Below are 71351 nucleotides of genomic sequence, written 5' to 3'. Positions count from 1 at the left end.
TAGGGGGGGACACGGCCCTAGGCGTAGGATCGGCCGGTCCTACGACTTATATTCTGCTTGCCGCCGGGCATAGTAAGACCCCGCGAGGTGCAGTATGGCTTTCCGCGGATGTAGAATTCCCACGAGGTGCCGTTTAGTATGTAGATGTGAGATGGATTTCTGTTCTGGATACTGGCCGGCATTTACATGATTAGTGTGGTGTCTTATCCTACATATGCATGTGACAGTAAGGAGTTGTTGCTGGTTCGCCTGGGGCGTAAAACCCACCTCCCGACAGCTGTCTAGTGATGATTTCAGCATATTGACACCTGATTTGTATGTTCCAGCATTATGATCTGTTGAGCATATTCATGAGTAGCATATATGTTTGCTTGATTATTCCATATATGCTTCAGATGAGTTGATATTGATTGTGGTAATATTGATGATTTATTCCATATTCTCTATGTTGAGTTCATGTTCATGTTGTTATTGATCTTGAGATTTCATCTCGAGCCATGATTATATTCTGTCTCATGTGCATAGTACTCTCTACTCCACTCACTGAGTATTCATATACTCACTCCCCAGTTTGGTGTTTTTGATTGCAGGGCAAGTATTGTATAGAGAGGAGCAGGGTTAGAGATTGTCTGCTTACTGTGCCGCTCCATAGTATAGTATAGTATAATGTAGATAGAGGTTTATACCCTTTTGGTGTATTATAAACCTTCTGTTGTATATAGTGTATAGTTACAGTCGTAGATCCTGTTGTGGATATGGGTTTGACCATAGATGGAATGGGAACCAGATTTTTATACATATGAGTTATATGCCTGAGATAATGTATTGATATATATTGTCCAGGTTCATTATGTGACGGATTATGTGATTGCTGCTCTGACAGGTAGTGTGTTGTATGTATTGAGATAATCCTGACAGGTCACTATAGGAAAAGTGATCATTTTGTGCATGCATCATGCCAAATTTTTCAAGATTCATTGATGATTGATAGGTAGTAGGGTTCTACGCGGTGGCTGGTGGCCTTATGCCTACCCGCACCCTAGAACCGTCGTGGCGGCCCGCCGGGAACGGGGCGGGGGTCGTGACATATGGTATCCATATTAAATATTATGGCACATTTAAAAAGGAAAAAAAATTACTATAATGCAAATAACATTTAAGAATGGTGATTAATGCCTTGGAACTGTATTTGAAGGAGATATAAAAATATTTTAATCTGCATACCACATTGGTCTTCTTTTCCATATGTAAAAAGAAACATAACTTGGAAGACTTCAGAGAAGTTGAGGATTATCCCATGATCAGTTTGTTGTTTACTGAAATTTATCCCTTCCTTTTCATGCATACAGTTATGCCTTTTTCTGCAATTCAACAGAATTTATATGCCCTTTCATTTTTATTAATAATTTGGACAATTAGTCAGCAAAAGGTGAACTAATGAAAAATCTCCATCAATCATAATGCCCACTGTACTGTTCTAGTATGAGCACTTAAATGCATATTGAAAGTGAGCATTGATAAAACCAGCATATTTCAAAATCACATAACGGAAACTGATATGAAAGCACTATAAAATTATTGATAACAAATGAAAAAGATAAAGAAAACCAAACATAATTCTTTTTTAAGACTTACCTGAAACACATTTTCGAAACCTGCACCCTTGGATCGAATATAGGCTGATGCCATTTCACATCTTATACCTCCAGTACAGTACCTGAAATATAGAAAGAATAATTACAGCATCTACCACCCATGAGAAGTAATGTAAAGTATTACAAAAGTATGCTCCCAATTAACTATAGGCTACAAAAGTCAAAAAAAAGGAAAAAGGAAAAGAAAAAGAAGAGTCAGCATAATGCTTGAAACAAATGAGTCACATATTGCAAGCCATAGACAATATTGACATAATTCTAAGAATTAATAGAAATTAGATTTAAATTGTTGACATTTTTCTTAGTATGAAAAACCTAAATTTAAACGATTAACAGATTTTCCTCGGTAACTGTGTTGTGCATTAGCAAATATAAGAGTTCTTCTATTCAAAAGAAATATAATTAGAATGAAAAGATAAATTCAAGATCCAAGAACACAGCCAAAAGGGCCATACTCCATACGTCTTCCTTCAAGTGATCCTTCCATGTCATTGGCTTCCCTAGAAGGTTATACCATCCTATGTAGTAATGCAACGGACATAGTTTTCAGCAAGGCCTGCCATACTCCACTCAAAAACTATCATTCCAGAAGTCACCTTCCATGTAAGGGTCTAACTAATGGTCTACCAATTCGTTTTAGGAAAACAAGATGAAGTCAAACCTTTGCCTCTCATCGATAAAGGCTAACACGTTGTTCATCCAGAAATTACAAGCACACAACATTAGAAAACTTTAACCACCCAATCAGCATGGAACCCAAGAAGGCCCTAGTTACACATCTTTAGTGGTTTGACAAAATACAGGTATACTCTCTAATTCAGTAAGAGCACACATTCAACTGAAGCTGAAAGATTTGGATTTATTGGACACCATTTTTGTTTCTCTGGCTTATATGGAGAAAAGGGTTGGAATACAGTTACAAGATCCAGACAGAAGATACTTACATGAGGACATGTTTGCCACACAGCTGTTCAGAATGGTCATCTACCCAGGCAGGTAGGTCACTATATTGCCTTGTTTCTGGATCCAAAGTCTCCACATTTGGAGTCTGAAACTTCCCAATCCTAGTCTCATATATGTTCCTTGCATCCAGTAAAACAAGTTGCTTCTGCTGGACCGATGAATGAGAGTCCACATTATTTCCTGGTAACAATTTTTTCTATCAGCAACTTAGCCTCATATTCATAAATCCTAAACTACCAAGCATAATCCCAGAAATCTCAGAAAGCAAAGATAGTACATCTATTTATAAGAAGAATCATCTAAAATGATCTACTATTTAAGAGATGAAATTCCAACAATCATCAAATCATCCACTTACTCGCATCATGGAGAACAGAATGGAACTCAATTGCAGAAAGGTGTGCTCCTGCATTTGAAATTTCTGGTGACTTCGATAATGGATGGGATCTAAAGGTAACTAACTCCTGAAATTGATGATAACAGCCTTTAACATTGTAACAAATACAACATCAGAGAAGTCCACATTGCAATTAAAAAAAAATATATATATATATATATCACGGTAATTTCGACTAAAGTTTTTCTTTATACGTGTTAAAATTAAGAGAATGCAGCCAACACTAGTATTAAGTGAACTATCAAAGTGAAATCATCCAATTAAGTTCCTCCATTTATCCCTATTTGAATGCAATTGTGCATTCTAAAACAAGATATGTGCGGAACAAAAACCTTTACAACTCGAATGTTGAGAGACGTGAAACCGCATTCATTAGCGATCCTCTTATCAGAAGGGTGATCACAATCTGCAAGCTTGAAGTCAGTGCCCTCGAATAAGCTCTTTGATTTCACCTCTGCAATGTGCTTCTCCAGTGATGACATCTTTCCACCAACCTGACAAAAAGAGCAAATCAAACACACAAAGCAAAATACAAAAACAAAATCCAATCGATGATCACAATATAAACCCAACCTCATAAAATCTACAGTCAGAATAATAAGGCATTTGTGATTCTCAATAAAATGGACAAGAAAGGCCCATACAAAACCCATGATCAAAATCTATATATATACAAGAAAAGATGCAAACTTTTCCAACCTAAATGATCAAAGTTTTATAATGGAACCAAACAGGGGTAAAGAGAATAAGGAAATCGTGATTCTGGAAAGAGTCGAGGAGAGAAGGGCTTACAGTGACGTTGACGCCGTCGGGAGCGATCCGGACGCGGCCAAGGAGGCCGAGAGATCGGCAATTGGAGTCGTAGAAGCGGACGAGGGAGGGGAGATCGGGAACGGGGGCGTACTTGTAATAGAGGAGGACTCCAGCTCCTTCCCCTTCCTCTCGCCCAGCTCCGCTCTCCGCCATTGCTGAGATCTCTAAAACCCTACGCCCTAATTTTAGCCCTACTTGGGAGGAGACGGGAGTCGAAAGCCGATGGTGAAAGGTTGAAGGGATAACAGCCAGCGGTGCAATGGGTACGGCTCACTACCGGGGCTGGCAATTCTTGACCCGACCCGTTAATTTGGCCCAAGTGGGGCACAAAATTGACATTCGAGAGTTTAGGGTTGGGAGTTTAGGGTTGGACATAATCAAGGAGCTTAGAATTAGGAGTTTGGTTTCGAGTCAAATCTTAAACCAATTTTGATACAAAATGGCTTTTCACTTTCCAGTCTAAGATTTAGATTTGTATTTAGATCCTTTCATTTTGATAATCAAGGCTGGCAAGTCTTCATCCGATCTATTAAGTTGGCCGGAGTGTGACAGATAATTAACAGTTAGGTTGGACATAAGCAGCTGAGGATTGTGAACTTGGTTTTGCATCGAGTTTAAACCAATTTTGATGCAAAATTGCCTTCTACTTTCTAGTCTAAAATTTAGATTTGTATCTGTCTCTTTGTCTTGAAAAGTATTTTTAAATTTAAGGGTTTGCCACTCAATATTAGATTATGGTATTTATTTTGTTAAATTAGTATAGTTGGTATGAATCTCGTCAAGTTATTCGCGGTCATAGGATATCAGTATTTGGCCTCGAAGACCTTGTCCTGTTTCATGCATGCTTGATCGACAAATTAAAGTAAAGAATGAAAGGAAGATTTAATTCTTTATGCGTGAATTGATTGATCATGATTTTTCAAAATGGAAGGAAAAAGTTACTAAAAGTAATTTAACAAAGTCTCAACTAATACAATTCTAAGGTTCAATGAGAAGCACCATGTTCGATAATATGAATATTCTTAGTGTTTACATTCAAATTGTATCATTTGATGCCGATCCAAATTGTAGAAGCTAATATTTCGCATGCATCTCATCAATGAGCCGACAAAAATTATGACATAATACTAACTTGAATCACTTTCTTACCTTTTTAGTCACGACAAAATATTTATTCTCGATAGTTTCAATTCACAAAAAGCTATTTACTTGTATTTTTGTCTATTTGCATGCATACTATCACTTTGCCGCTTGCCTTGAAATACACTATGTTATACTACAACTATCATCTCCTTCCCTTTCCTCTCTCACTTCTTCCTTCCATTTCACAACCAAAAGAATAGAATCAATAATCTCTTGCTTGCTCTTATCTCAATACGTCATTGCGGTCTCTCGTCCTATATATGATCCTAAAAATGATCCTAGAAACTTATTAAGACCGAGAGACGATCGATATCCTATCGTTGCCTGCCATCGTTGCTGTGAAATGTTTAACGAGTGGCTAATCCTCATCGATGAACAAGAGGGCCTGGCCTCTACCTCTTCCATCCACTCTTGCAAGATAGAATTAATCTCCCCTCGCAAATTGACACTCCCTATGAATATTCTTGAAAGTGAATTTTCCCTGGGATGGCAACAAAGCCTATATTTCATTCACAAAGTTATCCTATCAACATCTCCTATCTCAAGTGAATGTACTATAGCAATTATATTTGGTGATGAAGAACTAGCTTATTGTTGATTAGGGGATGCAACATAGTCTGAGGGTGGTAGCGAGAATGACACTTTGATAATATTGTTTTCTATACTGATGAGCTTTATGCAATGGATAAGACAAAGACTGTGTGGGCCTTTCAGCTTGGGAGGCTGGCATGGTTATAAGGCGAGCTGTGATTCACTTAGGATGCTTTTGGCTGGAGCCTAACACCAAGAGTTGATATCTAATGGTATCACATCAGAGCCTCATGATGGTTGTTAGGTTTCAAGAGGTTTGCTAATAGAATGGTTGTCGATTCAAGCTTGCAGTAACAGTGAATTTTCTAGTCTTTGTGTTTGAAATCAATGGTAGGAGTTGGGTAAAGTTGCAGAGCTTGAGCAATCGCTTAATATTTTTTGAGCAGGAGCATGCCAATATTGATCCCAGCTGAAAAAATATCACAATAATATGGAACAAACCACATAGACTTCATCGAAAATAGAGTTACAAATTCAAGAGAGCCAATATACATCGGCGTATCCCAGATGGATGGCCAGAGATTCATCCAATGGGATGCTAAAAGGAGAGATCTTTTGTTCTTTTTTATATTTAATTATTTTTTAAAAAAGAAGGTAGTTTTATTTCATTTCATTAATTTCTTACTAGGCGGTACTTTGAGTTCTATATCATAGGCGAATTTGTTAGTTTTATAGTTTGTATACCAAGTTTCCAAGCCAATGTAAGGTGTTTTAAGGTTCATTTTAGTTTAATGATATTGACTTTCTTTTCATATCAATTCCTTTCAATGGTTCTTTGTTATCATTAGTTGATTTTATATTCTATGATATTTTAACTTCATGTGGAACCATTTTTTTTATGTTACTTCTAGTTAAGTTTTGTGATGTGCTCTCTGCCCTCTCCTTCCACCCTCCTTTCCAATAGACATGCTACAGATAGAACTATTAATATTTCATTATTGTGGCTATGTATGTTACGATTTCATTTTCTAAAATTCTCATTCTCCCTCTTAAGCATTTGTTTGCTTCGGACTAGCGTATTTTATTTGATCACATGCACAGATCATAGTGATCATGCTTGCTTTCTTGTATCATCACTTTTGTTTCTTACTTGCAATTAACATAACTGGTATACAACTTTGCTACTCCGAGGCCATGAACTACTATAGCTCTTCATATTTTTGATAACTAATTTATTAAACTATTTCTTTTAGTAAAGGTGCTAACAAGCTTAAGTGGTGAAGTTATTGGAGATTGGGCACTAGTGACATAAATACAAGTCTCATATTCACCAAAATCCAATATTTCAATAAATTTTGATAGATTATGTCCATTTTATTTCTTGAGATAGCCTCACGGCACCAATAGGTATGCTAGAGTCAATACAAACCTTATCAAGTCATTCCCAATTACATTACACCGCTATTTGACATGAGAGTTCAAACTTTATTTAGATGCATACCTAATTTATAAGTTGGCATCAATAATACAAAGCAAATGGTATTTAATTCTTCATATATTTATAAAGATTTTGTGTATGTCAATCATATACTTTTCTATTTGAATTCTATATTTTTTCATTAGAATCAGGAAAACTACTAAATAAAAAAATGGAGGGGCCTTCCAGGCCAAACATGTATTTAGAAAGGCTAACGGATAAGAATGTTTGGACAATCACACTTCTATTGTTATGGTATTTGTATTCATTTATAAAATAGCATTTACAAGCTGTTGTAACAGTACATGCGTAAAATAAGATACAATCGTATCATGCAACAAACTATTATCTAATAATAGCTCCTACAATTGTGGAAGATCCCTTAAGATTTGATTGACCGTTGAAGAAGTCTTGTGTATCCTTAACACCCCCCCCCCCCCCCCCCCCCCCCCCCCCCCAAACTAAGCGTTGGAGGACCCTACATGCGGAGCTTGGAACGAAAGAAAGAGAACAAAGGACGCGAAAGGCTCCTCGTGAAAGCGTCGACAACCTGCAAATTTGAGGGAACATGCTGAACCTTGATGGCACTAGAGGCAACAAGTTCTCGCATGAAATGGTAGTCCAAGACGATATGTTTAGACCTTTTGTGTCACACTGGATTAAGACTCAAAAATATAGCACTCTTGTTGTCACAGAGTAATAGTGGAGGTTGTTTAGGTGAGACTTGGAGATGACGTAGGAGATGAGAGAGCCATTTAACCTCTGCAGTTGTGAGTGCTAAGGCTCTATATTCGGATTCACAACTAGATCGGGAGACTGTTAGTTGTTTCTTTGCACTCCATGAAACAAGGTTATTACCAAAATAAATTGCATAGCCGGAGGTAGATCATCTGGTGTCAGGGCAACACGCCCAGTCCGGATCAAAGTATGATGTTAGATTGGTGGATAAGAATGGAGAGAAGAATAGACAGAATTATAGTGTGCCTTTGACATACCGAAGTATGCGTTTGACAGCCTAAAAGTGAAGATATGAAGGAGACTGCATGTACTGATCGATAGAATTTACGGCATGGGCTAGATCAGGTCTGGTGATTGTCAAATATTGCAAGGCCCCAACCATGCATCGATAGAAGGTAGGATTAGCATAGGGATCACCTTCACTAGAGAGCCGTTGTGAGACCACCATTGGAGTGTGCATACTTTGTTTGGCTGAGAAATAATCCACCGGGAGTTCGGTGGACTGCCAAGAAAGTAATTTAGAGCCTCTAGATCCTTAGTAGCAAATTCCTTGTGTAACTTGGCGATGAAGTCATCAAGCAAGGTGATATTGTTACTCATAACAACAATGTCATCGATATAAAGAGGCAAGTAAATAATGCCACCGGACTGGCAAAAAACAAATAGTGAAGTATCAGCACGGCTGCACAGAAATTCAACCTTCAAGAGAAATGAGCTGAAGCGATGAAATCAAGCATAGGGGGCTTGTTTCAAGCCATAAATAGCTTTTTTTAGCCAGTAGACATGATCAGACAGTTGTGGGTTAGCGTACCTAGGAGGTTACTCCATATAGATCTCTTCTTGTAGAATTTCATTAGAAAGCATTCTTGAAGTGACGGGGAGGCCAATTCTTTGAAATAGCTAGAGATTGAACGACATGAACAGTAGATGCCTTGACAACAGGACTAAAAGTATCAGTGAAATCTAAATCGAGAAGTTGGGTATAGCTTTTGGCAACAAGGCGGACTTTAAGGTGATCCACCGAGGCATCAGATAAATATTTCACTCGAAAAACCCACTTCGAGCCCACAATGTTTGTATTAGATGGTCGTAGCGCCAAGTCCATGTGTGGTTTGAAGTAAAAGCCCGTATTTCCTCGTCCATGGTTGCAATCCAGCCTGGGTGTTTTGTGGTAGATTTAAAATCTTTGGGCTCCTTAACAGTCAACAAGGAGTGAGCAGTGGTGAATCCGGGACAACACATAAATAACTCTTGGGCTTGAAAATACAAGCCTTCCCATGAGTTACCATCTAGTGGTTATTCAAAACTGTTGAGCTCGAAGCAACAAAGCCCAATGGTGTGGAGCCCGAAGAATGAGTGGAAGACGGGATGGCATCTGAGGAACCGAGAGACATGGACTGAGGTTCCATAATGCCAACTGGAGCCTGTGTCTCCAATGGAGCAGATTGAGCCTCCGAATGTGAGCATGGTGCATCCTGCAAAAGCAGGCAGAATCTGCAATCTCACATTAATAGGGTCAATAGCACAAGTAACACATGATCCTAGTTTGGACTTTGCTATTGTAGGTAAGGAAGCCTGTGGATTATCAACTGGGTCGGATGGAGTTGCGGGTTGAAAGGGAGACACATCGGGCTTAAGAAATGATGAGAAATCTAGAGAGCTCTTGGTCGATGTGTGTTGATTGCCAACAAAGAAAAAATTTAACTCATCAAATTTGGCATGCCTAGTTATGTATACACGATGCATTCTAGGGTCAAGGCAATGAAAGCCTTTATGTGACATGTTGTAGCCAAGAAAAATGCAAGGTGTACTACATGGCACAAATTAATTATTTGGGGCATAATCTCGTAAACAGGAATAAATAAGACAACCAAAAGGATGAAAATTGGCATAAATAGGTGTCTTACTATACAAAACCTCAAAGGGTGAGAGACCATAAAGGACTGGAGTTGACAGCCGATGGATGGTGAAGACTGCCATGCTGAAGGCTTCAACCCAAAGCTTAGAAGATGCATGGGAGTGAAATAGCATGGCAAGACCAGTTTCTGTAATGTGTCTATGTTTTCTTTCCGCCCGACCATTTTGTAAGGATGTATGTGGACATGACATTTGGTGGTATATACCCAAAGATTGCAAATGAGACTTAAATAGTAGACTAGTGAATTCAGACCCCCCCATCACTTTGAAATATTTTTATTTTGGCAAAAAATTGATTCTCCACGAAGGATTGGAATTGAAGAAAAATTGTGAAGAAATCATATTTCAATTTCAATAGATATAACCATATAAAATGTGAGTGATCATCAATGAAAATCATATAGTACCTATAACCAATATTAGAGGTGACAGGGGAAGGACCCCATAAATCACAATGAACTAATCCTAAAATATGGTCTGAGCGCTGCTCATTTGTATTGAAAGGGAGCTGATGGCTTTTGGCAATGTGACTGGCAACTATAACAAATGGTAGGATTTGGGAGCAAATATGTAACAGATAATTGGCCTTTTTTTTATTCAATGAAATAACAGAATGAGCTACATGACCCAATCGAGCATGCCAAATATCATAAGATGCTCACGAGAAATTATTATGAATGACAGAAAGAAAGGCCTTGTTTCCACGCTCTAGCACATATAAGTCATCTTCACATCGACCGGTTGCCACCACCTTTCTTGCATTGCGGTTCTATATAGTGAGTGCTCCACGGGCTTAGCTACGGCAGAGGGGGACCACCCAGCTGTCGTGCAACTCATCAGGGCGGCAGTCATGTGCGATGCATCTGGTGAGGTTGAGCAGCTGGGGGATTTAGGTCGCCAGCCTGAGCTAGCTCCCGAGGCCCAGGGGGAGGACGTACCAGAGGCCGACCGAGCAGTTGTTGATCCATGAGGATTCTAGCCTGGAATTGTAGGGGGGCGGCCAAGCCGGCCTTCATGTCCTCATTTAAACGGCTAGTACAGCTCCACTGTCTAGAGATCTGTTTTCTCTGCGAGACACGGTTGTCTGGTGATGGGCTTGGTCGACTGAGGCGACGCCTGGGGAGGGACTGGGAGACCTATGCAGTCGAGTCCCAGGGGCTGTCTGGTGGCCTTTTGATCCTGTGGAGGCGAGGGGTGGCGAGGATTAATGTCTTCCACAACTGTTCTCAACAGGTAGTGATGGTTGTATCGGAACCTGAGGCGGACCCTTGGGTGTTGTGTGGTGTGTATGCGAGCACGGACTACAGGGTCAGGAGAACCCTCTGGCGAGAGGTCACCAACTTGCTTGCCCAGGGTATCCCAACGGTGGCGGTTGGTGATTTTAATTGTATCAAAAGTGCGGATGAGAAGAGGGGGGGTGCGTCATTCACTGATAGGATTGATAGAAGGGAGTTTCGCGACTTTGTGCAGCTAAATGGCTTGGTGGACTTAGGCTTTTCGGGACCACGGTTCACCTGGTGCAACAATCAACCCGGCGGTGCTAGGGTTTGGGAGCGGCTAGATAGGGCCTTTGCTTCCCCAGACTAGATCCTTCGCTTTCCTACCTGCCGAGTTAGTCATTTACCCCGGATTGCATCAGATCATTGCCCCTTGTTGATTTCGACCTCATCGGTACCGGGTCATCATAGCCCATTTCGCTTCGAGAAGGTTTGACTATCGTACCCCCAGTCTTGGGACATCGTTCGCGATGCGTGGCGTGTTCCGGTGCGGGGGGATGCGATGCGGCGGGTTTCACGCAAACTCGAGTTGACCAAACGGCGGCTTCGCCGTTGGAACCGCGAGGTAGTGAGCGATATTTTCTGGAGATTGGAGGGGGTTGAGGAGGCGATTACGGAACTACAGAGGAGAGAAGACCTACGGGGTGCACTCCCGGAGAATGACATGACTCATCTTCGGGGGCTTCTTGCGACTCACCACTCACTGCTACGGCAGCATGAGATTTTCTGGCGACAGAAATCTCGGGTCCAGTGGGTAAACGAGGGTGATCGCAACACTAGGTTCTTTCATCGGACGACGGTTATTCGGCGACAGCGGAGTATGATCCACTCACTGCGTGATGGGTCCGGTCACCGAGTGGAGGGTGAGCCTGCCGTTGGACAGGTTCTACTTGACTTTTTCCGCGCCAGATGGACTGAGGATGGAGGCCCTGGTGATGATGACCACTTTCCGAGGGTTGATGTAGGTATTGCAGATGACAAGAATACGACCCTGGTTCGGCCGGTGTCAGCGAAGGAGGTGCAGGAGGCAGTCTGGGCTCTGGAAGCGGACAAGGCTCCAGGACCAGATGGGTTCCCCCCTTTCTTCTTTCGTAGATATTGGGGTATCATTCGGGGAGCTGTGATTGAGGCTGTTCAGTGTTTCTTCACTCAGGCAGCCATGCCTGAGGACTGGAAGGCCACCTTCATCACGCTCATTCCGAAGCGCCAAGAGGCGGTAGAGCCGGGTCACTTTAGGCCCATCAGTTTGTGCACAACCTTGTACAAGGTTGTGGCAAGGATTATGGTGGGCAGGATAAAGCCCCTACTGCCGGGCATTATCAGCCAAGAGCATGGGGCTTTCGTTGCGCGGAGGAACATTTCCCACAACGTTATGCTGGCTCAGGAGATGATGTGGGATCTCCAGCGAGCATCGAAGCGGGGCAGTTTGATGGCAGTCAAGCTGGATATGGAGAGGGCTTATGACAGGATCAGATGGAGCTTTCTCCGGAGGGCACTGGAGGCCTATGGCTTCCACAGGCGATGGATTGGATGGGTCCTAGGGTGTGTCCAGGGGCCAAAGTTCTCTATCTTGGTCAACGGCACACCATCGATTTTTTTTGAGTCTACTATGGGGCTGCGGCAGGGATGTCCCTTATCCCCTTACTTATTTATCATTTGTTCTGATATATTGTCCCGTGCCCTCCAGAGGGCGTGTGCAAGCCGGGAGCTGGAGTCCTATGTTCCAACACCGGGGGCGGGATCTGTCTCTCACCTACTTTTTGCTGACGATTGTCTTCTCTTGTCCAGGGCGCGGGTTTCTGATGCACGTGTACTTCGCAGAGTGTTGGCAGGTTACTGTGCGGCATCCGGACAGAGAATAAACTTCACGAAGTCAGCCATCCAGTTCAGCCCTAGCACAGAGAGCAGAGTCAGACAGGAGATCAAGAGTATTTTGCAGATGCCCGAGCAGGAGGGGACTCTGGTTTACCTGGGAGTCCCCATCACAGGCCGGAGGCTACGGGTGGCGGAGTGTTCGGGGTTGGTGCAGCGGGTGAGAGCAGGCTGGAGGGATGGAGGGCATCATCTCTATCCATGATGAGGCGGCTGACACTTGTCAGATCGGTGCTTGGGTCCATGCCGGTATATCTCATGGCCAACACTGTGGTCCCTAAGACGACTCTGTTGAAGATTGAACGTCTTCTCCGAAGCTTCCTTTGGGGGTCCCATGGTGGGGGCCGTGGGGTCCATCTGGTGGCCTGGGAGTGGGTCTGCCGGCCCACCAGCGAGGGTGGTCTGGGAGTTCAGTCTCTCCTGGAGCGGCGTGAGACTCTCATTGCACGGCATGCAGCTCGCTTTTTGTTGGAGCCACATGGGCTTTGGAGCCGGGTGATGGCAGCTAGATATGGCCGAGGGAGCCCTGAGGTGGCACGGCGTGGTCGCCGTATCTCTTTCATGTGGCGTGAGATTGGGAGGTACCTGCCGACCGTGTTAGCTCATACCAGGTGGCTGATGGGCGATGGCCAGACCATTGTTGTGACTGATGATCCGTGGGTAGATACCATTCCTTTGAGATATTGGCCGACGACGGTGGATTTTGAGGCAGCAGCGGGGCTCCGGGTGTGCGACCTCTTAGCACCAGGGAGGGCAGAGTGGGACGTGGACAGACTTCATCAGTTGTTCGGGGCACATCTAGCCGAGAGGATCCTTTCTCTTCCAGTACCAGGATGCGAGGGCCCAGATGTCAGGGTTTGGAGCACTTCATGCAGGGCCAGTGTTAGGCTGGGTGATCTGGCCCGGGTGATTCAGCGCGAGCATGAGAGTGGATGGGACTGTGCCTGGATTTGGAGGTCCAGGCTTCATCCGAGAGCAGCACTTTTTCTATGGAAGGTGATGTGGGACCGCCTTTCGACGAGAGCAGTGCTGAGCCGACGTGGTTTGGGGATCCCTGCAGAGTGTGGGGCTTGCGGTGCAGATGAGTCAGTTGACCATGTACTATTTGGATACATTTGGGCGAGATTGACATGGCAGTAGACGGGTATCCCAGAGGAGGTGTGGCGGGAGAGGAGACTGTTCCTACAGATGATACGACAGTGGCTGGCCAGTCCCCGGACATGTCAGGAGGCCATCCAAGCGACTTGCACCGCCCACCAGATCTGGTTGGCAAGGAACGCTCGCACTTTTGGTGAGCGTAGGATGTCGCCGAGGTTTGTTGTGGAGTCTGCTCGAGTACTGGCGATGGATTCCAGACCTACCAGCCCTTCAGATACGGCCTTGATAGCTCGGGACACCTGGGGTTCTTTCTCTGCTCAGGCAGCTCTTCGGACGGTGTTCTTCACCTGGGAGCCCCCACCCCTGAGTTTCCTCAAAGTTAATTTTGATGGTTCAGTACTAGATAGTGGTACACGAGGCGGTGCAGGCTTCGTCATACCAGACCCTCACTCTAGGGTAGTGGCAGCGGGCGGTTGCCGGCTCTTCGACATATCAGTGCCAGAGGCGGAGTTGCGAGCTGCCTGGGCCGGCATTTGCCATGCGCGGCGGGTACTGCGGGCTAGCTCGATCATCTTGGAGGGCGACTCATCCACTGTCATTGGGTGGATTCGGCGTGAGAGCACTGGCCATCCTTTGATTCGGGATATTAGGATGATGGTGAGGGATGGTGTGGCCTTTGAGGCTAAGCATGTATTTAGGGAGGCCAACGGGGCGGCTGACTGGATAGCTGCATATGCAGCACACCATTCGGGATACGCCCTGTGGGTAGGAGAGCGGGAGTTGCCATTGGCACTACGTGAGATTTTATATTTTGATGTTCTTGGGTGTATTCGGACACGCGTTGTCTGAAGAACCCGTTTTAAGCAAAAAAAAAAAAAAAAAAAAACACGTATCAGTAAAGGTGATAGAAAAAGAAAAGTCAGACGTCAATTTACTGATAGACAGCAAGTTTTTAGTGAGATGGGGAACAACTAAGACATCCAAAAGTGTAAGATTAGGAGTCGGAGAAAGGTTACCCGTGTGAGTGATGGAAAGTGTGGCTCCATTGCCTACAGTAACACAAACCTTACCATTGTATGTGTCAGCTTTGTCCAACTGTGCCACATCCGGTGTCATGTAGGTCGATGCCCCTGTGTCTGTGTACCAATCCGAATCTGGGCCATCTCCGACAGAGCAATTTAAGAAGGCCTCAGCTAAAGGGCAGAATTGTCGCCACGAGCATATTGCGCACGACAGACCGTAGCAGAATGTCCCTCTGCTTTGCAAATTTGGCAGCGAATGCTGTTGCTAGAACGACCATTGCCTTTGCCTTTGTTGTTGTGCTGCCCTCCCTTGCCACACCCACCATTTTTGTGTTTGCCTCCTCCACAAGACGGACCATATTGAGAGCCTTTGGTGGCGGTGAATGGAGCAATCGAACCAGCTGGTTGCTCTAGAGATTTGACAAAAATCTCAATGCTCTCGGCCTTCGGTACAAGATCTTTGAAGGTCGGTCAGTGGGGTGAGAGACAACTGTGTTGTGGAGAAGGTTGAGAACTCCGTCTTAAGTCCTCGAAGATACCATTGTATCTTGTCTGTGTCATCGACTGGTCGGCCCATGGCGGATAACTGGTCACGCAGGCTTTTAAAGCAACAAGAATACTCAGTGACCCTGCAAGTACCTCTCTTCATTAGCTGAAGGTCGTCCTTAATACGAAGCTCTTGGGTCTTGGACTTGTGACTGAAAGAGTTCTCCAACGCAGTCCAGACATCGTGGGAAGTAGGGAGACCCATAGCTTCCTCCATGAGGGACGAAAGAAGAAGAATGAGCACAAGCTGGTCCATCTGCTTCCTTCCCGAGTGCTTCGGGTTCGGCGTAGTAGTTGCTCCAGAGTGATGGTGGCTGCATGCATGGTTGTGGTACCATCGACATAACTGAGCAAGTCTCGGCATTGAAGAAGTGGTATGACTTGACTACGCCAAAGCAAAAAATTGGAGGAGGAGATTTTAATGGTTAACATATGAACCATTGTGTTAAAGGTGAGGGAAGAGGAAAAATGGTTCTCAGATGCCCTAAATCGAAGGATGTTAACCCAAAGGAAGGCTCTGATACCATGAGAATGTTTGGAAAGCTATACTTCTGTTGTTGTGGTATTTGTATTCATTTATAGATAGCATTTACAATTTATTGTAATAGTACATGTGTAAAATAAGATACAATCGTATCATGCAACAAACTATTATCTAATAACAACTCCTACAATTGTGGAAGATCCCTCAAGATTTGATTGACTGTTGAAAAAATCTTGTGTATCCTTGACAATGGGACTGCGGATTAGATGGCTGCCTACATAGCCAGTTATTCAGTGAGTACCCTATGAGTCGGGGAGTGGAAGTTGCTTCTAGCACTTCACGATCTTTTGTTCTGACTTTATTTGGTGTATTCTTACACGTAATGTATGAAATATCTGCTTTAATACAAAATAAAAAAAAAGATTTAAAAAGTCGAGATAATTAGCCGAGTCAAGTGAAGCCATCTAGACTCATGCAAATAATATAGCAACTATAGCATTTTGATGGCCAAACAAATTATTCTTTATGTTAAAAAGCAAAGGCATTAAAAAAATATATGTTTGTTTTTTATTTTTCAAGAAAAATCAAACTTTAACGGATCTAAAGAGGCCCACCAAATCGAAGCCCGGCTACCTTATCGGGTTCGGATTTGGACCTTTCGGGATTCGACATCTGAGTGCCTTATCTGCGATCTTCTTCTCAGAACTCATTTTTTTATTCTCCAAACAATGGAAGCTACTCTCATGGCTTCCTCCTCCTCCTCCATCTCTCCCCGTTCTCTTCTACGAACCCTAGTCTTCCAATGTCCCCAGAGGCTCAGATTAACTCATTGGTGGTCGCCCCCCTCTAATGGATTCTCTTATCAGGAGAAGCTCTCCGTCGAGAGGGGAAGGCTGGTGGTGGCAGGGGCTAAGAAGAGGAAAAACAAGCCCGACTCCCACAGCTTCGTTTCCAAGCCGGACGAGGCCACCGGGCCGTTCCCCGAAGCCGTCCTGCTAAAAAAGGTGCGATCTTGGCCAGAACTATGTCGTTTTTCTTGTGTTTTCTTCTTCTTTGCTTTTGGGTTGGTCGATGAGATGGGTTAAAATTTGGAGTTACGAACTCTTTATTTAATTTATTTATGCTATTCCATTTTAGTGTCGCTTAGAATCTCGGTATTTCAATGATTTAGGATTTCTTTTCCTCTGAAGCTTTTGATGAGGATAGAATAGAATTTGAAGGTGAGGTTTTCTTCCCCCTTTCCTTGCCTCCTGTAATTCCTTCTTTTCCCAGCTTATTCTAGTTTTGGGCACTGGAGGAGCTTAAAAAGTGCGATTTTGAGAGAACCCATAACATCCGATGTGATTTTTAACCCTTTGCTGGAGCTAGTGTCATTAGTTATTGTTCCTTAGTTCAGTTTTTTTTATAAAAAAATTATGTATTTGGTATGTGTGCTTAGGGTTATTTTTGATGGGGAAACTGTTCTTTTTTTGGTTTGATGTTGAAGTTGACTGGTTATTTCTTCATTTTCACTTAGTTTGTTTGTTGATTTCTTGAAAAATTTTAATAGGTAGATTGCTTTGCTTCATTTTTATAATCCTTAGAAATCAATTTTTTTTATAAATTTACAGGAGACCAGCCGGTATTACCAAATGCTCGTTGTGGTCACTGGAATGCTTATAAGTTTCTAAATAGAACCTTTAAGCTAATTAAGTGTTTCTCGTTTCTATTACTTACAGAAAACAGTTAAGGAAGATGGTAGTGTTTTACCTGAATTTGCAGATGCTGAAGAAGGTACTTAGAATCTTCAGCACCAATTTTAATTTGCTTTTGTTATGATAAGTTTGTGTGTTCTTGACAAATTACTTCACTGATTTTAATAGCAGAAAGTAATGCCATTGTGATTTGCAGAAAAGCTTTATGAGTTTCTCAAGCTTCAGCTAGAGAGTGATTTAAATGTTGAAAGAGGTAAACACATCACAATCCTTCCTTTTTTCAAAATTTATTTAGTCATATTTATATAACTCTAGAGATGTGGTTGGCTTAAAAGAATTAAATTTATTCACATCAGCTAGCATTTCTTTATATTACTTGCTGAAGGGGCTGATATCCGAGACATAACAAGTTTAGTGGAAACCCACTCTGACGTAGCAGGATCCTGTGCTAGTCTTATATTTCTTTTTGCTGTTCTTCTTTTCATTTTCCCTTTTGAACATTAGAATGAAACCTCATGTCCAGAACTATCATATAACAAACCAGAAGCATAGAGAGTGGAAAAACAGGGCTTACAAAAGCAAGAGCCAAAGTGAATATTGGCCAACTTATTGTGGAAAAGCTGACCATATGTCTTCTATATATGGGCACCATACTGCAAAGTTTTCTAACTGGAGTCAAATACCAGAGCCAGTGATTTCAAAAACATTTTGAGTAACCAGCACCTCTATGGAAGCCACATCCAGCCACCTCGTGGTAGCACCCTGTAAACTAAAATCTAACTGGAATTGCATCCTCTTGTCATATCATTATAAAACAATCACTTTGTGAATGACTACATGCTTGGATGCTAGATTGTCCATAAATTGTAACCAATTATTGTTTTTTGTTGTTCTTCAGGGACAAAACTGGGGAGTGAGATTTTAAAAACTCATTGGCTCATGTTATGGTGAATTGTAGGAGATCACTGGCACTCTCCAAGCAGGAATTGCATATATGGGGTTCAGCAAGGTTGAGTCCTCTATAGACCAAATATTACAGAACCCTATGGAAAGTTGGGTTGGACCAAGTAAATTTAACAAAACCAAGTAAACATGCAATTAACAAACAAATGAGGGAGGTGATTGGTGCTATATCGGGTTCCTTGGCTAAGCTGAATATGCAGTGATTTGTGATGTTCTGGTGATGTCGTTATGGATAGTAGTTTTGATCTGGATATATGTGAAAATGGATGTGCAGGGAAGAAACAAGCTAGCAACTGCAGTTAGATCATGATTGTCATGGATGATCTCACTTGCGCGCTTGACTTGAACACACAATGAAAAAAATTCCTCGAATTGAGAGGACTAATGATAAAAAGATATGTGTTCTAGTTGAAGGTATGGTGGAGGAAAAACTTCTGATATAGTTATGGATGGTATTTTTGGTCTGGATATATGTGAAAAAGGATATGCTGGCAGGAAAACAACCCAAGAACTGCAGTCGGATTAGGATTGGTATGGATGATCACACTCGAGTACTTGACCCAAACACACAATGAAAAAAATTTCCTGGAGTTGAGAGGGCTAATGATAAAAAATATGTGTTTTAGTTGAAGGTATGTTGGAGGAAAAACTTCAAAAATGTGATCATCTATGAATGTTGCAGTAAAGCATATTTTTACTTGTACATCTTGGATTCTTTGATTTTGGACCTGATAGAAATATGACATGTTCACATATTCAGAGAGTTTTTTGAATATTTATAAACCTAATTTTGCTTCTATATAAATATAGTATTACTTTTACGATTGTTGAATAGCCTATTGTATTGGATGACACAGATTCTATGAGTAGGTGGTGATAGGTGCAATTAGGTTCTTAGGTAGTACTTATTCTTTGGGTGCAAAGATGAGAATGGAGGATGGTGGGTTTGTGGTTTCCATTCTAGTTATGATATGGAGTATTAATCTTGCGGATTACTACCAGTATCTATGAGCCCAATCAGGGGAAAAAGTTTTGTGGCAGGTGCTAAAGGGATTGATGCTAGGGAATTATTTCAGTTAGAGTGACTTGGTACCATTCTCATTTTAACAGTTGGTGGTTGGAGCATCACTTCCGAATGGCATGTTTAGTACCTCATAAAATTGAGACATTCATTTGGATTTCATTTTAATAGGTGCATTAATGTCAATATCAAGTGTTTCTTTGTGGATTTGAGGAAGACATGGTGTCTCATTTGTTTCTCTGATATGGTTCATAGGGAGGTTTTCATTAAAAGGTTAGCTTGTCACACTTTTCTGTCAGGGTGTGTAGGGAAGGCTAAGTACATTCAATCATCTGCCTTTTGAGGGATAGAGGCTTCTAACAGTGTCCCTCAGGTAATGTGGTCAAGGGTGCAAAAAGAGAAACACGAAGTCTTTAAGAAGGTTATCAAAGACAGGTATTGTGTGTACAATCAGATCGCAGAATGTATCTTGTTACAGGTAGATGCTTCTTATAAAAATGTTGTGAGATCGTTTGATTCTTTATTTCTGCCACTTGCTTATAGAGTGTTTTCTCATGTTCCATCATCTTCTGTAGGTCTATATATCGTCTATCTTTTTCTCCTTATCACCTTGCAAAAGCAGTAGCAAATTCTGTCATTTATCACTGCCCTCATACTTTCTTCTATATATACCTGTACAAAGTTGTTCCTACAAAGATTTAAAACATTTAAATTCACTCCTTTCCTCTTTAAGAAGGCATGAACCATATAAACTTATTTTGGAGAAATGATGCAGTATCTGGATTTTTTGTCCTATTTAGTTCTCTGACATAGTATGCATAGTGTACTATTAGGATTGTAAGGTTTATTATGAAAGTTGTCCTTTTTTTGATATAATTTATGAAAGTAACAATGATGAAAGCTATTCATAGATTCTCTTCAGATACTTATGTAGACCTGTATATATCCAGTTTTTCCTGCTATATGCTTACTTGTGTTTCTTTCTTGGCAGTGCGTCATTATGAGGTGGTTTATTTAATTCATGAAGACCATGTGGATGAGGTTGAAAGTGTCATATCAAAAGTGCAAGGTGCTTTTTGGACTAGTTGATTTCTCTCATGATTTGTTCTCTGCATTTCGATGTTAATAGGCACATAATTTTGACTATTTTATTATCATAAAAGATAATAACTAAGATGATAGGAATGATGATGTAGCTTCTTACGTTGTTTCATTTTTGTGTTTGGTGGCCTTCTAGTTAAACCTTAATTAGGCACTCTGCTTTTTGTGTTTCTGCTTTCATAAAGACCGATACTTGATATCAAGTTTCGTTTGTTTGATTATATATATGATGTCAACAACCATATTAAAAGTGGAATAGGAAAAAAAGGTTTCATAATTCAGTTATTATTACAAAGCTATACCCTGTGAACTCTCATTTTCTTCGGCAAACTGGCCTTTACCCCAGTGGTTGCAGCGCTTATCCATTTGGGATAAGTTCTAGGTTTGAACTTTGTGGGGTAGTTCTTAATTGATTGACTCAGGTAATCTTATTGGTGATGCTCTAGAAATGCACTCAAGAATTAACTTGACAGAATTTCTTTGTTGTCATTAATACTTGGTATCCATTGGAAAGATATCCACTTCTGTTTTTGTTTCCCACATTTGTTTCGTACTTGCAGATTGTTACAGTTTATCAGATTAGTATTTTTGGGTTGCTGAGGCCACCTAGACTATTTATCTCCAGTAGGATCTGTCACAGCTTGTTTTCCTTCTCTTTCATGGCTTTTGCAAAAACAGTGAGTTAAAAGTTTGCACTGGTCTTGAGTGCAGGGAATTGTGATGTATAATTTAAGGAACTTAGATGGTTTTTATGCAGGTGAATGAGCTTCTTGCCTTCTAATTAGGGTAAATCTGGATCTTAAGAGAGTGTTAGATGTAATGGATGAAAGAGGCTTTTTAAATGTCTGCCTTAAGGACATTCAATAACCTAGTAGAGGATGGTTATATGATGGGCTTGAAATGCTTGTTGGATCTGAAAACCTTGGAAGATCTTCCTGGGTCACCATTTTTAGGAGGATCTGACAAACTGAAGATCCGAGCATGCTTTTTCTTCAGTTCATCTTCACGTGGAACATTTGTGGCTACCTACTATGTGCTTTATCCTTTTTCATTGGAGTGGTACAGGAAGCTCTAGCGTGATTTCCTCTAGCTTTCTGGTAGAACATTGGAAGGAAATGTCAAACCTTTCAGTGAGTCGAGCAATATAAAGATCAAACTCCAAATTGAAGAGTGAACTCTCATACCTTTCGAGTCTTCTATTTCATTTTCAATTCAAGGTTGGCATGATCACCATTTTGACTAGACTTCAATGTCCTCAGAATGTGCTTATATTTGCATGCATATGTAGGCTAAAGCCACCTAGTTGCTCCATGAACGGCACCCAATCCTGCTTGATGCATGCCTGGCTTTGTTTGTCTCCTTCAGATTGGAAAGAATAAACATTGCTGGTATCATTTCAATTCTTCATGCCCCAACTTTTTGTTTTCCACATAAGTATAAAATAAATTGTGAAGGAAAAAATTGTGTTTGGAATTGTTTATCTAATGGTTAATGGATTATTTCATGTACTAACTACTTAGCAACAAATTATTCGTTTCTCCATCATCGCAGATTTTATCAGGGAGAGAAAAGGAAGGATTTGGAGGCTGAACAATTGGGGGCTTAGACGACTTGCTTATAAGATAAGAAAGGCAAAGAACGCCAACTATATTTTGATGAACTTTGAGCTGGAAGCCAAATTAATCAATGACTTCAAGAGCATGCTGGACAAAGATGAACGGATCATTCGGCATCTTGTGATCAAGCGTGATGAGGCAATCACAGAGGACTGTCCTCCCCCACCAGAGTACCACACCGTACGTGCTCAACAGGGCATGCTGGATGAGGAATATGAAGATGATGAGTTCGATGGTGAAGGCGAAGACTGGGATGATGAAGGTGAGTTGGAAGTAGATGATGTTGATGACGGTGGTAATATTATTTTTGTTGGCGACGATGACAAGGATGATAGAAATGATGGTGAGAGTAGAAAAGCGAAAATATTAAAGGCTGAGAAGATAGCTAGGTAGTCCTTCTATCTTAGTGTATTGCTGCTCTTGTTCAGTTTTCCTCTGTGATACAAGTTTTTGTAGGTGAGAACCAGATGACTAGAAATACATGAAAGAAGTGTTCACAGTATTTGATCCAAGGTATATGGGTAATATTGTCAGCTAAACAAGGTGTGGGCTGGGTTAAATGCTTTATCTAATCTATATAGCTTCTATCAAATCTGACCTGAAATGTTTTGTAAAATTGATTTGGATCTTTGTTGACTCTCATAATGGTAGCAGTGTTTTATTGCTTCTATGTGAACTTCCATAGTTTCAATCTAACACCGTGCCTTCGAACCAAGGTTTCAGTGGTGATTGTATCTTGTTATGATGGCAACCTATGTTTGCTGCTATTGCACATTACAACCTTGTTGATTGCATATTTTTTTGTTGAAAATATTACGATTTATGAAATAGAAGGCTGTTCTGAATCATCTTAAGGGGTAATAGTTCATGAAAACTACAAAATAACAGCATTATTTTTGACAAAGTCACTGTCCGCATGAACCTTATGTTTGTTTATAAAAAAAGCCAGACTACGTCAAGGCTGGTGTCTACCAAAACTTGAGCAGGGCAGAGTAATGGGTTAAAATATTTTACCACCGATCTCATAGGAAAATAAGCACTAAAATTGATGCACATTTGTAGGCAAAAATACTGTCAACTCCACTGTTAAAGATTTAACGAGGGGTTTAATTGCCCAACCCCAGCTCTCATACTTGTGTAGAAATAATACTTTACTCTGCAAATATTATGAGCACCAATAGCAGTCGCACATTAGGTCATAAAGAACATGGTCATCTTTTATGACCTTGATATACCCAAGGGCTAACCGTAGCTGATAGACGGTCATCATCCCTCCATCACCAATACCCCAATCTTGATGCGCTGCCATCACAGATAACCCAACTCCATCATCGCCACCCATCTTCGTCATGGCCACCTGATCGATGCGACCAAAATTTTCCGAGATATCAAGCATGCAGAGAAGCTGTTCGACGAAATGCCTCATAGAGATGTCGTCTCATGTAACGCAATGCTGGCTGGCTACAAACGCGCCGGCGACTCAGCCGAAGTGTTCCGCTATTTCTTGGAGATGGTCCGGTCAGGATCAACACTAGCCGCTGTTATCACTGCTGCTGTAGCCAGCTTTGTGGTGGTTCCGCAGCATCATGCCGTCAAAATTCGCATGGCATTTGATTCAATTACATTTGCCTGGAGATGCTCTGATCGGCGGCGGCTGTGGCGAGTTTGAAACACCCAAATGCTCGTCGGTGGGTGTTCGATGAAATCCTGGTCAAGAACTTGGTGTCATGGAGGACTGCTTTAATTATCGGATACATGGAGGACTACTTTATTCTGCAAATATTATGAGCACAAATAGCAGTCGCACATTAGGTCATAAAGAACATGGACATCTTTCATAACCTTGATATACCCAAGGGCTTACCGTAGCCGATAGACGGTCATCATCCCTCCATCACCAGTACCCCAGTCTGGATGCGGTACCATCACAAATAACCCAACTCCATCTTCGTCATGGTCACCGGATCGATGCAGCCAAAATTTTCCAAGACATCAAGTATGCAGAGAAGCTGTTCGACGAAATGCCTCATAGAGATGTCGTCTCATGGAACGCAATGCTGGCTGGCTACAAACGCGCGGGCGACTCAGCCAAAGCAGTGCTTCGATCGGATGTCTGAGAGGAGGAACGTGGTTTCGTGGACATCAGTTATCAAGCCAGTGCTGGAGAAGCTGCCAAGCCTTAGGCTTCTTTCATTGTGTTTCCATGCGTATGCAAAGAGGAGCATGTCCTGTTCTTCACCTGATGGCTTTCCTCGGCTGCAATACTTGATACTTCTAGATTCAGAGGAATGGAGAGTGGAGGTTGGCGTGATGCGCAGCCTCACCCACTTAACCATCGAGTACTGCCAGAATGAAGATGGTTCCCACGGGATCACATCAATGTGACCACCCTTTAGGAACTGAAGCTGATTTGCGTGCCCAAGAGTTCAATGATAGGGTCAGAAAGGAGGAGGGGTACAAGGTCCAACATGTCTCCTCCTCCTTGTAAGTCACTCCCCTCTCTTTTCTATTTCCTTCCCTTGTTCCATGTTATTCTCTGCTTTTCCAACCCTCAAGATTCTACCAACGGAACAAGCTTTTTATGAGATTGAATACACTCAAAGCACAAGTAATTGTAGCATGCCTCAGGTTTGACATAATATAATGTGATTTGCAGAGCTTTATTCCGGAATTATACAAAATCAATAAACTTTTCCTTCTGATCTTTTGAACATTCTAAGTGCTGAAATTTTAGTCTGACTTGTTCTAAACTAGAGAGGGAAAGAATTTTAGAATCAGATTTTTGTCAAGTTCCCCATCAGAACTGCTGCTCCTAGACCAGCATTTCAGCCGGTAGAAATAAAATGTTTTATGCACCATAATAGCATAGAATGCCATTTTGAGGCATTAAGATTTTATATAATTCTGGAATAAGGCTCTGCAAATCATAATACTCTGCACGATATTATGTCAAACATGTGGCATGCTTTGAGTGTATCAATCTTAAGAGAAGATTATTTTCTTAGTAGAATTTTGAGAGGTGGAAATGCAGAGAATAACAAGCAACAAGGGGAGGAAACGGTGGAGAGAGAGAGAGAGAGAGAGAGAGAGAGAGAGAGAGACTTACAAGTAGCTGTTATTCAAAAGATGATGGAGGGGACGTTATTGGAGGACCTCATACTCCTTTTTTGATCTTGATTTTTGGGCATATGAATGAAGCATCTTCAAATTCCAGCAGTATTTGATAGCTAAGTGGATAAGGATGTGCATTTTCCCAACCTCCGCCTTCCATTCCTCTAAATCTAGCTAGCCGTTTTGTTAATATCAAATGTTGCAGCCGATGGAAGCCACCTGCAAAAGAACATGGCATGCTCCTCCTTACATATTATGCATGAAAGCACAAGAAGCCTCTAGGGTTTGGCAACTTTTCCAGCACTGGCTTGGTAATTGATCGAAGTTTGGACTCCCAGCAAACGAGGGGACATCTATTCTGCGGAAATCTGGTATGATGTAGCTCCACGATCGGGAGCAACGCGAGGCATGAGCACTTGAAGTGGAAGCATTTGAGATGAAGGAAGAGGATGTTGTTCAACCCGACCGCGTGGTGAAGCTACTTTGCATCTCGACGACATGGTGGACTGATCGAGAAAGGGGAAAGGTACCTCTGCAGAGGGAGTACAGGACCTCTTGGGTAGTGGAGGCCTAGAGAGGCTATTCGAAGTAAAGCCAGTGGAGCCTGACATAGTTGTCTGGGGAGTACTGATCAGAGGCTGCGGATTGCACTAGAGTAATGGGTTAAAATATTTTTACCACCGATCTCATGGGGAAATAAGCACTCAAATTGATGCACATTTGTCGGCAAAAATACCGCTAACTCTACTGTTAAAGATCTAATGATGGTTTATTTCTTTTTTTTTTTTTACTGCAGCAGATAGCTATGGATACATATAAAAAAGTCAAAAATAATACATCTTGAAGTGCTCTATGTAACTCCCGTTTTCCGACCCATAGGGTCCCTCGAAGTGATCTGCCACATACGAGACCATCCAATCTGCGGCTTCATTGGCTTCTCTGTACACGTGTCCTGCCTGCAATACAACATCGCCTCTCACTATGGCTCGGATGTTTTGGAGCAGGGGGTGGCATCCATCCACGCCACCGATGCCCCATGGATCCAGCCGATCACTGTGGTCGAATCATCCTCTAGCCAAACTGCTTTGACCCACAAGGCGCGCTATGCATAACTCAGGTCAGCCCATGTTGCTCTCAACTCTGCCTTCGGAACAGAAGTGTCAAAGATCTAGCATACGCTGGCAGCAACCACCCTGAAGTTCGGGCTCCTGATGACGAAGTCTGCACTTCTCCTGCCCTCATCAAGCACGCATCCATCAAAATTGACCTTGAGAAAACTTGGAGGTAGAGGTTCTCAGGTGAAAAACACCGTACGATGCGTTACAAGAGCAGAAGTAGAGCCCCACGCACCTTAAACTATCAAAGGCCCATCCGATGGACTAGTACGAGTGGCCTCAACTGCCTGAGCCCGGGCTTACTCCACAATGAACCTAGGTGAAGGGTTGCTCTCTCCAAAAATTCAGACATTCCTGGCCAGCCAGATATGGTAAGTCGTATAAACTGCTCCAATAGCCATCAGTTGAGTCTGAGGGGTGATGGCCCACCGTCTGAGCGCCTGTAGGAAGGGGCCCGAGTGGCACCGTGCCTCCGATAGGATGTCAACGAGCCCCCACACCCTCCTATCTCGCTTTCACTGGAACAACACATGGTCCATGGTCTCATCCAACTGGCACCCTGGGTACTAAGGGTGAATGTCCAGACCCTGCCCTCACAGCACTGATCTCATAGGCAGCCGGTGCTACGACTTTAATCTTGCTCTTTTAAAAAGGAAAATTAAATGTAGAATACCCCAAGTATAGGGTGTAGCAAAGTAATATTCTCGGTGAGTCCGAGATCGAATCCACAGGGATTTGACAGTGAACAAAAACTAAAGGCTAAATAATATTCAGATTGACAAAAATATAACTAAGGCATTAGGATTCAGCCTAGCACTTAATCATGCATTTCTTAAAATCATCAATTAATCATAATAAAATAGATTTAGTTTTATGGGCAGCATTACAGTAATTCTATTTTAAACTACAGGGATTTCTAAGCATCTGTTATACCCGGAGAAAATAACAAATCAAAGAAAATATATAAGTTTGAAATAATTTCTATCAATCCACTGCACCATAAATCAAATCAAAAATATTAAAATCCAATTGATGATTAAAGGAAATACATGAAGAAAATGCTAGGCTTTTTCCTAGCCTTAGCTAAAAAAAGATTTAGCTATCCATATGAGATGCAAGCAATTTTATAAAAGGGATTAGCATAGAATAAATAAAATAAAACATAAATTCCTTTTTTTTTCCTTTCTTCTCTTAAGAAAACAGAGTGCTCTGTTTTCTTTCTTTTCTTTTTCTTTTCTCCTCCCGATGCTTCTCCTCCTTCTCTCGCCCGGCTGAGAAGACGGATCGGAAGAGGAGTTGAGATATTTTGCTTGCTGGTTCCCTTGGCCTCTTCCTCCTTCGTCGCACGGCCGGCTATCCTCTTCTCCTCTCTCCCTCGGCTGAGAAAAATCGGAAGAAGGCCTGCGGTTGTTTGGGAGACCTCTGGTTTCCTTCTTCCGTCCCTTGATCCGTGTCCTCCTCCTGCCTCCACCGGATGATCCCCCTGGTAGCCCCTTCCCGGTTTCTTTTATAGACACTTTCAGCATGTTTGAAGGAGGAGAAGCAATCGGAGAAGCTGAAACGCTGCTAGGAGTGGATGAGATGCGGATTAGATGAAGTCGAATCACTTGGGACTCTTAGGCTGCTGGGATGCTTCCACTGTTGCTTGGAATGATCCGGTTGGGAGACAAGAAGCCATACAGCTGTTTGATGCCACAATGCTTGAGATGCCATGGATGGACGTTGGGATGCGGCTGGGAAGCGTGGAAGAAGATGACAGTTGGGGTGTTGAGAAGACTCCTCACCAGATGGCTTCCTCCTCTTCCATCGGCTGGAATTTACTCAGGATGAGACGCGACTTAGATGACGAACATTGGGAAGCTGAGGAGACGGAATTTTGAAACACGGTTGAATTAAAGAGCCGGTTTGGGAGTTTGGGTTTGTTCCTAAACAGACGAGATGGGATATTGATCATGTTGCATGTTCGGGGAGGTTACGGATAGTTGAAAAGTTGGGAAATTTCAAAGCCCCCATGTTGCGGATGTTGGGAAATTTGTTGAGCTCGGGCTGCCGGGCATTGGGCTGAAACCTGCGTTATTGAATCTCTTGGATTACTTGCACTCAAACACAAATAAAACATTAATTAAGTAATTTTATTAATAAAGATTAGCTATAATACTAATTAAAATGGTATGAAGATTGTACTTTTGTGCTCTCATCACACCCCCCAACTAGCTTATTGCTAGTCTCTAGCAATTTAGTGTGAAAATGATAAAATGAGGGTGCAAAAGTATTGTTTATTTTATTAATATATATCAATATGCATGAATTAAAATAAATACTCATTTTCGTAGAGCATTACGATTGCACTTAGCACGTGCAACAAGCCGTTAACCTCTAGGTTACCCTAGTGGACGAGTGTTGTCTCGTGAGGGTTTGCAGTGATGTTACCCACAAACATCATTTTAAAAGATACTCTAAAATATAGCAACCCTTAAGGCAAATGTAAGTGTGACGTCTCAGAATACCTATACCTCCACCACAATTGGGTACCCCTTGAGTGCTAGGTGCACTACTCAAATTCACAAGTGTTAACTACCATTTGTTAGCTTCCGATCCACTAAATTTTCTGAATATCACATGTTATTTATCCAGAATGGTTCGCATATAAAAATGAAGCTATCAATCCCAACTAGACATCCCAGGTACACAGAGTTCTAAAATAATGGAGTCAAACCAGTCATCCACATGTCACTTGGTTTTAATTTAACTAAGTCACTCATGTTTAAAATATTTTTATTTATTTATTTATTTATTTATCATTATTTTTTATTATTATTATATATATTTTTTTATTTAAATCAAAATTACTACAACAGTCTAACTCCATTAGGCTCTAGTAAGATCCATGTAACGAGCTTTGGGTCAATGACTCTTAATCCAGTTGGCTCAAGGCATTAGGTGAAACACCCCTCGGACTTAATTACTCAAACCAGACTATGCCACGAGGCCAAACTAGTCACTTATTTCAGTCATTTTCACCTTTTTACGCGAACACTCGCTGCTTTATAGGCAAGAGGCCCGGTTACTCAGTGAAGACAAATTGTATTATTTCTCTCTCTCTTTTTTTTATTATATATATATATATTTTAAGATATGACTGTATTGTGACTATAGGTCAAACAAGGTCAAAACATAAAGCACCCAGGTGATCTAGCCGAGAATTTCAAATTCTATCTTTATGTGAAAACCAAATCATGAACTTTAGGACAAGGACACTCGTACTTCTCTTGCGAATAAGATCAACAAACAAATAGGTAACACAAATGAACTCCTGAGGCTTTCCTATTGTCATTGAATACTTGTGTGGGGATCTAGTAATAGGTCTCTGATAAGTCATAATGTGCTCCTTGCCTTAATAGCTGCACATGTTTATTTGCTTAGAAAAATTAGAGTGGTAGTTAAATGCAACAAAATATATGTTTGTTATTATTATTACTATTATTATTATTATATATATATTATTATTTTATTATTATTATATATATATTTAATAATTTATTATTATTATTATTTTTTGAAAGATATGACAATTGTTATGATATATAGAAAAATACAGTAATCTCTCCCCCCAACTTAATTTCAACATTGTCCCCAATGTTTCAACATGAATGCATGAAATATGATTGTATGAAGGATAATAAGGCTGAAGGTTAGAATTTACCTGATAGAATGACCGCACATTGTTGTTGCTCACCAATTGTCATATCAATAGAAAATGAAAGAACGAAAAATTATGTACAAATAGAGGATCTCTAGCAGATATAGAGATCAATCCTGATAAACAGGATCTTCCATATTGGTTGATTCAACCTCTGGGGTAAAGTTGTCCAAAAATAACTTCAAACGTTGGCCATTTACTTTAAAAATATTACCGGTGTTTGGATTCTCTATCTCAACGGTTCCATACGGATAAACAGTTTTAACTATAAATGGGCCGGTCCACCTAGATCTCAATTTTTCTGAAAATAAGTGAAGTCTTGAATTATACAATAGAACTTTCTGGGACGGCTCAAATGTTTTTCTTATAATATTTCTATCATGAAAGACTTTCATTTTGTTCTTATAAATTCGAGCATTCTCATTTGCTTCATTCCTGATTTCCTCTAGTTCATTAAGTTGAAGTTTACGTAGTGAACTAGCCTTATCCATATCAAAATTAAATCTCTTAATAGCCCAGTAGGCCCTATGCTCCAATTCCACAGGAGCATATCAATCGGGCTTTTAAAAGCAATACGATAAGCCCAAAGTGATAAGACGGTACGGAGACATACCAATCGGGCTTTTAAAAGCAATACGATAAGCCCAAAGTGCATCAGTTAAATGCAAAGACCAGTCTTTGCGATTTGGGTTAACCGTTTTTTCCAGAATATTCTTAATTGATCGATTGGATACTTCAACTTGTCCACTTGTTTGTGGATGATAAGGGGTGGCGACTTTATGGGTGATCCCATATTTTCGCATTAAAGCCTCAAAAGGCTTATTACAGAAGTGTGAACCCCCATCACTGATGATGGCTCGAGGCGTTCCGAATCTGGAAAGAATGTTTTCTTTTAAAAATTTTAAAACAGTTTTATGGTCATTATTCTTGCAAGGAATTGCCTCTATCCATTTGGAGACATAATCTACAGCTACTAAGATGTACAAATTTTCGAATGAAGGAGGAAATGGACCCATAAAATCTATTTTCCAACAATCAAATATTTCGATAATTAAAATTGGGTTGAGGGGCATCATATTCCTACGAGTTATCCTACCTAACTTTTGACAACGCTCGCAAGCTTTGCAAAAGTTATGGAAATCTTTGAACAAAGTGGGCCAATAGAAACCGCACTGTAAAATTTTTGCAGCCGTTTTCTTAGTAGAGAAATGACCACTGCAAGCTTCAGAATGACAAAAGGAAATGACACTACTAAATTCATCATTAGGTACATATCTCCTAATAATTTGGTCTGGGCAGTATTTGAAAAGATAAGGATCATCCCAGAAGAAATTTTTTATTTCGGTCAGAAATTTTCTTTTGTCTTGTTTATTCCAATGCATCGGGAGTTCACCCGTGACAAGAAAATTTGCAATGTCTGCAAACCAAGGTGACGACGTGATCTCAAAGAGTTGCTCATCAGGAAAAGTGTCTCTTATGGGTGAATTGTCTATGGAATTTGGAAGAGTGAGACGGGACAAGTGATCAGCTACTACATTCTCTACCCCTTTTTTATCTCTTATTTCTAGAAAAAATTCTTGGAGCAGAAGGATCCACCTAAGTAAACGCGCCTTAGCATCCTTTTTTGAAAGAAGGTACTTAAGGGCAGCCTGGTCAGTGTAGATAATGATTTTGGATCCAATCAAGTAAGACCTAAATTTGTCTAGTGCAAATACTATGGCAAGTAGTTCCTTTTCCGTAGTGGTGTAATTCTTTTGTGCACTATTTAAAGTCTTACTTGCATAGTAGATAACATAAGGATTCCTTTCTTTTCTTTGCCCTAGAACTACCCCAACTGCATATTCACTATCATCACACATAATTTCAAAAGGAAGCGACCAGTCAGGTGGTTGCATGATGGGAGCAAAGGTCAGCAAGCTTTTAAGTTTATCAAAAGCTTTTTGACATTCTTCAGACCACACAAATTGGGCTTCCTTTTGAAGGAGATTACATAAGGGTTTAGATATTGAGCTAAAATCTTTAATGAATCTCCTATAAAATCCTACATGACCCAAAAATGAACGTATATCTTTGATAGTTTTTGGGTTGGGTAAGTTAGCAATTAAGTCAATTTTAGCCTTGTCTACTTCAATCCCTTCAGATGAAATGACATGCCCAAGAACAATTCCCCTAGTTACCATAAAATGGCACTTTTTCCAGTTTAAGATTAGATTCTTCTTCTCACATCGAATTAAGACTAGCCTTAAATGGTCCACACAGTTTTCAAAAGAAGATCCAAAAACCGAAAAATCATCCATGAAGACTTCCAAAAAGCGTTCAACCATGTCAGAGAAAATACTGAGCATGCATCTTTGGAAGGTTGCAGGAGCATTACATAATCCAAAAGGTATTCTCTTGTAAGCAAATGTGCCAAAAGGACATGTAGAAGTGGTCTTTTCCTGATCTTCAGGATCAATTGCAATTTGGTTGTAACCTGAATAGCCATCTAGGAAGCAATAAAATTTATGACATGCCAACCTTTCTAAGATTTGATCAATAAAAGGTAGAGAAAAGTGATCCTTCCTTGTGACAGAATTAAGTTTTCTATAGTCAATGCATACACGCCAACTAGTGGGGACCCTAGTTGGAACTAATTCATTGTTGGCATTTTTGACTACAGTAACACCAGATTTTTTCGGGACTACTTGGGTTGGACTTACCCATTTACTATCTGAAATTGGGTAAATCATACCCGCATCCAGAAGTTTCAGAACTTCTGCCCTAACCACATCCTTCATGTTTGGGTTCAAACGACGTTGAGGTTGACAAGAAGGTTTGGCATCAGCTTCTAGGTGGATTCTATGAGTGCAAATTGAGGGACTAATTCCCTTGATATCAGCAATTGTCCACCCTATTGCTCCCTTATGCTCCTTGAGAATTTCTAACAATTTTAATTCTTGACTTTGTTCGAGTTGGGATGATATGATCACAGGAAAAGTCTCTTCTTGACCAAGGTATGCGTACTAGAGCTCAGATGGCAAAGGTTTTAGCTCAAGTTTAGGTGCTTGAACACTAGATGGTAAAGGACTATTGTTGCGTGGGGGCAATTCTTCGAAACGAGATTTCCACCTATTCGTATCCAATAAAGGAGCTGAATCTAAAATGGCACTAATTTCTCTAAAGTTTTGGTTTATCTCTGTATTTCCAAAATGAGTTAGGCATGTTTCTAACGGATCAGAAGAAAGAGATGGGACAAGAGCATCTTCTACAATGGAGTCGATCAGATTAACTCCATGAATTTCATCATTTTCATTGTCATTATCGGGTTGTTTACAAATGTTAAATATATTAAAATCTATAGTCATATTCCCAAATGACATTTTCATTATTCCATTTCGACAGTTGATCAAAGCATTGGAAGTAGCTAGAAATGGGCAGCCTAGAATGACAAGTATTGGAGTGGTACAATTCATGACAGGCTGGGTATCTAATACTATGAAGTCGACTAAAAAATAGAATTTATCAATTTGGACAAGTACATCCTCGACTACTCCTCTTGGTATCTTTATAGATCGATCGGCAAGTTGGAGAGTAACCTTGGTGGGTTTTAGTTCACCAAGTCCTAACTGTTCATAAACTGAATAGGGCAGTAAGTTAACACTTGCACCTAAATCAAGAAGGGCTCGTTGTATCCTGAAGTTTTCTATGATACAAGATATGGTAGGACAACCAGGATCTTTATACTTAGGTGGGGTGTTGTGTTTGAGAATAGCACTCACCTGTTCAGTTAGAAAAGCTTTCTTTTGTACGTAAAGCTTTCGCTTTATGGTACAAAGATCTTTTAAAAATTTGGCATAAGATGGGATCTGCTTAATGGCATCTAATAAAGGAATGTTAATCTTTACTTGTTTAAAGATTTCCAGAATTTCTTGGTCAGGTATTCCCTTTTTAGCTGCAAGCAAGCGCTGAGGAAATGGAGCAACTATCTTGTGATGGGGTATTGGATCATCTTGTTCATTATCATCTTCATCCTTCTTTTCAATAGATTTTTCAGGTTTGTCATCTTTTATCGGAATTTCTTTGTTAATTATTTTTCCGCTACGAAGAGTTGTGACAGACTTAACTTGTTCAAATTTAAGTTGAGATGAACTTGCTTCATGGACCTCATGTTGACCCTTTGGGTTAGATTGAGGTTGGGCTGGAAATGTCCCTTTTTCCCTAACATTGAGTTGAGCCTCAATTCTACCTACAGAATTTTTAAGTTCTTGGAGTGATTGCATTGTATTCTGATTTATTTGAGTCTGCCCTTGCATGAAAGTTTGCAAAGTATCTTCAAGGGATTTCCTATGTGGTGGCACATAAGGAGTAGGAACAGAATTTCCTTGAGATTCATTGGCAGTGGGTCCATGTCTCCAACTAAAGTTAGGATGGTTTCGCCAATTAGGATTATATGTTTCTAGAAATGGTCTTTTATAAGTATTGGTGAAATTTGCTTGATCATGCAACACTTCTTGAAAAGCAAGGATTGTAGGACAATCCTTGGTCACATGTGCATTACTCTTGCAAATTCCACATATACTTTCAACAATAGTGTGTGCTTTTCCTATATTGGCCTTGCTTAATTCCATGGCTTCAACCTTCCTAGTCAGATTAGCAATTTTTACATTGACATCATTATCATCTTTAATAAGATATATTCCTCCTTTTGCATTAGGTGCTATTTTAGATTTTTCATTTTTATCTATTGTATCCCAAGCTTGTGCATTTTCTGCTAAAAGATCAAAATAATCCCAGGCTTCATTTGGTTCCTTACTCATGAATTCACCGTTACACATCATTTCTACAAATTGTCTCATATTGGAGGACAAACCATCATAAAAGAAACTAATGACCCTCCAAATTTCATATCCATGATGTGGGCAAGTAAGCAGAAGGTCCTTAAATCTTTTCCAACACTGAAAAAATGTTTCTCCATCTTTTTGTGCAAAGTTCATGATATTTCTTCTAAGTGTGTTTGTTTTATGTGTTGGGAAGAATTTCTTTAAAAATTCTCTTGTCATTTCTTGCCAGGTAGCTATGGTCCTAGGCTCTAAGGAGTGTAACCATGACTTAGCTTTTTCCTTTAAAGAAAAAGGAAATAACTTAAGCTTAACTACTTCTTCAGTGACATCATTGAAATGAAGTGTTGAACATACTTCATCAAATTCTTTTAGATGCAAATAGGGACTTTCAGAATCAAGTCCGTGAAACTTTGGGAGTAATTGGATTATTCCTGGTTTCATATCAAAAGCTCCCGCAGCAGTAGGAATAACCATACAGGATGGGGTACTAGTCCTAGTGGGTTGTAGATAATCACGAAGCGTTCTAATAGGTAAGTCATCTTGAAATTCATTGTCTCCCTGATTACTACCATTATCTTCCATTTGATTATTTGAATTTTGAACAATTACATTTTTATCTCTTGGTTCAACTCGAAATAATCTATTCGTTTTATCTCTCTCCCACAACAGCATATACTGAAATTTTATTTTTTTTAATTTTTTATTATTATTTATTTATTTTATTTTATTTTTTTGGGTTAGTACAAGTACCACCTAAAGAGATCTAAACAAACACCCTAACAAAAAATAATAATAATAATAATTAAAATTAAACATGCATTAAAACATCATCCAACAATTTCTAATGTTTTTCTAAAAATTCTAGACAGCTCCTAACTGGGTTGAAGAGAACACCTAAGCCTCCAATCCGGTCTAGTAACCTTAGTCGACCAGGTAAGCTCCCAGGTAAGTGGAGGGGTCACGATGCGTGTAGCAAAGGTCCCACTTAAAATCCACTTTTCTCGAACAGAAACTGTCTCCCTTCAATCACTTAGAGGGACAAAGCTTGCCTAGACATCGACCGGGCCATAGAGCGAAATTGGTGCAACTTTCAGTGGTCTTCGTCCTATTGAGCTCGAATATCCTTAGGGGCCAATGTCTAGTTGATTTTAATTAGGCTTAGGATATTTATGCACTGGGATGATTTTTGGGCTAAGGACGAGTGATGAAATCCCGACCTTATCTTTAATGAGTTCAGCCCTTAGATTATTTTATGCAAATACTTTATACTATATGCAACAATCAAGAAGATTTTTAACATTTTATGTCATGACATTAAATTGCATTTGAATAGTTGATCAAGCAAACTAACTATTTTTTTTATTATTTTAATTAATAATTTTTTTAAATAATTTTTTTTAAAACAAGAGTAAAATTCTAATCTAGGAAAAATAGAACTAGTATGAACAAAACAGGAAAATTAATTTAAATACTCACGGCCGGAGTTCGTTCACTCCGGAAATCCAAAAATTTGATCTTGATCTTTCTCGTTACTGGTGCCGCTTTGTGTCGCTCTTGAATCTGAAAAGATTTGAAATTTCAGCCGTGTTAAAAATAAAGAAAGATTGAAGAACTAGAAATTAAAGATTGAAATTTGCAGCCTTGTTCTCGTTCGCACGTTGCAAATCCCCGGCAACGGCGCCAAAAACTTGCTACGACTTTAATCTTGCTCTTTTAAAAAGGAAAATTAAATGTAGAATACCCCAAGTATGGGGTGTAGCAAAGTAATATTCTCGGTGAGTCCGAGATCGAATCCACAGGGATTTGACAGTGAACAAAAACTAAAGGCTAAATAATATTCAGATTGATAAAAATATAACTAAGCATTAGGATTCAGCCTAGCACTTAATCATGCATTTTTTAAAATCATCAATTAATCATAATAAAATAGATTTAGTTTTATGGGCAGCATTACAGTAATTCTATTTTAAACTACAGGGATTTCTAAGCATCTGTTATACCCGGGGGAAATAACAAATCAAAGAAAATATATAAATTTGAAATAATTTCTATCAATCCACTGCACCATAAATCAAATCAAAAACATTAAAATCCAATTGATGATTAAAGGAAATACATGAAGAAAATGCTAGGCTTTTCCCTAGCCTTAGCTAAAAAAAGATTTAGCTATCCATATGAGATGCAAGCAATTTTATAAAAGGGATTAGCATAGAATAAATAAAATAAAACATAAATCCCTTCTTTTTTTTTTCTTTCTTCTCTTAAGAAAATAGAGTGCTCTGTTTTCTTTCTTTTCTTTTTCTTTTCTCCTCCTGATGCTTCTCCTCCTTCTCTCGCCCGGCTGAGAAGACGGATCGGAAGAGGAGTTGAGATGTTTTGCTTGCTGGTTCCCTTGGCCTCTTCCTCCTTCGTCGCACGGCCGGCTATCCTCTTCTCCTCTCTCCCTCGGCTGAGAAAAATCGGAAGAAGGCCTGCAGTTGTTTGGGAGACCTCTGGTTTCCTTCTTCCGTCCCTTGATCCGTGTCCTCCTGCCTCCACCGGATGATCCCCCTGGTAGCCCCTTCCCGATTCCTTTTATAGACACTTTCAGCATGTTTGAAGGAGGAGAAGCGATCGGAGAAGCTGAAACGCTGCTGGGAGTGGATGAGACGCGGATTAGATGAAGTCGAATCGCTTGGGACTCTTCGGCTGCTGGGATGCTTCCACTGTTGCTTGAAATGATCCGGTTGGGAGACAAGAAGCCATGCGGCTGTTTGATGCCACAACGCTTGAGATGCCATGGACGGACGTTGGGATGCGGCTGGGAAGCGTGGAAGAAGATGACTGTTGGGGTGTTGAGAAGACTCCTCACCAGATGGCTTCCTCCTCTTCCATCGGCTGGAATTTACTCAGGATGAGACGCGGCTTAGATGACGAACGTTGGGAAGCTGAGGAGACGGAATTTTGAAACGCGGTTGAATTAAAGAGCCGGTTTGGGAGTTTGGGTTTGTTCCTAAACAGACGACATGGGATATTGATCCTGTTGCATGTTCTGGGAGGTTACGGATAGTTGAAAAGTTGGGAAATTTCAAAGCCCCCATGCTGCGGATGTTGGGAAATTTGTTGAGCTCGGGCTGCCGGGCATTGGGCTGAAACCTGCGTTATTGAATCTCTTGGATTACTTGCACTCAAACACAAATAAAACATTAATTAATTAATTTTATTAATAAAGATTAGCTATAATACTAATTAAAATGCTATGAAGATTGTACTTTTGTGCTCTCATCAGCCGGCTCCAAACTACCTTTCAAAGAAACAAGGCCACCATTGGAGACTGAATCTTTAGATCCAACCACAATCCAGCCTCGAGTGCTGCTCACTCTGAAGGGAGTGATAGATGTCTCCCACACGGACTCTGGAATTATCAGACGAACTCCAAACCCTGACATCTGGACACATGTGCCCTGGAACCGGCAGCAATCTGACACTTTCCACAATTTGCTCCCCAAACAAGTCGCCAATCCGGCCAGGATCCCACCTTGTCCCCTCCGGTCGAAGGAGATCACAAATCCGAAGCCCGCTCACTGCCTCAACATTAACCATAGTCGGCCAAAGCCTCACCGAGAGAGCGTCCACCCAGGGGTCCTCTACTCCATCTATACTACACCTAGAAGTAGTAAAATATGACCCGACCTATGTTCGACCCGCCATAAATATGTTTGAGTTTGGCCTAAACAAGTTCGAATCGTAAACAGATTGACCCGTTTAACCTATTTATTAATTAGATCGGATACATATTTTAGATGTCTGACTCATTTAACCCGTTTAATCCATTTAATATATAGGTCGGGTTGGATCAGATAACCGTTTATCAAGTGATTAGGATTAGGATTTTTCATCAGATAGTGGAGGTCATTGAGTCTGGTGAGATTTATTCATCTGTGATGGTTAGGGACACTTGGAACTTTCATCTCGCTACTATAGCACTCAGGTTTGTTCTTATTTCTTGGGAGCCCCCACCCTTTGGCCATTTAAAGGTAAATTTTGATGGGAGTGTGCCCGCCGTTGGTGATTGGGTGGGAGCGACTTTTGTGATCAAAGACCATTGTGCTAGGCTGGTTGCGGCGGGGGGATGTCGTTCCTCCGACGACTTGGCTTTTGGGGCAGAGCTTAGAGCAGCATGGGAGGGGCTTTCCAATGCGAGACATATGCTGCAGGCTGGATGCATCATTTTGGAGGAGGACTTTGCCTCGCTGATCGCGTGTCTTCGAGAGGAGGGGCAGGAGAAGGTGCGACACGCGACGGATGTTACGGAAGTGTCGGGCTATCCAGGTCAGGCATGTCATTCGAGAGGCGAACTAAGCTACTGACTGGGTTGCCTCGTTTGCTGCTCACCATTTAAGAGAGTTTCTTTGGACTCAGCAGTTCTCATTTTTTTTTGCTTTGTGTAGACTTTTTGCTTCTGATGTAGCAGGTTATGCTCATGTTAGAGCAGCATGAGCTGCCGATGCATAAAGAAGAAGAAGAAGAAGAAGAAGATGATGATGATGATGATCGCGTGGTGCAGAAAAAGAAGAAGAAGATGATGATGATCGCGTGGTGAAGTTAATTTGCATCTTGACGACATGGTGGACTGATCGAGGAAGGGTAAAGGTTCCTCGAGTCAATGCAGAGGGACTGAGGGAGTAAAAGACCTAGGGAGGCTAATCGAAGTAAAGTCAGGTGAGCCTGACATTGTTGCCTGGGGAGCACTGATCAGAGGGTGCGGATTGCACTAGAGTCTGAAGCACGGTTCTGCTGCTGAATCGATTCAAGGATTGGAGAAGGATCACCCAACGATCAACTCGACAATGTTGAGGATTTATGGTGATAGGGGGAATTGGAAGAGACTGGTTGAGCTGAAAGAGATGATGGAAAGGGTGGGCGTTCGTAGAAAGCAGCAGGGGATCAACAACCATTAAATTTATTTGGAAGAGTCAAAAGAAAGAAAAGAAAAGAAGAAAAAAAAAGAAAACAAAGAAAGAAAAAGAAAGGAAAGAAAAGAAGAAAAAAAAAAGGTATAAACAACCATTACATTTGTTTGGAAGAGTCAAAAGAGCATCTCATTGCACAAAAAGAAGAAAAGTAAATCACCTAGGGCTCTTCGGTGAGAGAGCTAAACATAACCTAAGACCATAATAGCTCTTCTTAGAAATTCAACTCGATAATAGTGAACCAACCGGCATGTTAATGATATGAACTATGCAAACTATGGAAGATGGTTAAAGAATAATTCTTGCATCATTAAGTAATAAGGGCAAAAAAAAAGGAAAAAAAAGAGAGAAGAAAATGAAAAGAAAGGAGATACCACCATCATTCATCCATAGAAACTACAAACCCTATTAAAGGGCTGCTTTCTGAGTAGATCACACCAGTTCTATACATTGATGTCTGCAACCATAATCCGCATGTTTGCTAGAAAACACTACAGGGAAATGCTACAGAACAATCACCTGCACTGCCCAAACCAATTGGAAGTCAGACTAGGTGACCAATCCGCATGGCGATAAAGAGAACTCGTGACCCAATACAAACAAAAATAACTATAACACTTATTAAGCTTTTGTGACAGCAAGAATGATCCAATCATACTAATTTGCAATTATCCAAGTAAACTAAACACAAAACATCAATCTAATGTTTACACTTGCAAACAGCATTCATCAACTCCGCTACTATAGCTGTTTCGGAGTCAGATCAAAAACCCTGACCCTCCTATTGGGTGAATTGATAGACCCTTGAATTCATACAACAAAATAAAAACAAAAAAAGAAAAAAAAAGGAAAGCCTAGTACGGTAACAGGATATTTCAACCAAATTTGAAGCCACCAGAAGGAGCAGAGGGCTGGTTGGCTCCGAATTCAAATGTCGCGCCCTCACCAGTACCCTGCACGACCTGTCCTTCATCATCTTCCTCAATCCAGTATCTCTCCAAGATCTTTATGGTCTTCTCATAGATCTCATTGTTGTCATGGCCCTGCAGATTCTCAATTTTATCTAGTCCCTCGCATTCATCTATCATCTGGGCATAAGGGTTTATGTCACCAGTTCTACCCAAGTCTTTCTCAGCCTCGCCCACCTTCAGAATGTTCTCAAGGCCCTCAAGACACACAGTCACAATTCGTGGGTCCGGGCATACCAGAAGATCACACAGTGGCTTAATGCATCCTTGGCTCGCCAAAAAGCTGCAAAATGAGAAGAAACAAAAAAACAGGATATTTATCAATTTATTGACAAGGGAATAATCTGTCGGATTTACAATGTTGCTCAGAAATCCAAAAAGAAGAAAGGAGGTTCTGACTTCAGAGTGATTATGTTGATGACATATGGACAGAACTATTAGCTAGTCATCTAACGACAATGATCCTACCTACATATCTGTTTCCAGTGCCTAAATATCAAAAAACGGTATGAACAATGTGTATAGGTCCTTATATGGAAGTAGACTTAAATATAGGGCATTGGCTTTTCTTTATTTGACAACAAATTTGACAACTTTTGTGATTTTAAAAGGAAGCATTCTTCTTTTTAATATCATACCCTCCCAAAATTTGTTTTGCCATTGAACTGCCATAAATCATGCATAGACCATGATAAATTTTGTACACGACATAATATTTTTACAGCGTTGTAAAAAAATAAATATAGTATTGTGAAATGCCGAAGAATATGGACTTATAACTACAATGTTCTATAATTATAAGATGTTTACTTCTTCACATGTAAAGTACACAATCAAGAGATGACAAACACTGAAGACAAAAAAATATTCATGTGCTTTCAAATCATATTAAGAGCTTTCAATATCACATTAAAAGTTAGCCTAATTAGTAATATGTATCATAGCAAGCAACACCATTCATCCACTTAACAATGTTCACAGGCCTGAATATTCATTTGCTTAAATTTTACATTTGAAGTTATTTTCTGTGGGGCTTCCTCTTTTATTTTTCATTACCTCAATGAATTGGGGGTGCTTTCCCCTCTCTTATGCAAGAGAGGTATCTTCCTTGGTGGAATATTATAATCACAAACAACAAACTTCATTTGCTTAATCATGTTTTGAAAAATATCTCAAGGCAGCTGGTGAGAGTTTGACTTTAAATGAGCTTATCAAGATATAATACACAATCAGCCAAATAGATATATTTGCACATATGCTATGCTTACGTCAATCTGTACATAGGCAGAGCCGGTGAGAGTTCGACTTCAAATGAGCTAATTTTTTACCGTACAAAAAGATAATTTAAGAAAATAGATATATTCGTTAACAAGATAATAATGACTTGAAAATAAGTTTAAAAGGTCAATGGAACTTTAAAATAATTTAAAATCACTAAAGAATCTTGACAACCTACAGATCATTTTCCCTAGAAATATATACTAGGTATTAAGGATGGATACGTCATTGCTCAATTTTCATGTCAACAGCAACCAAACAGCCAGAAAAGGAAGACCAAATGACTGGTAATTGAACTGGTAGGAGATCCGCTCTGAAAAAAAGATGCCAAGGACAACAGTCACAGCATTTCAAATCAGCAATTTATTAGCATATGTAACTGGTTGAGATATTATGCCAGGTTACTTAATTGCTCAAAATAAGTAAAAGCACTAGTAAGTTTACATGAAAAACAAAACATACTGGATCTGCTCATTGGAACCCCCTGATGTAGCATTTGATATAGCCCATGCTGCCTCTTTCTTAATGTCAAATTCAGCATGTTGCAGCAGCTGTACTAGAGGATTAATGATGTTTGCATCTATAACAGCCTGTAGCATGGCATGGATCAGAAAAGGTACTAAAATCAGGCTTCCTTCAAAAATAATTCAATACCACTTTGTGGTTTCTTTGTCTGAGGAAGAAAAAACAAAAAAATAAAACAAAGCAAAGGAATAAATTAAAAAAAAAATGAAAGAAATCTCATTGCATCAATGAGCAAGCATTTGATATTAAGTCATGGTGTATCAGTTACAAAAGACATGCTGCAAATGTATCTCTAGCAGGCATGTACTTTACCTGGATCTGGGCTTTACTCCCAGCGGTGATGTTTGAAATGGTCCAGCATGCCTCTTTCTTGATGCTTTTTTTATGATTTTGTGTGAGAAGTTGAAAAAGACAACGAAGCACTTGGTTTTCAATTACAACCTGCACCATGCCTCACTAATAAGTATGAATCTTTAATGCGCAGATTACACCTAAAGAAACAATTTAGCACCCAGCAAATATGGCTAAAAGAACTTTTTTGTGCATACATGCTAACCTTTGTGGTCGTCTTTAACAATAAAAACACTAAGGCGATCTTCATACACTCAATATGCTGTCCAAGGACAGCATACTAGAGTACTGAACCTAACACTAACGATTAACTAGCCTTTCTAGTGATACAGTCATTCGAGAAGTCCAAATTTCAAAAAAAATAGAACTGCTCCATAAGATTTCAACTATCTGCTTATCAGGACATCAGATATTCTCCGGTCATTAATCCTAATAATATCTTATTTCAGTGTTCCAGCTCACCGTTATCCTCTTTTCCAAAACCATGCTGGCCACCAGCACTCTTTACAGGTACATGCAAAATACCAGGATCCAGAGCATCCATACTCCCCATTGTCACAGAAAAAGCACCACCTTGCCGCATATGAATGGACACTGGCTTCAAGATTTACACATGCAATCATGCAGAAATATCTGATATCTTGAGAATGATATCTCCCTAATAATGCCAGGGTAATAAACAGATTCAAATCATTTACTCGTCAATATGATCAGTGGTGCCGACCAGATGAGCCGAGCCGAGCCAAGTATCAGGCTGCTTAGCTCAGCTCAGTACATCAGAACAGCTGCTCAAACTCAGCTCGAGCTCCAGCCGAGCTTCACGTCAAGTACTCAAGCTTGGCTCGGCTACACTCGGAGCTGGATTTCAGTCAATCAAGGCTGAGCTTTTCCACGGAATCTGAACAAAGCCTATGTTCAAGCTAAGCTCATTTATGAAGCCGAACCCTAAAAAACTGTTTGAGCTTGGCTCGTTTTTAGCTGAGCTAAGCTCAAGCGAGTAGTTAGCGAGCCAAGCCTGAGCTGCCCATGAGAAGAATTGCAGCCCCAGGTTGACATAGATAAGTTATCTTATTCATTGATTCTTATACATTCATATGCACATGAAGTCTAGTTAAAGAGATATTCTGCAGGATGCTAAAAATTGCCTCCTAGTTGGCATCCCAATATAAGACAAACCTGAGTCTGAGCATCATCTCCAGTGACAATATTTCCCACTGTCCTAAGAGCAGGTATAAGAACTGTCGGAGATGGATGACTGAAGGAAAAAATTGCTTGTCAGTTATGGTAAAAACAATACACAAAGCAACAAACAAAAACAAAGAAGTGAAGGATTAATTCTCACAGCAGAAAACAAAAAAAAAAGGAAGTGAAGGTTTAATTCTTACAGCAGAAGCTCAATGAGCCTTGGGCAGACACCAGCCTCTATCACAGCTTGAATTTTATCATTAGTTCCATCAGAAAGATAAGATAGTGCCCAGCAAGCATCTGTTAGGACTTCTTCATCTGTTGAGTGAATAAGTTGCCGAAGAACAGGGAGTGCAACCTTTGTCTGATATGACCAATCAGACAGGCCATTAGCAGAGTTGCATTAAAAAAAAATGCTAAGATTTTTTTCTCAAGGGAACCAATGACTTTAAATAAGTTCCACACCTGATCAAATGGGGCTGGTGGTTTCCCACGGCAAAAATTGGATAGTGTCCATGTAGCATTCCTCAGCATTGATATTTTTGAATTTTCATTCAATTGAGCCAATAAGGGTAGGAGGGCACCATGACTGAGAACAAAGTCCCTACAACTGGGCGAGTCACCAGCAACATTTCCCAGGGCCCATACAGCCTGTTAAAGGTCCGAATTTAATAACATATTACCAGATATTCAAGAAGAAAATGGGGTTTTGAATTGTAATTAGTTTATAGATGATCTTACAGAGAAGAAACAAAATTAACAAAGCAATTAACCTGCTCTCGAACATCATCACTGGGAGAGGTCAAAAGTTGCACAAACTTTGGAACAGCACCATGATCAATGACAACTCGGGTATGCTCTGAAGTCCCAGAAGCTACATTGGTCAATGCCCATGCTGCCTCAAACTGCAAGAATTATAAGCATAACTACCAAGTGAAATGTAGCTTATCGTTATTACAAACTTGTACAGATATACTATACCTGTAGTTGTGGCATATCATATCTTGAGAGAAATTCCACAAACCTGGGGACCACACCTGTCTTGATGACCTCTTCAATAGGTGGGCTCCTCTCTAGAAACATATTTAATTGCGTATCAATAACAGAATCTGTCCAAGCCCTGATAGATAACGAGCATATTATCTTCAGTATAAGTACACATACCAATTGATAGAAGTTTCCTGAACTGGGTAGTTGCTTCTAACTGCATAGCAGGATCATCGGACCATACTCCTTGCACCATTCCAGGAAGGCTTTCCAACTGCAGAGTACATAAAAATGATGATATCAAAAGAAATTTTAACGGATACAGACAATAGAGATCAAATATCTGACAAAGTCAGCTGCTACCAGATCATCTCTTCAATTTTGTGCAAACCAGTTTTCCTCTATTCCCAACCAACATATTTCACACTATTTTCAATTTGGTTACATTTGAAAATACAAAATCAAATAGGTTTTTGACCCTATCCTGTCAGTATAAAAAGTTTAAACCAAAAAGATAAGCCAAAGAGTTAAGATGAAGTCACTTTTTGATTTGTAGATGCCCCTACATTATTCCAGAATTAAAAATGTTCATCCAATGAAACATGTCAAAGTCAAACTGGGACAGAAATAATTTACACACCATTATGTACTGAAAGATAAATCATGGCGCTTATTCTCACTGTCCTCCCAACACTATGATATCACTTCTTCCTTCCAAAAAATTATGAAAAAATCGGGCATGGTGCGTATAATCCGCGAGGATTTGCAATGTAACTCAGCCAGTACATCAACCAATGTCAATTGCAGAACTTTACAACCGGGAGGCACACCATAGATATTTATATTATTTAAAAGGAAGAAAAAATACAGAAAAAATATTGCTGTCATCTCCAAAAACTACACCAGCAGCTTAGCTACTGATAGAATTTTAACAACACAAAAAAAAACTGCAACTTAATTTGCATATAAATTTGTTGCAGGCCTCACTCAAACCACAGAGCTGGCAAGGCTATATGCAATCCAGGCAATAAGGATTGACCAATATTCCAGGGGAACTAAAATCAAAGTAGTGAGGATCAGCTCTGCCATCAAAATCAGAAAAGTACTACAAATCTGAGAAACAACACTCATCATCCATGAGTATATATATCCCTCTTTTTAACTCAGAGACATGGTCCAAAATATACGCTCTCCAGTTTATGTACTTCAATAAATGAAGCAATGACTCCGGTATGACAGTAAATACCAATATAGGGTCTGAAAGAAGCATCTATGGATATTTTGGTCAGTGTTGGGTGAAAAAGGATTAAAACCATTCATTTTGAGCTGACCATAAATGGGTTTCAAATGCTAGTTTCAGCTTGCTTCCAGGTGAAATCAATCAATTTGGTCAAAAGGAATCAATTTCCGCCAAAAATTCAAACCTTGATAGGTGAATCACAATACAAGCCCACCACTTGGTGAATCAAATCTTTGACCATATCATATACTAAAACACCGTCTACAGTGCATGTGGTGATAGCACTGTGATCAATAAAGTCATGCGCAGCATTATTCATATAAATTCTAAAAGAAAAAGATAAATAATTTGATCACAAGTTCACAACCTGCTATCAAAATCAAATTTAATTAGACAAGTCCAATGGAATCATGGGTATCCATATAAGCAGTTGTGCATTGCACGTGGCTAGTGCCTAGTGCCATAGTCGATAAGTCATTTGCAGGCAAGATGAGCTTCCAATGAAGCTTAAAAATTGAGAGCCGCAAATGGTTCTATGGACGCATTTTCAACTCAAATTATACCCTCATGAATGATTAAATATTCCTAATATAGCACATTGACCATGTCTTGGTTCCCAAAAACAAGGTGACAACTCCTTCGCTCAGAAAAATGAGGGGCGAGAGTGGACCTGGTGCAAGCTTTCATTCCTTTGGTGAAAGTCATCAAAGGCTCTCAATGGTGAGTTTGATGTACTTGAACTTTGATGCCCCATGGCAGTCAAATATTCTACTAATTCTATGATTCTATCTATCCAAAGCAATAACACATGTAGGAAATCAACATCTATCTGCCATTGATCTTCAACTGGAAGTTCATGAACATAAAAAGATGATGAGATGAGATAGTGATGACCACATCATGTTGCTGAATGAGAGATTGAGGTGATTCTTAAAAGAAACACATTAAAATATGAAGTCTAGGAGGACCGGCATTCTATCAGTATAATATTTTACTGTGGATTTATATATTTGGTCCACAAAGGTCCCCAAATCTTGCTTGGGCCTGAACTTGTGGTCTCACTTTTAATCTTTCCTCCAGCCTCTAGGAGTCCACATGTTATGTACTTGATAATGGAGAATGACTCATGTTTGTATTCTCTTTCTATTCTCTTTTTCCCTAATAAGGAATATCTAGTTATAGACCATAATTAACACAATTTTTGAAGGTTTGATTTAGACATCCTTCAATGCATTCTTGCTAATGATTACATCTTCAACTAATACCAACTAGGCAGATGAAAATTCAAATCTCACACAAAACTTGTTGATGCTATGTTATGTCATCTCATCTTTCATAAAACCCTTTGACAAAGCACCACCATCCCTGAGGCCTCCTCAAATCTTCATTCTGCATACACAAAACAATGAAACATCTAGAGTTCTTCACCACTTATTCTACTCCTATTCTTTCTTTCAGAAAATTATACCATCATTCCTAACTTGATCAGGCATTCATCTGGCACTTTTGTGTTTGACATGCTAATTTATGCTAATTTATTAGTGATGACCACATCATGTTGCTGAATGAGAGATTGAGGTGATTCTTAAAAGAAACACATTAAAATATGAAGTCTAGGAGGACCGGCATTCTATCAGTATAATATTTTACTGTGGATTTATATATTTGGTCCACAAAGGTCCCCAAATCTTGCTTGGGCCTGAACTTGTGGTCTCACTTTTAATCTTTCCTCCAGCCTCTAGGAGTCCACATGTTATGTACTTGATAATGGAGAATGACTCATGTTTGTATTCTCTTTCTATTCTCTTTTTCCCTAATAAGGAATATCTAGTTATAGACCATAATTAACACAATTTTTGAAGGTTTGATTTAGACATCCTTCAATGCATTCTTGCTAATGATTACATCTTCAACTAATACCAACTAGGCAGATGAAAATTCAAATCTCACACAAAACTTGTTGATGCTATGTTATGTCATCTCATCTTTCATAAAACCCTTTGACAAAGCACCACCATCCCTGAGGCCTCCTCAAATCTTCATTCTGCATACACAAAACAATGAAACATCTAGAGTTCTTCACCACTTATTCTACTCCTATTCTTTCTTTCAGAAAATTATACCATCATTCCTAACTTGATCAGGCATTCATCTGGCACTTTTGTGTTTGACATGCTAATTTATGTGCAATTACCCATTATTAGCTCAACATTCTGGTCTATATAAAATTAACTACCTTCTGTGCTCCTATAAATTCCCCCCCCCCATTTTAAAAGCATGGGAAATCACAGAATATACTAACATCATTCTTCAACTATCAGTGGTATTCCAAGTCAATGTAGTATTTCTCCAACTACCTTGCCACCATTCAATTTTATAAATGCAAGATAGTGAAATATTAGGATTAGAGTATCTCTTGGCCATCAATAAAAGTTTAGGCCCATATTTTCATTTTTCTTCCCCACAAGAGCTGCATTTCATGTACTCCATTAGTCTGTTTTTATTCCACTAAAATTTATAACCTTATCCACCAACACTATACTCCAATGTTAGAGGACCAAAGTTGTTAATATTGGGATCAAATCATGAACCATATGAGGGGATAAATCAGATCAGATCAGGTATCTTTGATTTTTCAATATTTAAAAATATAAAAATTATGAAAATCAAGAAAAATGCATCTGTTATAAAGTAGAAGAATAGAAGACAATATATATATATATATATATATATATATATATATATATATATATATGCATGGATGCATATATAGTGTAGTTTCCACCATCATAAGCCCATATATAGCATGTCTAATGAAACAAACATCGTGCATAATTATTCAAAAATATCTATATCAACCTATCAATTTAATTATCCTTTTCTGCTCTTGATCTTAATCCATAAACTCCCAGATATTTTTTTTTCCAAAACCTTTTAGAAGTTAAAAGCTCTTAACAAATTTAAATGTTTGGGCATATTAGAGATAAATAAATAATTTTAAAAAAGCCATATAAGAATTCCACATGATTTAATATGTAAATAACATGAGCATGTTGGACCTTATGATCCAAGGCATTGCAAAATTCATAAAATTGATTTAGATTTTTGATGATCATAACTGATCCTGATCAAGGGATGAGATCCATATCGTTTAGCATGAATTTGATTTGGATTTAAGATCTGGATCGTGTGTCATAAGATTTTAACAGCAATGGTGAAGAGTTTGTTTTGGTTTATAGTTTTAGCAATTTTTGAGGCTTCAGAGGTTTTGCTTTTGTTTCAATAATCTCGATTAGAAAGTACAAACTACAATCGTCAAACCCTTGTTCCAACTTCCAGGAGTCAGCTCCATAAAATCATAAAACATCAAGCAAAAAGAAATTGAAAGTATCAATTAAAACTACAATGAAAAAATGAATAAACATAAAACCGAAACAAAATTACTAGAAGGTTCAGAACATTTAAATATATTGTTTCAGTATTGGGATTGAAATAATAAAAACATCATTAAAAAAAATCAAAAAGTTATGTTTAGAGTGCACTTTATCATTTGCGATCGAACAAAAAACAACAGAAGTATTTCTGAAAGTTGAGCTCTAGCACAGCTAAACTTATTGTTACTTTTCTTTTAAATATATTAGAAGTCTAAATTCAAATTTAATATAGAAAAAGTGCTCCTCAACATTTAATGAAATGATAGAAATGCAAGGAATTAAAATAACCAACCTGCATATACATTAAATTTGGCCCCATAAGTTAGTTTCAGCAGAAATTCTAAAACCAGATCACGTCCAGGTTGACACTTGAAACTGCAACAAAAGGTTCCATTTTTCATGTGAAACTTCAACCCATGTATTACTTCATGGTAATATTTAATCCGGTCTTCATCTCATCAATGTACACTAGCCATCTGCAAACAGCATACACCACTGGACCTCCTCCTCAATGTCTATAAAAAGTTCATCTAGACAAGTGCCTAAAGAACTCGGGCCCTACTGTAGCCAAAGAGTGCTTTCTACTCTTTATATAACAAAACATAGTCATCGACATTTCAACACAAGGTGACTTGGTGATCAAGACAATATATTTCAACAATTAATGAAGGGGTCGGTGCTTATACAAATACAAATACACACACACACACACACACACACACACACACACACACACAGACATACATAAATATATAATTAACTTGATTAGGAGTTAATATTTTAAACAAGATTCCATTGTAAAGAATGGGCATGGGCTGAAACAATGAGCTTATTACAGTGTAAGAGATTCTTATTAATGGAAAAACAATCATTCCACATACATAAAACTTGCAAACAAATTTACTGAATTAAGAGTGACTCATCCAATGTTGGGAAAGCTATGAATAGACACACATGAGAAAGTGTCAAAATGTACATTGAACATCTTAGATGAAAAGAAGACACATTCGACCATCACCATATCATAACCAATATTAGCTGAAATTCTGGACTGATGAAGTTATCCTTTATCACACTGACAAGTGACAACCCTTTTTCTTCCTCTTAAGCTATGAGAGTTGGAGGGAGAAAAAGTATCAGATACTTGATCTTTATGCTGGCAAGCCAATCTACAACCTAAACAGGTTGATTTCCAGCAAAATCAGCAAATAATAATCCGATGTCCAAGACAGTCATTCAGAATTTCTTGGGCAAAAAATTATTATTTTTATTATCATGGAGACCAAATAGTTTATCATAACTATTAAGAACACTGAATTTCTGATTTTGATATCCATGGACCGCAAGAGGTTACCATTGATCACAGGGAAATAAAATTGGTCCACAGCAGACATGTAGTTTTGCATAAAAGAAACTGGCTATGGCAGGACCTATTGACAGTAATCCAGAATAATACAGCATGGTTCCTAATGACCTTAGTTCTAATTTTTATGCAATCCTATCACAGTCGTGTCAAACATGTCAGAGACTAGTATATGAACAGACTCCAGAGACCAGACAACAAACTACTGCACATATTAAACCCGAATTCCTTCTGAAGAACTCTACAAATCTCATAAATACATGTAATCTAATTGGCAGGAAAAAAGAAAAAATGAAATCATATCAATGAACCCTAGTTTCACGGAGATCACACTTAAACAAGCGAATCCAGATCTATCCATCAGTATTTACCAAATACCCACTAAAGCCGGCCCAAGAAGATATCGGAGGCACCTGCAGTAGGAATCAATGCATATAAAAAGCAAGCCCGATTCAAATCGAAGGCATTGGTCATAAGACGAATAAAATCGACCCTCCTATTTCAGAGCAAGCAAAGCCAATCAAGGATCGAGCAGGGAAGGCAAGAAAAGAACAAAAGAAAGAAGAAAGGAGAGATTGGGTGACCTTCTTCTCGATCCCGGTCGAGTGATCGAGCTGAGCGGCGGCGGCAGTGGCGGACTGGAGGAGGGCCTCGCGGCGCTTCTTGAGGAGGTTATCCTCCCTCTTGCTCTTCCGGATCTCGACGAGGTTGTCCTCCCGCCGCCGCCTCGCCTCCTCGGCGTCGACCCCCGTCTTGTAAGCCTTCTTCCGGACCTCCGTCCGCGTCGTCGGCCGGAGAGACATCGCTCCTTCCCTCCTCCTCCTCCTTCCCCTCCCACCAAACCCCAACAAGGGATCGAGATCGCGATCGAAATCGAGACCTCTAGGGTTCCTTTTTAGCTAAAAGTTGGGGGTATGGGGGTCGAGAATGTAATAAATTTCAATATAAACTGCATCTCCTATGCCCCGACGGATACTAGGCGCGGATCGGACCGATCGGTTCATCCTCAAAGGCGACTCGGCCAAGTGATTAACTGAATCAGGGTGAGAGATATGCAGGCGAGGGCAACCGCAGACTACTACAGAAGTGTAAAGCTTATTAGGCTACACATGTTTACAGGAAAGCTAACTATGCAGCTAACTGGATTGCTTTCTATGCAGCTCACCACTCTAGAGATTGTGTTTGGACTTTGAAGAAAGTGTGACAGTATGCCGAACTCTTTAGTTACTTTGTTGTTTTCAGATTTTGTTGGCCGCATCCACACCCATAGGGTGTGAGCCATCGTTGCACCAAAAAAAAAAAAAAAAAAAAATTATACATGAAATAGCCTTATGATATGGGCTGTTGCTGGGCTTCTTTCGGGACTAGGGTATAAAGCCCATTTTGTGGTCCAATCAAACAAATGCTGGTTTTGGTGGCAATTTTGGACCAGAGATGGGTGGGAATAGGGTTATTTGATCTTACCTTCCTTGTTCCACTTCCTCCTCCTTCTTCTTCTTTCTTTTTCTTTTTTATCCTTTTTGCTTGTTCTACAAACAACAATTTCATGGATGGCCAACTAGAGTTATCTTCTATAAACAAGCATTTCATATGATTGGCCTACGTAATTGAGGTTCGTGCCCTGCGTCGACTGATACAGGAGGATCATCAGATTTAATGTAGGTCATTTTGATCGTTATGGATAGAATTGGATAGAGTTTAGGAAGCTGAATCAGAAGCCAAATTTTTAGGAGCTATAACTTAGTTATACAATATCCGATTAAGATGTTTTTTTTTTTTAAATTGAATGACTTTTTGAGATCTAAAATTGAAGCATCGATAAGCAGATGCGCAAAAATTAATCGACTGCACATAAGAAGGAGGTTAACACCATGATAATGATAGGATCTCCGAGCTTGATTAAGTGATGATTTCTTGTATGTCAGATAAGTCAGGAAAGAATGCTCGAAATTACTTATCATATCACCACTTAGTTCGTTGGTTTGATATGAAAGCCGGTGACGGGTTGAGCAGTACATGTGGCCATGTATAGTCCCAGCACCCAACTTGGACTGTGACATTAGATCAGTGACTTGGATGGTAAATGGATGGGTAATGTACTCCAACTCATGATGGATCAGCAGACTGGCTTTCATTTTTGTTGTAGGTTGGCATATATTGATTGATTTGTTGGCTGTGAATTGGATGTCTGTTTGTCTTGTGGGGCAACTAGTGCATTTTATTAGTTAGTTGGGTCTAGTGGATGCTCTATGGGACTATAAAGCCACATCAGTTAGGACTTTTATGTTGCCTTTCAGATGAAGAGTTGCATATTAGGTTCTTTTCTATAGCTTCATGACTTCTTGTCTCAGGATTAGACAAGTAAAGCTGGTAGGCAAACAGATTTTCACTTGCTTTGTTTGTTACATGGTTCATTTGTTGAAGTATGAGTTAAAATTTCAAAGTACATCACTTTACCTAACATTCATATAGCTGGTACCAGGAATCAAGAACAAGGGCATTGGCCCATGAAGTTGAAAGGAGGGAGTTGAGTCATTCCCACCTGAATGTAGACTAAATGACATCAAGTTGACTAAGTCAAGCAAGCTTTCCTATGACCCACAGTATGGAAAACAAATCTTGGAGGATAATCTTAATTAAGCGCCAGCGCCGATGGATAAACCTAATCAAGTCCAAACTTTCTTGACTAAAAGTCATCTGAAGTTAGGCTGGTGCTATGGTACTTGACCAAGCTTAGATAATAAGATATGTCCATGCTTCCCTAAAATTATGCAAGATTATGTGCCTACAAGATTACATGAATCAAATCTCCTTTCTTATCGAATCAAACGTGATCCAATATCATCTACGGTTCGATGATTCTATTTGGTACATAACATGTTAAAAATCCAGGGTTATATTGGTGTTAATATTGGGGACCTAAATGTGTGCAGCATAAGAGACACTTCAACCCAAAGCTGGATTGGATTTTTGTCGGAGGCTCACAATACTGAGTTGATAGTTAGAGATTGGATGCAATGACAAGTAGTGTTTTTAACTGGTGTGGTGGGTCCGATTGGCACTAGCCTGAATTGAGATCCTCTCTAGTTTGTGCTAGGTTGGGGAGGTCCAGTCCCCCGCTCACCATCATCGGTAATTGCATGGTGATTATGTCTGCATAAATCTTGTATGATTCATGAGATAGTAGGTCTCCTACATACCATGGACCTAAATTATTCTCATTTTCATGCAATACATGGATGATTCATGATTACAAAACTAGAAGCTCCTATTTATTTATTTATTTATTTTAGGATGCCTTTAGTTCGCGACCAAAATCGGAACTAGAATAAATTGGAATGGAAATCGGAATAGGCCATATTTTCCAACGTGTTTGATTTGTGACTGGAATTGGAATCGGAATAGGATTCGAATACTGAGGAAGAATTAGGATTGAATTTTGTGGGATTGGGGCATATTTCCATTTTCTTTTGAATCGAAATGGAAATGGAACTTCCTCCAACCAAATTGCTGGAACGGAAGTCATTCATTCCTACTTCTATTTCAAAGTCCAACTCGCCCCAGCCAACTATGCTCTTAGTCTTGAACCGGAGAGGAACCAAACTTAAGTAGCTGAGCTATTTCTTTTAGTTAGCCTTTTGAGCTATTATTTTGAGGATCATTCCCATCAAGATGTCTAATGGTTTAATGGTTTAATGGCAGGGCTAAGAGGTAATTGCAATCACATACCATGTCTAATAGTTTAGATATTCAAAATGAAAGGAGATAGATGGGTCATTCCCATCCAGATGCAACCACATGGCATCACTCCAGAGTCCAGACCCAGTCTGTCTCCAATCAAGTTGACTCAGTTGAATGAGCTCTCCAATTACCTAAACCATGGTAAATATAATTTAGAAACAAAATTTCCATGGTAATCACATTTAGACAAGTGCTTACAAGTCACATCACTTACAGGCAACATATTAAGTGCCTTTGGGTGAACTAAATCATGCGATTGTCTCATTGAATACCTTGGCAGCAAAGTCTACTAAGACCAAGGGCAGCAAGGCTAGTTTCAAGCTTCACTTGACCAGGAATACAGGCAGCTGTGATAGGATTGCAAGCTAAGTTTGGACAGGAATTTGGTGTACAAAGATATCATATGTCCTTGAGCTTGACACTCTTAGGGCCAAAATTCATTTTAAGGAGGGCTGTGCCATGCTTCTCTAAGATTTTGAGAGATCGCATGCGAAGATTTAAGTTTACATGAGTCTGATCTTTCGCAAGATCTTGTATGATTTGATGACTTTTATTGCATATTATGTTACCACTCCATGTTATCTTGCATAAATAAGATGGATCCTATTGTCTATTATCATGGAACCAAGGTAGGGAAAGACATGATAAGAAATAAAGTAATATTTCTTAAACAATGTTCTTGTGAAATGAAACAAAGTAGGTTTCTTACCTTTTGGCTTATTAACTTATCACAGTAGTATTCAGCAGTACCATACTAATTAAATTGGCTCTACAAAGATTTTTGTATGATTCAAGCCCAAATTGCATGACTCCCATCTAGGCAGTTGCCATACCTACATGCATTTCTTGTTAAAACATTGTCTACTTGCTCTAAGGACAGACCCAATGCAGGGAATCTGCGAACAAACTAGTGCTGAATGTCATGCACTTGGAACATCTAGATTCCAAGAACTACCATATAACTTATCCCTTGTTAATATACCAAAGTAGTCTCTAGCATGGGACTAGTTCATTTTTTTTTTCTTCTGGCAAGCTTTTTTGTTAAGGCATATGATTAGTACTTGAAATCTTGAATCCAGCCTATGCTAGGTGTATTTTTTTGCAACACCCCTACATCATTGAGTCAAATCTAAGTTTGGGACCCAAGACCAACCAATTGTCCTATGCCATAGTCCAGTTCATCAGGTCTGGATCTAGGTCTGTTTGACAAGTTCTCCTTGCAAAAACTTGATGAATTAGCAGGTAATCAAAATGACCAACAATTATTCTGCATGAAGTGAACTAGAACAAACAAATAGGAACCATCATTTTTGAACTCAAGACAAGAATCAGCAAATAATTCAGGCATTAGGGTTTGTCGGTGAGATGAAGCAACCTAGCGGTTGTCTCAATTTTAGCCAAGTCGAGCAATAATTAGCATATGGATGCCTTCCACATGACCATCTAGTGTGTGCACCTCTGTCTAGCTAGTGAATGCTCCCACACTGTTGTTTTCACTAGGTAACTGGAAATTTCATTAGACCGGCTAGTCGCGGGAACAGAAATATTAATGTGATATAATTAAGAAAGGCGGACTATAGGCTCATCTTGTGGCATGAGGTTGCCCAAACATTTTGATAGATCTCATGACAGGTATCACCACTAAAAGGAAAAGGCCAAGATGATCACTGAAAACTAAAGAAGGGCTATTTTTTTCGACCTCCTTGTCCCTAGGCCATACACTGTGTGAGCCAAGCAGTCTTTCTTTTTGCTGATCCTGCATGGAATGTAGATGACTCCTGCATAAGAAGAGATGAACATTGAGATTCAGGTGCAAGTAGATAAGTTTTTCCACATACATCATATAGACAAAGCATATATTTCTTCTTAGACTCTGCATTTTATTCTTTATGACATCACGCACTAAAAGCATTTGAGTTTGAGTTCTAACTAACTAGTCATTTTTGAGTCCTACTAATCTTTTATTATTCATCAATTCCAAAAGAAAAGCACATTTTGAAGAATAGAGAATAGAGAATTCTTATAAAGTTCTCATTGCTTTTATCCAAAACGAATTTGTTGGTGACTTTTATTAGGTCCTAAAGGAGTTGAATGAATTGGACTGCAAGACAGAGCGATATTTTAGCTTTGACTCTCCATGAATTTGAGGATAAGTTGAAGAGCTACCTTCAACTCTAGTCGATTTATGGTGACATTTGTAAAAGGAATTGATGAGGTTCTTATGTTGCAGTTAGTATTTGCTATAAGTTTTTTATTTGGGCAAGCCAGATACATCATACAATTCTAGCATGAATATACCCAAAAAAAGTCAAAAAAGAGAAAATGACAAAGAGGAGGTGGAGAGGACTCGTAGCTATTACATATCCAACTACTAGAATATTGCGCAATATACGAAGCGACACAGTCAGCAGCCCTATTCACCTCTTAATAAATATGTGTGATCTGGGAGGCCACGCAGTTCCTCAATAGATTGTAGATATCCTGCAACAGCAGGTGTTCATCGCCTACCTGGCGTGGCTCTAGATCCACCCAATCACTGTCGCCAAGTCCTCTTCCAGGTGAATCTGATTCGCCCTAAGATGAGCCATGTGCGGATAATCTCCTCCTATGTAGCTCTGAGCTTGGCTTCAAGAATAGAAGTGTCGTAGCTATAAGATTTAAATAGAGATATTTACTACTTATTAATAAACTTGGACTCATGGATAAATCTTTCAATGCTCATTATTTATGAAATATCGAGTATTCTATTGCGATAAAGCTAGGATAAATATCAAAATAAAGATATGTTTAAATATTTTTACAGAAATATTTTGTAAAAATCAGACCTGTTGTCTTGTCCAGCCTGCAGCATCTAAGAATTATCTAAGTTCTGGACTAAATCACAGTCTGCAATTCTATTATTTTACATAAAGCAAAAAAAAAAAGAATTCACAAATTGCCTATTTTTTGCATATGATCCAGACTAGGAACTGCGGGATAATAGGAATATCGGATGACATCCCAACTTCAAAACTCTCACCCGATATCCTTGCCTCTGGGTAGCTTCATTATGTATATAAACATAGGATGTGATCTGCTGTACACTCCTAGAATCGCTCCCATTTTGTTGTTTCCTCTACAACATATATGTACTTATCCCATCATGAAAAGGCATCGAGATTTCATCTTCTTCATGGTATCAAAGCTTGCTCTTCCTCCAACGAGAAGAATTCGATCTGCTCTCATGGCCTCAAGAGACTCATCTAGTGCAACTCTTGCTGTTGTCAACAACCCCACCACCATTACTTCACAGCTAATCTCGATCAATGCATCCACCCAACTTCCTTTGAAGCTTACGTCATCCAACTTTGCTTCCTAGCGTGCACAATTCGTTTTTCTTCTTATTGGTTATGACTTAATGGGTTATGTCGACGGCACAACCCTGTGTCCAACTAAGGGAGATGCATCCTCGTCACCCTCCTCTGAGTTCCTTCTTTGGTTTCGGCAGGATAAACTCCTGCTTCATGCCATCCTGGCATCAGTTTCCGAAACTGTCATCCCAATGATCGCTACGTCGAAAACCTCCTATGCAGCCTGGATGAAGTTCACTCGGCCTATGCCAATCGCTCTCGTACTAGAGTTATACAGTTAAAGGAAGATCTTACCCACATCCAACGTGGTTCCCATTTCATGACAGACTTCTTGCATGCTGTGAAGATTATTGCTGATGAGTTAGCCATCATTGATGCTCCTCTCTTAGTCGACGACGTCATGCTTCATGTCCTTTGTGGACTTGGTCTTGATTATCGGGATATTGCTGCTCCAATCCATGCTCATTAGACTCCTCTCACCTTTGAGGAACTTCACAATCTGCTACTTGGCCATGAAAAGTACATCCGACGACTGGAAGCTTCTAATGCAACTATGGTTGCAACTGTCAACTCCTCCCAACGTAGGACTCCCAACTCCAACAGGTTTCTTAATAAAAAGAGCTCTCGGCCCCATTCTAGCAAGCCTAGACATAACCAATGTCAAGACAAAGCATCCATTATCTGCCAACTCTGTGATCTCCATGGCCATTCTGCTAAAACATGCCGTGTGAAGCCACGACGCCATGCTTCTGCTAATTGTGCCTCCCCAAACTCCTCTTCGGATAAACAATGGCTCATTGACTCAGCGGCATCTCATAATGTCACCTTTGAACTAGCTAATCTCTCGATTCACTATAAATATGATGGTACAGATGAGGTTGTCATCGGTGATGGATCAGATTTGCGTGTAACTCATGTTGGCTCTACAACAATCCCCTCCTCTGCTTGTCCCTTCAAACTATCTAATATCCTTTGTGTTCCATCAATTCATAAAAACTTAATTTCAGTTCATAGCTTTACCAGGGACAACAATGTTTTCTTGGAATTTCATCCGTTTCACTTTCTTGTGAAGGATCGAAAAACGAGGGCGACGCTACTTCAAGGTAGCTGTCAGGATGGAGTTTACCCACTACCGGCATCAATGTCTTCTGCTTACGCCACTACACTAGTTACTCAAAGAACAGCCATTGATGTATGGCATCGTCGCTTAGGCCATCCATCGACTAAAACTGTTTTCCATGTTCTTCGCAATTTCTATCTTCCCGTTCGGCCTTCTTTGTTGAATGACAACTCCATATGTATTTCCTGTCAATGCAATAAAAGTCATCGTCTTTCTTTTCGCAAAACTTCTCTTCAGAGTACTCATGCCTTAGAATATCTCTACACTGATGTTTGGGGTCCAACGAGGCATAGTTCCATTGATGGCTATCATTACTATGTGATCTTCATTGATCACTACATGAAATATTGTTGGTTCTTTTCTCTCGTTCATAAATCTGATGTCCTGACTATCTTTCAGAACATGAAACCCATGCTCAAAAAGAAATTTGGTGTCCCTATCAAAAATCTATATTCTGATAATGGGGTGAGTTTGTGAAGCTCCAACCTTACCTTCTCCAACATGGCATCAGTTGGTACACCACTGCTCCACACACACACCTCAACAAAATAGGACGAGTAAATGGCATCATCGTCACATTGTCGAAACTGGTCTTACCTTGCTTCATCAAGCCTCCTTACCACTCTCCTTTTGGTCTCATGCTTTTCAAACAGCTGTCTATCTTATAAACCGGTTGCTTACACCTCTTCTCTACAATTGTTGTCCCTTTGAAGTGCTCTTTGGACGACCACCCAATCACACCAAACTCAAGGTTTTCGATTGTCAGTGTTATCCATGGCTCAAACTTTACATCTCTAGTAAACTTCAACCCAAGTCGAAAACCATGCCTTTTCCTTGGCTACTCCACATCTCAAAGTGCCTATAAATGCATGGATCTTAAATCCTCCAAAATCTACATCTCTCGGCACGTTGTCTTTGATGAGTCTCTCTTTTCCTTCGCCACTACCCATTCTTCTTCCTCCACACCTAGTGCAGTCATCGTAGATTTCATGGCTCCCCCGGTACCTCCAGTGGTTACACTTCCCTCTGATATGCCTTGTCTTGTAGGTCCTCATCTTTCTTCTTTAAAAGACACTTCTTCCAGTCCAACTGAGCCCTTGCTTCCTACTGCTTCCACGCCTAATTCGGACATTTTTGTCTCTCTCCCTGTTGCTGCCTCCCAACCTCCAAGCTCAACTCGCTTGAACCCAATGGTCACCAGATCTCGCAACAATATACTCAAACCAAAACAACTTTATGTCACAACTAAGCATCCTCTCTCCCCGTTCGTAGAGCCCACTTGTGTTACTCAAGCCCTTAAAGATCCTCACTAGCGACAGGCCATGTCTGAGGAGTTCAATGCTTTACTACGTCATGGGACTTGGGACCTGGTACCACGTTCGGTTTCCGACAACATCGTCGATTGTAAATGGGTGTTTCGAATCAAACGACACCCAGATGGATCCATTGCGCGGTATAAGGCTCGGTTGGTTGCGAAGGGTTTTCATCAATACCCGAGGATTGAGTACACTGAAACATTCAGTCCCATTGTGAAACCTGTTACAGTTTGGAGTGTTCTTGCTATTGCTGTTTCGAAGGGGTGGCGCCTACGACAACTAGATGTCATCAATGCCTTTCTTTATGAGACTCTGAATGAAACAGTGTACATGACCCAACCTCCGGGTTTTGCCGACACCGCTTCTCCATCTCATGTCTGTAGGCTGAAGAAATCCATCTATGGGTGGAAACAGGCTCCCCGTGCTTGGTACCAGGAACTCCGATCCTGCCTCCTTGCCCTTGGCTTCTTCAACTCCAAAGCTGATCTCATTCATCTATAACAAGGACTCCATCATCATATACTTTCTTGTATATGTGGATGATCTCATTATCACAAGCAGTAACCAATTTGCTGTCTCTCGTGTTGTCACCGAGCTTCGTACTCATTTTTCTCTCAAAGACTTAGGGGCCTGCATTATTTCCTTAGGTGGAGGTTTTACCCGCTCCACAAGGTTTATTCCTTTTCCAGCAGAAATACATTCGGGACCTCTTGGAACGTTCTCACATGAGTGGTGCTAAAGCCATCACTACTCCTCTCAGTGCTAAAGAGAGCATTTTACTCAATGATGGCTCGGGTACTGTGGACAGCACATCTTATTGTCGCAACATTGGTGCCCTTCAATACCTTACTCACAAGACCGGACATTGCTTATGCTGTGAATAAATTGGCTCAGTTCATGCATAGACCTACTCAGCAACACTAGATAGCCACGAAGCGAGTCTTGCGCTATCTGAAGCACACTACTGGCCACGGTATTCTTCTTTATCGAAGCAACGATCTCCATCTTCGTGCTTACTCTTACGCAGACTGGGCAGGTAACCGAGATGATCGGACATCCACCACCGCTTATATCATCTTTCTTGGCGACAGTCCGATCTCCTGGAATACTCGGAAGCAATGAGCTATGGCGAGGTCCTCCACTGAAGCTGAATACCGGACACTAGCCACTACCTCTTCTGAATTGGTCTGGATCAAGTCTCTCTTTTCAAGGCTTGGTCTTCGGCTTCCGGATGCCCCCAAGCTTTTTTGTGATAATATTGGAGCCACACAACTAAGTCTTAATCCTGTTATGCACTCTCGCATGAAACACATTGCTATCGATTTTCACTTTGTTCGCGATCTGGTATCCAAAGGTATCCTTGTTGTTTCTCACATCAGCACTGTTGATCAGTTAGCTGATCTACTCACCAAGGCTCTTCCTCGTCACCAGTTTCAACTGCTCAGTTCCAAGATCGATGTCACTGACGATCCACACGTCTTGCGAGGGCGTAATAGGAATATCGGATGACATCCCAACTTCAAAACTCTCACCCAATATCCCTGCCTCTGGGTAATTTCATTATGTATATCAACATGGGATGTGATCAGCTGTACACTCCTAGAATCGCTCTCATTCTATTGTTTCCTCTACAACATATATGTACTTATCTCATCATGAAAAGGCATCGAGATTTCATCTTCTTCACGGGATGGTATAAGCCATATTTAACGGCACAATTTATGAATTCAGTAAAAAATTCAGCTTAATTCTAATAAAATATTTAGATAAATTTTAGATAAAAAAATGTCCTGTTGGGGAAGGATCAGGGGAGGGTTTCCCCTCCCCCGAACCCCCTTCCCTTCCAAGGGTTATGGAACCCGAACCTCGTAACCTTAGGTTCGGGAACTTTTGGGATATAAGGTGAGGGGATTTGCTTTCCCCTCCCCTTTGACCCCTCCCCTTAAAGGAACCCTCCATATAAACATGTTTTATAGTTGTTTCCCCCCTCGCTTCGCTCGCCCCCTAAGGGGGTGTTCTTCTATAAGCCGAAGATTAAGTGTGACTTAACTTCGGGTACTTGAAGAGGAGGAGTAGGGAAAACAGGAGAGGCAGGTTCAACAACCAACTCATCGCTTAACCGGATACTGGTTTATTCAAGTATTCGGGATAAGTTAATTCCTAAATTTGTTTCCATACAGTATCCGGAGGTGAAGTGGAGGGAAGGAGCCCTCGTCCCCTACTTAGGTAAGTAGAGGACTGAGATTGTCTACTTTTATTAGCCAGCGTCGGTCGGTCAGCGTGGGCTTTCCCGAAGGAAAGTCCGTTGGTTTCCTCGGTGGGATTAGTTCCAACAACCCCTACGGACTTAACCGAATACTACCTGAACCAACTAGATCTCCGCCTTCTTGTACGTACCACTGATTGAGGGAACCCGCAGGTCTTGAGTCTTAGTGGGAAAAGTTCTCCTTACTGGAGGAGGTCCTCTTCCCCAAGTTACAAGAGCTTTTGGGATGTCAAGTTTCAGGTTGCCCTGATCTAATACTAATACCGCCTCCGCTAGTCTAGGGCCCTAGACCTGGTGAGGAACTACTTCAGCTAAAAGCGGCTTTCATATTAGGTGATAACGTGTTCGGAGATCATTATACGTTAAAAGTCATTAACTAAAATGTGATTAAATCCACTTTTTGAAGACAAATGTAGACAGGATTCTATTTCATTGAGTACATGGATCGTCAAAAGCAGTGCATCAAAGGAGATGGTGCTTGAAAAATTCATGAGCAAGAGTACCCTATGGCGGAAAAAATGTCCACCACCAAAACTATCATTGGTTCTTTCTGGCCATTGATGTAGGGTTGCTGGCTCATTAATATAGTAGCTGCCACTGTAAAAGAGAGTAATTTTAAGCAGGGCGTTCTTTTTCACATGCAGTAAAGTTGATGGAACATCATGGAAAACAACCCTGCTCTCAATGGAAATCTCCAAGCCAGAGATGTGATTCACCCCAGATATGGGCCAACTAATTAATCCTCATTTATGTGATACTGGTTGAGAGGCTCCTGTTATCAGATATGGTTTGATAAAGCCACCTGTTTCAAAAAGTTTTTGTTAAAAAAAACAAATGAAGGGTGAAGTCAGTAGTTTCATGAACACAAGATCAAACATAAAACTATTAAAATGCATGAGTGCTTGGTTGGGGTTTGGACATTGTTATTAATCACATTAGATATCTTTCATATCTAATACCATTAGATACCAAATTGGAACCTTGGATGCTTACCTCAATCAACTTGAGCAATAACAAGAGCATGCTTTGATACCATCAATAGTTTTAATCAAAATCTAGCCTTTATTCAAAAACAAGGCCAGATTTTAGGTGTTTCCCAAACATCATAATATCAAAATGCACACCTTCATATAGGATGCCCTCTCCATCAATCAACTTAAACAATAATGGGGTTTGTATTATTTTCTGATATATCAACTTACAAGGATTCAATGTTGTCATCATTGACAGTCAGGATCCAATGTCACTATTAATTTGATCCAAGCACAGTATCCTAGCATCCACAGATTCCTCTTCTTTATCCCATCAACATTGACATCAAGCAATCTCCTAATTTTTTGACTTTAGGCACATGTCTCCTTCTCATACAAACCTTTTCCAGTAGATATTTCGTATCAAAATCACCTGGTAGTAACTTTCTCAATAAAAATCATTTGAAAATCAACTCATTTTTAGGACCACTCCGAAACTTCTCCATGCAATGCATTTCTTTATATTATCGACACGGCTCGAAGAGTAAAGAGCGATTAGATTGTCAAAAATTAAGTTGGAAGGTCAAACACACAAATTGAAAGCAAACTGGATTAAAAAGTCTATCATTTGATGAAGAAAGCTTCCTCCAAAATATTGATTTATTAGTATGTCAAAAGCCGCCCCCATACAATACATTAGAAGTATATATATGGTACATGAACTCTAACCCTAATTCAAGAACTAAATTTAATAAAAAAATTATATTAGATATAGAACTCGTCGGTAAGAAAATATGTTAGAATTATTATTTGTGCTGACTCATGCAAAGCTTGGTATGGTTTAACTAGTCATAATACTTGTTGGTTGTACTCTATGCTACATCATTTACTCTATATTTCTTGGTCTACAGTGAGCTAGCTAATCTTCTCGACATTTAGATGTACTCATCTGAAACTCCTTTCTAGTTCACTTGGAACTTTCTACCCTTCATTGCGTGCCGATAACCTAACTATAGAATTGTTGCACCAAAAAAAAGCTGGGGATAATAATAATGAAAGATTAGACCGAAGGTATAAGAAACACGAAAAAATATTAATGAAAGAGTGCATAACGAAATATTTGGATGAAGAGAGACAAGCAAAACAAATAATTGAATTATGGTCCGAATCAAGCGGTACAGAGCCTACCGCATCGGTTCGGTACTGAAACTCGATATAAGTGGCGTACCGGTATTCAGTACGCAAAAAAATTTATACTACACTACATCATACGGTACTAGTATGGTATCGGTATAAGATTCGGTACTAAGATGGTAAATTTTGGTAAAAATAATTGTTTACCCAAAAAGAAGATAGTGACTAATAATAATAATAATAATAAGAAGAATAAAAGAGTATCTGAAAATAATTGTTTACCCAAAAAGAAGATAGTGACTAATAATAATAATAATAAGAAGAAGAATAAAAGAGTATCTGTAGCTCGGACTAGGGCTGTTAATGAGCCGAGCTGCTCGGGCTCGGCTCGGGCTCGGCTCGGTAAAAGCCCGGCTCGGGCTTGGCTCGTTAGTCAAACGAGCCCGAGCCCGAGCCCAATATGAGGCTCGTTTACACCCGAGCCCGAGCCCGAGCTCGAGCCCGAGCAGCTCACGAGCCCAAACGAGCTCTAGTCTCCCACTGAAAAATTTTATTTCAGCACTATAATTCATAAAAATCTGACCACATAGAGAAAAATAGCCTGTTATCAAGTCCGAGCCCGAGCTCGAGCCCGAGCTCGAGCTCGTTTTGGAGCTTGTAATTGAAACGAGCTTTACGAGCTCAAGCCCGAGCCTTTGCTTTGCCAAGCGAGCCCGAGCTCGAGCCCAATATAGAGCTCGTTACCGAGCTTGAGCCCGAGCCCGAGCCCGAGCTTCTGTGAAACGAGCCGAGCCGAGCTCTCCCAGGCTCGGGCTCGGCTCGGCTCGTTAACAGCCCTAGCTCGGACTCGGGAAGGTGAGGAGATATCGGTGGAAGGCACTGCCCGGTGCAGTTACCGGGTAGATACGGCGGACCGGCACCAAACCCCTACCTACCCTCTATTCCTTGTCCTATGCGCCGGATCATGTTAGGATACAATGTTCCCACCTCGGGATTCTGTTCCACCGCCTTCTGTTTCCCGCAGCTCGTTCGCGCTCGCTCCACATTTTTCATGTAAATTTACCTTTTCTTTTGCGAATTTTGTCTGATTACTAAATCAAAGAAAAAAGGAATTTTGTCTGATTCGACCGTCCTCTATAAATAGAGTAGGGTTTCGAATAGGATTCCGCGGTGAAGAGACCTTTTTTCTTGAGATATTTTGGGGTTTCTGAGGTGAATTCTAGGCCTAGAAATGCTCGTGTACTCGAATCTCTTTTATTGGTAGGGTTTCTTCCTTGTGGCTCTCCGGCGGTCTTCAATGGAGATTTCAGGGCCCATCACTGCCGGCCAGGTGCGTGAATCCGAAGAAAGTTGGCTTCTTTTTGCTCAAAATCTTTCTTTCTTTCTTAAAAATTTGGGTTTTGGAACTTTTTTTCCTCATAAGTTTCTGATGCACAGTGGGGAAAATTGGTGGTGTCTGTATTCTTGAACTTTTGCTGCTTAAGAAATAGATTGATATCCATGTTCTTTATGCTGTTCATGAAGAAGTGTGAGTGATAATTTACTGAAAATGGTGTCATTTTGTATGCTTTAGGCATTGGCTAACACAATTTGGATTGTGCTTGTGTCAGGTGTCGGTGCTTCTCGGGTTCATCCCTATATTTGTGGCATGGGTTTATTCAGAGCTGCTGCGGTACTGGAAGAACTCGAGTTCATCAAGACCGTGAGTTATATATAAAATTTAGATGCTGCATGTGCATAAAGCTGGCTATGTACTAGTTGTGTAGCCTAGTTCTTAAATATTTCAACTTCTATGCAGCTACGCATCTTTCCTGATAGAGTTGATTGTGGATTTATTCTTGCCTGGAAGTTGTTAGAGAACCATCTTTAATGTTTCAAGACAAAAGTTCCATTTTAGTTTGTGGTGTTGTTGATCATATTTTGCTTTGAAAAAGTAAAAGCACGATTTGAAGGTCCTCTCGGTGTGAAAATTTTGACAACTAATCTGATCAATGCTTGCCACCTAAAGCTTCCTAGCACGAGAAGTAGGAAAAAGTTGGCATTTTGGGGTGCCATTTTCTTGGAGTTATCCATGAGACTTATTGATGGTAATAAGGAAATTAGGTGCACTTATGTTAAGTGCAGATATAGAAATTAGAAGAAAAAAAAACTTATATGGATTTTAGAATTTTGTTTTTATGTGGACTCCAGGATTTATCTTATTTGGTTTTTCCGATGTCTATATAAACTTATTGCTATGTTATTGAGAAGACAAATTTTATTGTTGTGAATGTAGAATATTGAGTTGCTCTTCTTTGCTCACCCTCTACTCCTCCTCCTCCTCCTCTCTCTCTCTCTTTCTCTTTCTTCTTCTGTCCTGCGTCACTTATTGCTATCACATAGGATGCAACTATTTGCGGCACTATCCTTGAATGCTATAATGCATTTGGGATACAGCCATATATATATAGTTTAACATATTTATATCTAATTGTTTGCCTTAAACTCTAGACATGGACCCAATACCTTCTTTGATTTCTAGTGGTAGGTATTGTGATGGCAATTCAGTTGGGCTGGACATCAGTCCACTCAGTGAAGAAGCTAATATTCAGTTATTGGAAGGAAGTCTGCCAGCACCTTCTACAAAAGCTCGCAAATCATCACCAAGCCTTGTTAGGTATTATAAATTCAATGTACTTCACATCTTAACATTTAATTTTTCCTGTGTTCTTTTCAGCCTGATTGAGTGGCATTAAAACAATGTTGAGCTGCTCAGATTTTTTTTGATGGACAAGGATTTCTTGGTAGAGAACTGTTTGACATTGCGATCCATGTAAGTGAAACTGCTGCATTACTTTTGGACTCAGAATAACTTCTTAGTAGCAACATGTGTTAACGGACTTGAGCTGATAAATTTCAGAGCAGAATTTGGAGCTTTGTTGGCTTACTTTTACATGTGTGATCGTACAAATCTCCTTGGAGAATCAACAAAGGTGCTGCTTTACCCTCACAAAAAGAAGGCTATATGTTTCCATCCACAAAATCTAAAAAAATTTGAGATGGGGTGTATTTTAGTAACAAGGAATGATAAGTTTGCTTTTCTTCATATGCAAAAACTAACTTCTCATAAAAGGGCATTTCAGAGGGATCTTGGCATGAATCGCATGCTGGAGATTTCTGACTTGTTCAAAACTTTGACATTCTTTATTCATTATACATGTTTAAAACAGAATGCTGCGCATATATTCTATTTTTCAGAGTCTCTAGTAAGACACTTAGTACATCATGCAAGAATCAGGAGTAAATGCATTTGGACATATTGTTTATCACTTGAAACATTAAACCCTATTCAGAGCATGTATTCTGATTACCAAGAATAAATCACTGTTATCCTGATAACATTGATCAGCACATGTATGCACACATGAATATGCAATACACTTAGGTTTCACTGTGGCATGTTAAACTCGTGAAACAATTGTTAGAATTTAACATAGTTTAAATATCTTAAAAGTTTAGCAGGGTTTCCTTCTTTTTCTGAGGATGTATAAACATAGATAAGAAGAATTCTTTGGGGTGGATATCAGTGGTGGCCAGATTGATGTAGAATGATATCTCCAAGTAACAATGACCAAACGTCGTGATATGAGAAAAGTTCCTTTCTTCACTTAGTGATATATCCTAGGGTCTCACAAAATAATTACAAGCTTAGAGTCAAACCTTATTCTTGGACAAAGCCGATCAACCAAGCTATTTATTTTACACCATTTATTTATTAATATTTTCAGGAAATTCTACTCAATAATAAAAAGGAAATGCATAGCCCTTGCTCAGAGAGAGATAAAAATTAAAAGAGATATAGATTTTCCACTCAATTGAATTAGATCTTAATCATATTAAACAAACTGAGTAATCATAGTCAAATGACTCAGATATCCCTAGTCCTCTCAGTACCATGTTGTTATAGAAAAACAACTATCCTGACAATTACTTTAAAAAAGTTGTTGGCAGAAAGCTAGCCCAAAAATGACATGTTGTAAGACCTCATAGTGACCACTATTAAATGTTAATAATAAAAGACTCCTTAATACAACCATTAAGATAATTAGTAGTGGCATAATTGAATATTAGTCATCTCTCTGTTCTCTTTTATCAGTTCATTTTTATGCATTTCTCTAATATTTGGGTATTCACCAAATCTATCTAGGATCATGGATCATGGATATTTTATGGAACCAACAGGGTTATCCCTGAATCATAGTAAAGTTTTCACTGTTCTAGTTGTAGCTATGTTTTGTATTCATTTCATTATAGACAACATGGGTGTCTAATCCAACCTCTGTTTTCTGTTTGCAGAATTACAACAGGGATATTTTCCTGTTTGTCTACTTTCTTCTCATCATTGTTGCAGCAATGACATCTTATAAGGTCCATCATGATAAATCACCATTCTCAGGAAAATCCATACAGTATCTAAATAGGCATCAGACTGAGGAATGGAAGGGGTGGATGCAGGTTTGTCCTCCTCCTTGATTATGTTTTTACACTTTTTCTCCCCGTGGTCAATCTCATCTAATACTATGTGAGTCCCTTTTTTCTCTTCACTTTAACATCTGATATATCTCAAATATGAATTAGTTTATTTTGCCAGATCAGACCTAGATGGCCATTAATATACCACCTGTTTTTTGTTTCCTTGTACATCGAGTTTTTCTCATGTAAACTGTCGAAGTCAATCAAATGAACTGTGATGAGACCTAGTTTCTTGTTCTTTTTTCATAGTGTTCTGTTAAGTGATACTTGCATCACAAATTCCCAAACAAGTTTTGAATTCTGGGAGACCCAGCTACTTCATGCATTCTTTACAGTTTGTAAACTGATAGTCATAATCAAAGTGTTTGAGTTTGCACATAGCGCTTCAAGAACTAATCTTCAAAAGCAAATGTTTCCAGGGATGCAGAAATAGTGCTAGACATCTCGACCCAAACCTTGATATCAAGTGAAGACTGAATTTGACTGCTTCAAAAACTAACCCCAAGCCTTTGTTGTTGTTGTTGTTGTTGTTGTTTTTGTTTTGAAGGTACAAGCCATTTCGTTAATGGCCTGACAATACAGATCTAACCTGACCCTTGTAACTTTAAAATTGGATCTATCCTATCTGTGCTAGTTAGCGAGTAGGATGTGTCTAGGCCGATCCAGACTAGATGATAACTTGGTTGGAAGACTGTTTGAAGTATGGAATTCCTTCTGATGCATTTAACTGTCAACTCTTTGCTTGAAAGTGACAACCTTGCAGTATGGAAATCCTACAGTGGTAGTTGCAGTTCAATGCTGTCAACGTGAGACTTTGGCTTGGCATGATAAGTTTTAGAGATGGAACTACAGTTGCCTAACCATAAACATGAAGATGTGCTTCGTAATTTTAAGAAATCGCTGTTGATTGAGCTATTAATTTTTTTAAAGAAAACCCTCCAGTGGTTTCTCTTCACATGTATGTTTCTTCTCAAGGACTTCATTGAGGGTTTTTTATAACTCAGACCAGACGATCTTTATCCCGGACCATACCTGTTCTTCTGCCATTGTTTTTTCCCTCCACCGATTAGTGTGACTTATCAAAATGCTTCACTTCTTTGAGGCATTTCTGATTGTGGTTTATGATATGCTATATTATCTAAGTTGGCAAACGAGGAGTAACTTCTGAAGTCCAATATATTGCCGGTACAACTAGAGCTTGATTTCTTTCTCAAAATCCAGGTGCTGTTTCTGATGTATCACTACTTTGATGCGAAAGAAATTTATAATGCAATTCGTGTGTTTATTGCTGCATATGTGTGGATGACTGGCTTCGGGAACTTCTCCTATTACTATATCCGGAAGGATTTTAGCCTTACACGATTTGCTCAGGTGATTTCTGTCTTTTGTAAGTATTCCCTCTTTATTTGATGATTCACTACCATATTTGAAAATAATCTGATAACTTGTCATGTTTAACAGATGATGTGGCGACTTAATTTCTTCGTGGCATTTTGCTGCATTGTCCTTGATAACCATTACATGCTATATTACATTTGTCCCATGCATACCTTTTTCACTCTGATGGTCTATGCTACACTTGGA

At 39.9% G+C, this 71351-nt stretch overlaps 4 protein-coding genes, 1 long non-coding RNA gene and 1 other non-coding gene across 13 annotated transcripts in view; 3 read left to right on the top strand and 3 right to left on the bottom strand.

Moving 5' to 3' along the window:
• LOC103715766 (rhodanese-like domain protein) overlaps nucleotides 1–4069 on the bottom strand; it is a 16345-nt gene extending 12276 nt beyond the window's left edge. The window contains exons 1-5 of one of the 2 annotated variants that reach the window (XM_008803511.5): nucleotides 3808–4069; nucleotides 3348–3509; nucleotides 2977–3082; nucleotides 2600–2798; nucleotides 1636–1717 (exon numbers count right to left, since the gene is read on the bottom strand). In XM_008803511.5, the coding sequence (XP_008801733.4) occupies nucleotides 1636–1717; nucleotides 2600–2798; nucleotides 2977–3082; nucleotides 3348–3509; nucleotides 3808–3981 (723 nt within the window). In that variant the 5' untranslated portion in view covers nucleotides 3982–4069. Of the gene's footprint in view, nucleotides 1–1635; nucleotides 1718–2599; nucleotides 2799–2976; nucleotides 3103–3347; nucleotides 3510–3807 lie in introns of both variants that reach the window. The other variant, XM_088717048.2, reaches the window with a different exon arrangement.
• Nucleotides 4070–16640: 12571 nt separating this feature from the next.
• LOC103715764 (Translation elongation factor EF1B/ribosomal protein S6 family protein) lies at nucleotides 16641–23004 on the top strand. The gene is made up of 5 exons (XM_008803510.5): nucleotides 16641–16937; nucleotides 17652–17706; nucleotides 17824–17880; nucleotides 20603–20680; nucleotides 22264–23004. Exons 1-5 carry the CDS (start codon nucleotides 16662–16664, stop codon nucleotides 22719–22721), a joined length of 924 nt encoding a protein of 307 aa, XP_008801732.4. The 5' UTR covers nucleotides 16641–16661; the 3' UTR covers nucleotides 22722–23004.
• Nucleotides 23005–23353: 349 nt separating this feature from the next.
• On the bottom strand, nucleotides 23354–26021 carry LOC113463293 (uncharacterized). The gene is made up of 2 exons (XR_003387300.4): nucleotides 24193–26021; nucleotides 23354–24101 (listed from the first exon to the last, which is right to left on the bottom strand). It is a non-coding gene; the product is annotated as an uncharacterized LOC113463293 (long non-coding RNA).
• A 9117-nt stretch (nucleotides 26022–35138) lies between these two features.
• On the top strand, nucleotides 35139–35245 carry LOC120109307 (small nucleolar RNA R71). Its single transcript, XR_005506756.2, has one exon. It is a non-coding gene; the product is annotated as a small nucleolar RNA R71 (small nucleolar RNA).
• Nucleotides 35246–40670: 5425 nt separating this feature from the next.
• LOC103715763 (importin subunit alpha-4) lies at nucleotides 40671–52423 on the bottom strand. Of its 6 annotated transcripts, none has more exons than XR_605439.5 (11): nucleotides 51942–52402; nucleotides 45498–45594; nucleotides 45315–45406; nucleotides 45107–45238; nucleotides 44799–44984; nucleotides 44534–44697; nucleotides 44325–44403; nucleotides 43110–43238; nucleotides 42735–42862; nucleotides 42447–42585; nucleotides 40671–41277 (listed from the first exon to the last, which is right to left on the bottom strand). XR_605439.5 is itself a non-coding variant. In XM_008803509.5 (11 exons), the coding sequence occupies exons 1-10, from the start codon at nucleotides 52158–52160 to the stop codon at nucleotides 42498–42500; spliced, it is 1314 nt and encodes a 437-aa protein (XP_008801731.3). In that variant the 5' UTR covers nucleotides 52161–52423; the 3' UTR covers nucleotides 40671–41277; nucleotides 42451–42497. The 6 variants fall into 6 exon arrangements, 4 of the variants coding, with proteins under 4 accessions (XP_008801731.3, XP_088573173.2, XP_008801729.3 ...); XR_015975862.2 differs by having other exon boundaries at nucleotides 42717–42862; nucleotides 51942–52380; XM_008803509.5 differs by having other exon boundaries at nucleotides 42451–42585; nucleotides 51942–52423.
• A 13830-nt stretch (nucleotides 52424–66253) lies between these two features.
• LOC103715762 (protein REDUCED WALL ACETYLATION 1-like) overlaps nucleotides 66254–71351 on the top strand; it is a 7063-nt gene continuing 1965 nt past the window's right edge. Inside the window, exons 1-8 of one of the 2 annotated variants that reach the window (XM_008803504.5) lie at nucleotides 66254–66585; nucleotides 66866–66957; nucleotides 67777–67911; nucleotides 68011–68067; nucleotides 68155–68227; nucleotides 69591–69749; nucleotides 70989–71138; nucleotides 71229–71351. The exon at nucleotides 71229–71351 is cut by the window's right edge and continues 133 nt beyond it. In XM_008803504.5, the coding sequence (XP_008801726.4) occupies nucleotides 66553–66585; nucleotides 66866–66957; nucleotides 67777–67911; nucleotides 68011–68067; nucleotides 68155–68227; nucleotides 69591–69749; nucleotides 70989–71138; nucleotides 71229–71351 (822 nt within the window). In that variant the 5' untranslated portion in view covers nucleotides 66254–66552. Of the gene's footprint in view, nucleotides 66586–66865; nucleotides 66958–67776; nucleotides 67912–67971; nucleotides 68068–68154; nucleotides 68228–69590; nucleotides 69750–70988; nucleotides 71139–71228 lie in introns of those variants that run through there. The other variant, XM_008803505.6, reaches the window with a different exon arrangement.

Source organism: Phoenix dactylifera, chromosome 2 (genome assembly GCF_051530095.1).
Source record: "Phoenix dactylifera cultivar Ajwa chromosome 2, Ajwa_hap1_PhDact_Kaust_v1.1, whole genome shotgun sequence".
NCBI classification, from domain to species: domain Eukaryota; kingdom Viridiplantae; phylum Streptophyta; class Magnoliopsida; order Arecales; family Arecaceae; genus Phoenix; species Phoenix dactylifera.
This window is presented reverse-complemented; position numbering and strand designations above follow the sequence as displayed.

Bases quoted from the DNA above. Each gene is read 5' to 3' on its own strand.
- LOC103715764 (XM_008803510.5), top strand. From the start codon at position 16,662: ATGGAAGCTACTCTCATGGCTTCCTCCTCCTCCTCCATCTCTCCCCGT. The intron at 16,938-17,651 runs GTGCGATCTTGG...TATTACTTACAG, and splicing joins AAGCCGTCCTGCTAAAAAAG to AAAACAGTTAAGGAAGATGG. The intron at 17,707-17,823 runs GTACTTAGAATC...TGTGATTTGCAG, and splicing joins ATTTGCAGATGCTGAAGAAG to AAAAGCTTTATGAGTTTCTC.
- LOC103715763 (XM_088717046.2), bottom strand. From the start codon at position 52,160: ATGTCTCTCCGGCCGACGACGCGGACGGAGGTCCGGAAGAAGGCTTAC. The intron at 44,404-44,533 runs GTAAGAATTAAA...TTTTTCCTTCAG, and splicing joins AGGCTCATTGAGCTTCTGCT to TCATCCATCTCCGACAGTTC. The intron at 41,278-42,716 runs GTAAACTTACTA...CTCATTTTGCAG, and splicing joins CAGTATGTTTTGTTTTTCAT to CTTTTTGGCGAGCCAAGGAT.